At 43.0% G+C, this 61,213-nt stretch overlaps 2 protein-coding genes across 2 annotated transcripts; both read right to left on the bottom strand.

Moving 5' to 3' along the window:
* Window positions 1–4,309: 4,309 nt before the first annotated feature.
* Window positions 4,310–8,875, bottom strand: etaa1a (ETAA1 activator of ATR kinase a). Its single transcript, XM_079278378.1, has 6 exons — window positions 8,614–8,875; window positions 7,934–8,065; window positions 7,605–7,687; window positions 7,307–7,419; window positions 5,587–7,016; window positions 4,310–5,275 (listed from the first exon to the last, which is right to left on the bottom strand). Exons 1-6 carry the CDS (start codon window positions 8,741–8,743, stop codon window positions 5,169–5,171), a joined length of 1,995 nt encoding a protein of 664 aa, XP_079134504.1. The 5' UTR covers window positions 8,744–8,875; the 3' UTR covers window positions 4,310–5,168.
* A 13,230-nt stretch (window positions 8,876–22,105) lies between these two features.
* On the bottom strand, window positions 22,106–58,914 carry meis1a (Meis homeobox 1 a). Its single transcript, XM_079278391.1, has 13 exons — window positions 58,428–58,914; window positions 55,267–55,523; window positions 52,494–52,635; window positions 51,639–51,689; window positions 51,479–51,529; window positions 50,593–50,739; window positions 49,013–49,124; window positions 43,136–43,281; window positions 34,595–34,671; window positions 27,160–27,218; window positions 25,048–25,137; window positions 24,251–24,359; window positions 22,106–22,836 (listed from the first exon to the last, which is right to left on the bottom strand). Exons 1-12 carry the CDS (start codon window positions 58,437–58,439, stop codon window positions 24,307–24,309), a joined length of 1,197 nt encoding a protein of 398 aa, XP_079134517.1. The 5' UTR covers window positions 58,440–58,914; the 3' UTR covers window positions 22,106–22,836; window positions 24,251–24,306.
* Window positions 58,915–61,213: the final 2,299 nt, after the last annotated feature.

The following is a 61,213-nucleotide window of genomic DNA, read 5'->3' on the forward strand; positions in this document are numbered from 1 at the left end:
GCCCCGTCCCTACTCCGGCCTCCCTCTCCCCTGACAGCATTCTGAACCAGAATGTGTTGGCCCTGGTGCTGAGCCTGGACGAGCAGATGAAGGATGCCATAGATGACGAGGAAGATGACAACGCCCTCCTGGATTTCCAGCCACCAGGTCTGGACGGCCTGGTGGTGCTCGACAGCTGGCAACACGAATCCGAGCCGGAAGACGACGTTCTCATCATCACCGCCGAGGACGACGATGAGTTCCTAGAGGATTACTTGGGGCACAATGCGGCAGCTTGAGACCTCAAGAAGGGGGTGTCAAGAAGAGTTGACCTCTCAGCGCTGCCTCGGTAACATGTCGACACATTCAAGGGAGAGAAGTCAGGCTATAAGAGCGCAAAGCATATATTCAACGTTGAAATGTAATCAAACAGATAAAATGTATGAATAAATATAACGAAATGTTCTAATCAATTGTGTAACAAATGTTTAACTGCATAGAAGTGATTTAAACAAATGTAATGAATGTTTCTGTGTGTTCTGTGGAGCTGAGATAGAAGTATTGGGCAAGTATTGGGCAAGAATGACATTGCAGTAATCAAGACCAGATGTTGGGTGTAGTCAAGAGAAAGATCTAGAAACTGATGTAATAGTTGAGTCATACAGGCAATGTTCGGCTCAACGCCCTTTCCAGAGGGAGGGGGGGATGAGTCATGGACCAAACAGGTGGGGGCTGATCACAGCCCATATGAGGAATATAAGGACATGCTTGCAAAGAGCAAGCTGGGATTTCATCGCGGATGCCGTACCAAGCGCATCGGAAGAAGATACTAAAGCCTGCAGCTGATGTATTGAGGGCTTCGTCTCTGTTCACGGAAAAGAGACCTCTGTTCGTGGACTTTGAGATTAAAAGACGAAGGTTCTAACTCTCCCCACCGCTCGCCTCTTAACATCTGGACAACTGAGAAAGCCGCAGCTGCCTGAGAAAGACTTTGTACTGAGTTTTGAGAACAGCTGAACGGGCTCCGTTGCGGAGCGGGAGGACCGAGGGTCTGGCCAGACCTTCGCTCCTAACAACTCCAAAAGAACTCTTTTCATCGCACCATTGGACATCCAGCTCCAACCGAGCCGTCTCGGCGACTAAAACTAATGAGTATAATCGAAGAAGATAATTAAATTGACTAATCATGTGTAGTGACATTTTATGTGAGCTGTAGCTGTAACCCCTGCAAACTAACTAAATATAACCTGCAATAAATATCTAATCTGCATTTAAAGTGAAATCCTCAAGTGCATTAATTTGCCGAAGTAGTAATGAGTTCCTCGTGACAGTAAAAAGTTAAAGCTATTGTATGTCTAACAACTGAGTTCTGAAAGGTTATCCTAGAGACCGAATCCACTTAACAACCCCTTACGGTTTTAGCAAGAATTAATCCTAGCCGTTAAAACCTAACCTGGCATTTACCAAGAGCGCGGATCCATAAGAGGGAAGCTGCCATAACCGACGCGACTGGTGGGAGCGCCCGGGGCCAGGACTGGTCTCTCGGCCGAGCGCGCTCTGACCGGAGGAAGCAGGGTAGACGTCGGGAGTAACGGCAGTTAGCGGAGCCAGGCGAGTTCCCTCGCCAGAACACCAGCTCGAGAATCTTTTAATAGAGAGCTGAGTCAGTAATTAGCCCCGTATCGGGCCAGAAGTACCCAGGATCTAACACCTCTTTAGTTGCTGTTTGTTTGTCTGGCGACGTTAACGTATCGAGGACGTCAGATAACGTCTTTAAAGTGAAACCCGTGCTGCTCTTTATCAGTGTGGATGTCGTCTGTGAAAGCTGGACGCGCACCAACCTGTCCTCTCACCTGTCACAGGGGGGGGGGGGGGGGTCATCCAGAGTTCAGGGCACCTCTCAGGTAACTTCATTTCACCTGCAGATAAGTGTCGACTGCAGCTGGTAAAAGGATCTGACATAAACACTTTCGGCCATGTTGTTGTAGGCATCAAATGACACACACATACAGACTATGTGTGTGTGTGTGTGTGTGTGTGTGTGTGTGTGTGTGTGTGTGTGTGTGTGTGTGTGTGTGTGTGTGTGTGCGCGCGCGCATTTAGCTCATAAAACAGCCAACCTTGAGCTCCATTTTTCTAAATGTGTCTGTTTGGTCTTGTTAACACTTAAACTGAGTCTATTAAAGCTGCATTAAATCCTTCCTGGACGCTAGGGGGCAGGAGAGTTCAGGCGGACACTTACTAGCACATTACTTGAGTCTTTCCTTCTCTTGTTACTTTCTCCTTTACTGTATTTATATGGTAGCTTTAGTTTATTTACAGCTATTTATTTTTCCAGATAAATGCATATTGAAAATAATTACTTTTTAATTATTCAAAATGAGTTCCACCTCAAACAACGACACCAGTAAAATCCTGCTTTCACATTAATGCACGATTAAAAATCGAATAAGTAATAATATATAACAGTATAACAGTCACAGTGACGTTGTTATACTTTAAAGTACATTTTCCTAAGTTATATTTTCAATGCAGGACCTGTAACAGAGTATTTTTACAATGGTATTTGTACTTTTAATGAAGTACACGATGTATTCTTCCGCCAGCATTGTCAACCACATCAATCAGGTGAAAAGACGATTTGGCGCAAAGTTAGATTTCAACTTGCTCAACTAGCTTTGTGTTGCAGCGATGACCCACGGTGACAATTAACCGATGTTAACAGCATGACGATGCAGGTTATTAAGTTATTAAACATGATTTGGATTCATCACAGAGGATCTCTGAAGTCTAAACGAGCTGTTTTGTTGCTGTTTGTCTGGAATCTGATTGAAACCTTTCAGTCTGTCAGAGCTGATGTCACTGAAACGGGCTGCTGTTGTAATTAAAAAGAAAATACTACTTGGCAAAGAGAAACTTCAGAGAAACTTCCTTTACAAATGGAGTAAAGTGAATCCTGGAGGATGCGTTTGGGACAAAGGCAGCGTGATTAAACCGAGAGGCAGATTACATGTGTGCGCCTGTGATTTTCCGGCAGCGCGCGGGACTACAGTTACACACCTGTCTGCTGATAACGAGGCTCGGTTTACCTCGCGGGACGGTGTATCTGCTCCATCAGACAGCTGCCAGCCGAGCCCGACCGGACCACCTGACCGCAGGTCAGCGTTCAAAGTTCATGTTGAGATCATAAAATGATCCATTGTTGTCAAATTAGCTTCACCTCCATGAAATACAACATTAAAGTACAATGGTAATGTAAAATACAACATTAAAGTACAATGGTAATGTAAAATACAACACTAAAGTACAATAGCAATGTAAAATACAACACTGAAGTACAATAGCAATGTAAAATACAACACTGAAGTACAATAGGAATGTAAAATACAACACTGAAGTACAATAGTAATGTAAAATACAACACTAAAGTACAATAGTAATGTAAAATACAACACTGAAGTACAATAGGAATGTAAAATACAACACTAAAGTACAATAGTAATGTAAAATACAACACTGAAGTACAATAGGAATGTAAAATACAACACTAAAGTACAATAGTAATGTAAAATACAACACTGAAGTACAATAGTAATGTAAAATACAACACTGAAGTACAATAGTAATATAAAATACAACACTAAAGTACAATAGTAATGTAAAATACAACATTAAAGTACAATAGTAATATAAAATACAACACTAAAGTACAATAGTAATGTAAAATACAACATTAAAGTACAATAGTAATATAAAATACAACACTAAAGTACAATAGTAATGTAAAATACAACACTGAAGTACAATAGTAATATAAAATACAACATTAAAGTACAATAGTAATATAAAATACAACACTGAAGTACAATAGGAATGTAAAATACAACACTAGGGGCGTACTACTTTTGATACTCTGTACTTTCACTTGAGTAGGATTTTAAATGCAGGACTTTTACTTGTAACAGAGTACATCATAGTACTTTTACTTAAGTGCACGACCTCTTCCAATACTGATCAAATGTGGGGCAAGTTATTGCACAGTAACTGTACTGAAACTGTATTTATTTTCTATTTTATTTTGCTGTCTGACAGCACCGTCATTGATTACTTTCACATTTGCAGGTGGTGAAAATACAAACAAATACTATCTGTTAATTGAATCATTTACGCGACAGACTGGTCGGTTCTCTCTGGAAATGGACAGACGGGTCGGTGAAGAGGACGTGAATGCAGCATAATAATAAAAAGGGTCTGACCTGAACCAAACTGATCTGAGGCTCTTCACGGTGCCTCTCACATGACTAATAATAAAAAACACCACAACCAAAGATGAAATCAACAATTACACTTTTATTGGGGAAACACTTTCCAAACAGTTAAAGTGCTTCACAGAAAATGAAGTGAATAAACTCGAAAAACAGACGGGTTAGAAAAGTGACTCCTCGTGTTCATGATCAAAAAAAAAGAGAAATTTATTTGACAATAAGAATGTCTTACATGAGCCGTTCGGCATGTGGTTAGCCTGTGCTAGCAGGAATTAAACTGTTATCCATCTCCGCAGTACAAATTACCCCCCAAACTGTAATAGAATCGGTCCTTAAAAAGGAAAAAGTTCAACTTAACTGCTTTTCTTTCCATGAGTTTCGACACCAATCTTGTGTCTGCGTTGAGTGAGTACAGACCTGGACTCAGGACGTGGTTAGCCTAGCTTAGCTTAACGAATGGAAGCAGGGGGAAACTGCTAGCCTTGCCTCAGTGAGTTTTTGAGGCGTTGCTAGATGTATTTTTGAATTTTAGCCATGCTAGCTGTTTCCCTCCGCTCACAGTCTTTATGCTAAGCTAGGCTAAGTAGGTCCTGACTGCAACGCTGTACTTGTCAACACACACACACACACCTAATCCCACTTTAAAAAAGATATTAGAAATACGACATAAACATCAAATTACAGCACGTGTATAGTATGATCTTTATATATTTATATATATGAGAAAAGTTGGATAAACATCTGACAAAGTCATCAGAAATGTATTCTGCTAACAAACAGAGCTAACAGCTAACAACAGCGCTGAACAGGTGGCGCTCCGCCAGCAGATTAGTCTGTTTTACTCTCCAGGCAGGTGAGACAGGTGAGGTGAGACAGGTGAGGTGAGACAGGTGAGGTGAGGCGACACAAGGCCGGTTCACTCCATCAGGTGGGAGCTCGGAGGTGTTGGGCGGCCTGCAGTCGCTGTCGTCTTCTCTCCATCGCCTGCTGCTTCTTCTGCTCGATCTCTGCTGCTGAACACGAACCCACAACTGCAGAAAAACACAAACAAACACGACTGGATGAGCAACTTTTGAGGGTTGTTCACAAAGACAATTAAAACAATATCTAAAAGACGACAAATGAAAAGGGGGTTAAAAAAAAAGGTGGAGCCGGTTCCCTTTAGGACGATCAATACAGCACTCCGAGCGTACCTGTTGCCTCCACACGGCTCTCAACATGGCGACTAAAAGCGCTAACAGTGCAAACAATGGCAACAGTGCCGACAGATGTTATTTATGGTAGAAACGTCTCTGTTATCTGTGCTGCTGTGACAGTACAGACTACTGGAACGGGCTCTTACCTTTGCTGGTCACTGTAGAAACCGGCTTGTCTGGCTTCCTGAAGGTGAACTGGTCTTTGCCGGGGTTTCCCCGCGGTGCCGACTGGACCCGGCTGCTCCCCCGCGTCCACGTGGAGCCGTTCGTGGAGCCGGAAGTGTTTTTCGTTTGTGTGTATCTGAAAGCATCCGTCATCTGTACGCCTGCAGCGATGTTAGAGACGGAACTGCCGGTCGACGAACTGCCAGCCCGTCTTCCTGAAGCACAGGGAAGACTTGCGGCCGTTTGTTTTTTGGGGTCGAAAGTCTGCCGACCGGCCGGCAGTCGGTTCCTGTTGGACAGCGGCGAAGAAGCTCTCTGGTTTGACATGTGACCCCCGGGGGGAGTCTGCTTGGCGGACACATTCTCCGCGTCGTGGAGCCGGTTCTCCACGTCTTCGCACATTTCACACAGCAGGTCGTCGTCGGCCAGGTCGTCCCAAACCGGGTCAGACGAGAAGAGCGAGGACGGGTCCTCGGAGACAGCAGGCGCCTCGCCGCGGGACGACGCCGTCGCAGGTTTCACTGGAAAGCTTTGGCCGTTTTTTGACGCCGATGTGTTCGATGCGGTCGCGTTGTATTTGGCGACAGAAGACCTTTGATGAATCTGTGGTTTCTGTGGATCGGACTTCGCCGGGTTTGATGTTTGCCCGGTACGCCGAGATCCCGCCTCGACTGACACACTGTGACCAGAAGGAAACCTGCTCTGCTGAGAGTCTCTAACTGCTGTTTCTGAGTGTGTCTGGATTCTTTTGAAAGAAAAACTAGGATTAGATTCCAGTTTGAACGTCGTTCTTTGTCTCATGTTGTCCTTTTCCCCTTTAGAAACAGACTGGACTACGTCTGCTGGACTTACCCTGTGATTGTGTATTTGACTGGGTGCTTTCTGGGTTGAACAGTGCTGCGGAGCGGTGAACTTCTGTGGATTCTGTGTCATCTCCAACACTAACGAGTCGTTCAGCAAGTCATCGTTTTCCCAGTCGTCCTCAAACTCGTCTTTTGCTGAAGGGACTTTAGCGGTCGTCGCGGAGACACCAGAAGTGGGACCGTGTGAGGAAGCGGGCGGTTTCCCAGAAGCCTCTTTGGGAGCAGGTTTAACTTGTGACGGCAGAGCTGACGCAACCTGACTCAGATTTCCGCTTAAATGTTGGGTCGGTCCGTCAAACAGGAAATCCAAATCGTCCTCCATATATTGATCCAGGGGGAGCTGCTCGTCCGCCTTCACAGCCGGTTGACAATTCACGGGAAGAGACGGTGAATCGTTGTTTTGATCATCGTTCTCCAAATCCAAGATGTCCTCCGACAGGAGCTCCAGACTCTGCCGGTGCAGGTTCTCCACGTCTTCTTCATCCTGACGAAACATGTTGAAGTCGAACTGTTTGGCGAGCTTCAGCAGGTCGTCCACTCCGTTTGGCCTGTGGAGAACAGAACCATCGGTTTACTGGGATGACACGGAGAGATGTTCTTCAGCACTGTTACCGTTGTTTGCGCTGTTGGCTGCTAACCGCAGTAAAACAGTAAATATGAGTAAATACTCTAGAAACCCGATCACGACCAGGATACCAATGCCCATGTAAACACACTCAGTGAAGCCACAGTGTGAAGTTAAGCCTGTAGGCTTCTAATGAGAGGATGAAGATGAGGATGAAGCTTCGTTCCGGCCAAGAGGAAACAGATTGGTAACCGTTGCCTCTTCTGAACCTACCGCGGGGATTTCTTCTTGGGTCTGGGAACTCGAACTTCGGGCGTGCAGGGAATGGTGGCGCTGTCTCCGATCCACTGCTGTAAAGTCGGCTCCGCAACCGTCGGCCTGCCGTGCTTTCAGAGACACAACAAACAACACACTGTAAATAAACACAGGTCATGAACAGTGAAGACACTATTAACCCTTTACAAAGCATGTCCAAGAATAGAAATGTTCTAATATAAATAAATATATATATATATATATATATATATATATATATATATATATATTTAATCCCACCAGCAGTGTTACTGACCTTTGGAGCGATCCTGCTAACTATTTCTGAGATGTCCACAACTCCAGGAGGCTCTGATTCTCTCTGATTCTTGCCTCTTTTTCCTGCAAAGACATACAGAGTCACCAGGCAGCTCTAGATACAGCTATTTATATCCAAAAAACAAACCAACAGTAATTATTCCGAAATTGTGGTTGGAAACATCAAATGTTTGCATTTTCCTAAAGGACTGCAGAAAGTAAATCAAAATGATGGTGAATAGATTAACTGCAACACATGAACTTCATTCAACTTTCTGGAGAGCAACCCGTTAAATATCCACATCACCATCGTAAAGGCTCGAGGTTTACCGTGTCTGTTGGGTGAAGGCGAGGTGGCGTCCCAGATGATGTCCTGCTGAAAGTCACTGTCGTTGTTTGGAGATTCAACACTGAAACCACCACCGGCTCTGGATCTGGGGATCCTGGTCGGGGACTTAAATTCTGCAGGAGAAGAAAAATACGAATAACGGATTCAGATGAACAAACAACAATATTGGCTGCTCAGTGTATTTGACTTCCGTTCGAGAGTATTTATGCACTCAGAGAGGTCGGTAAGGATTCGGTGTCTTGCTCAAGGACACTTCAGTAGGACACCGGAAATTAAAAAGTCTGGAAATTGAATATAGTTGTGTTAGCATGGAAGACGTTTTTTGTCTGACTAACCAACTTGTTGTACCTACGTTTCATGTTATTATGTTTAAACGAATAAAAATGTATGAATTCAGCGCTACACTTTATTTCACACGGCTTTCCAATGTCACGTGACACGGAAATAAAGAGGCAAATCATTTATTAGTTCATCTTTTACAGTCATGACTGTAACTGTGGTGAATCTGGTTATCAGCCGAATTGAATACTGAAACCGTTGCTTTGTAAACAATGCATTTAGTCATGTTGTGTGACGCAAGTTATCTCTCGCATGTACAATAAACCCCAAAAAAAAGCGGAATATTTCCGTGTAGTCCGGCGGGACGTCGTCGGGCCTTTACCCGTTGGAGAGTCCACATCCTCAGTCTGCCTGAAGCTTCTCCTCAGTCGGTTTGGTTTTGATGGGCCCGTGTGCAGCGGGGAGCCCGTCGGACCGATCGGAGCGTCAACCGTCCTGCAGCTCCGGTTCATGGTTTACCGGCCGGTACCGGTGTGTGTCGGTCCACTTCCTTGCGGTTTACAACGCGGAGTTGTGCTTTGTTTATTTACAGTTTATTTGGTTGTAAATTCGGCCAGTCGGCAGTGTTTTTGAACGTCCCGCCATCTTGTATTTCCCAGGGTTCCTTTCGAGGGTGCGTTCACGAGCAAACAAGCTGCTCGGATATTCCGCACACAGAATTGCGTCTAAACCAGTAGTCTAGCCGTGGTTTATTTTTAACATTAAAAAGTTGTTAAAACAGTTGTATCAATGAATGAAATAACAAATTAATCAATATCAGTGGTGTAATGTAACTAAGTACATGTGCTATAAGCTACTTAAGTACACATTCAAGGTGCTTGAGGCCTACTTTACATGAATATTTCCATTTTATACTTCAACTCTACTGCATTTACTTGATTATTTAAATTACTTTGCAGATTGAGATTATTAATATAAAATATAAATCGACTTTTACATCCTGGATATAATTATAGGTTAAACTAAACAGATGTATATAAAGTAATGAGAATAAATGTGAAACAAAGGCTCAAATCATATCTTGCATAAATCTGAAATGTGCTTTTCTGCCTGGTAGGTACTTTTACTTTGATACTTTAAGTATATTTTGATGCTAATACTCTCAAGTACAATATTTGCCTCTAAAATGTTGTGGAGAAGAAGTATAAAGTAGCAGAATATGCAAAGTAAAGTACCTCAAAATTGTACTTACTTGGATTTTTGGGTTGTATCAATAAAATTGCCTTGATCTGACACAGCTGTGTGCGTAGCAGGAATATATATTTATGAACAGGCCTAAAATCAGAAGAGGGTTTTGTCTAAAGATCCATTACGATCATCATGACTAAACATGAGAGCGTCAGCGCAGCAGTAAATCTCAGAAAGACATTCGACATCAGTTGTAAGTGTGTGTTCAGAGTGCAGCTGCAGGCCGGGTCCGTGCAGCAGGCGACAGCGGGAGTTGTTTGTGAAGCTGTCAGCAGCAGCTCTCCTCTTCCTCCAACGTTTCCCCCAAAGGAGGGATTAGCGCGGGCCGACAGTATATACACACTGTGATGTGAGCGCACTGATGCTGCTGCTGAAAACAAGCTCACTTCAAAATGAGATGAATGCCACTTGGAAAAAAAGACACACACAAAAAAAAACACATGCAAAGTGACTCACTGAGGTATGATTAGTGGAGGCAGCTGAAGTCCACAAATGTTCTTCAATTCCATTTTAAAGGGCCCTTATTATGAAAAGTAGTACTGCTGATGCAATTTTTGAAGTTCATTTTTTTCTTGCCTTGCACACCGGCCGCAACTGCATATTGTTGAGCATCCCTGTGTTGCAGGATGACAATAAATGATCATTGAATCCTTAAATCATGTTGAAGAAAATCATCATATAACTTAGGATTGAACTGAACACATTTGTTTCATAAAACCATTCTTCGGAAGAGATTAAGACACGCCAGACAAATTGTAATCTATCACTCCTATTTGTGTCCAAACATTTCCCGTACATGAATTGTGCGTTCCGCCAAAAGGTTATCTTGACCCAAAGAAAGTCATGAGAGCATGACAGAGTGAAGAGACCAGGGTGCTCTGTTTGTAGTTCAACCCACTGGTCTGATTGGTGGAAGCTGACTTAAAGGGAGGTGAAGTAATACATTGGATTTGTTTCGATTTGCTAAACTTGTTGAATGTTGGCTTGAACTTATTAAAACACTTCCCGCTTGTTGCAACTTCAATTCGTTGTCTCTTCTCGCCACAACAATCTCACTTGCCACAACAATCACTGTCTCAAAAGTGAGATGTTCACATCTTTTCATGGAGAAATGCACAGTCTGAGTTCAGAAACTGTGCCTTTAAACAAATGTTTTAACAATGTGTTTTTAGTGAGGCCCTTTTTTTCATTGTATGTTTTTTGTACTTTCCATTTTCTTTCGGTGAAATGCTGGTGTCACTCTTTTGGTGAATTGTGTCAGTTAGCATGTGGCTAATGTTAGCTTAGTTTAACTGTGGTTTGGAATGGAGTCTGACTCTGTTGAGCACAGGTTCAACTAAATGGAACATGTGATGAAGTTAGCTCAGGGTCAGCCCCACACTGGTGATTTGAGGGATGTAATAGTGCTGTAGCTTAGCTTAGCTTAGTTTAGCTGATGAGGTAATGGGAGAGTAGTAACCTAGAGGCCAAATGGTTTTAGACTGTGGTTTTTACTTGAAGTCCTCAGCAAACGTTCAAATCACTTCAACTTGCAAAATAAAATATGTGACAAAGTGAGTTACAATAAAGTAAAGTTCAGGAATAGTTATGAGCCTCAGTCTTCCCAGCTTCAAAGCCAAAGGGACGAGGACAGAGAAGTAGAGCTTCCAGCCAGCAACTCAGCTCAGCGAATACAAACAGAAACTGATGGAGAGGATATTCATTCACAGACAGATGTGACTTTTGTGAGAAAAGATTTAACCTAATCATTTATTATTACTATAATTAGTATTACTATTATCTATTCTTATAAACTCAATACAACTAACCAAACTCAAATAAATCCAAGTATGTTTTTCAATATTTAGCTCAAAGAAATACTATTTTGCACTTTCCCCTCATATAATGCAAACGTGTTTATATTCATCAGATACGTTGATGCTTTAAATTGTCCTGCTGCTTCTGTTGTTTTTCTTCACATCCAGTACATGATTGAGTTCCTGACGGTTGACCCAAAGTGACCTGGTGGGATTTCACAGCGAGGAGCCAATCAGGACCGAGTCCAACTGTGAAACGTTTAAACTGAGACTACTAAAAGAAAACATTCTACAACATCTATCATTGTGAATCACACCCGTACATAAGATGAGGGGGAATTGGGAACCCAACATTAGACCGCCTCTGAAACCGCCCTGTAAACATGAACATTCATAGACAACCCGGCCACCATTTACTGCCTTCCAAAAGAGTGCAGCCCTGTTTCCAACTCGCCAACTGTGTGGACTGAGGTGAAATCTGAGCGATTCATCGCTGGGCCGACACGGCGACCCTCTGCCTGGCTCGCAGCCAAACACAGATACGCACCATATTTCATGGCCCGTGCGTCCGAATAGAATATCCTGCTGCTCTAAAGAAAACAGGGTTGATGCACTGAGAGAGGAATCCGTGGCAGAGCTGTCAGGAAGGACAGAGGCAGCTACCTGGTTTTTACATTACAGTGGCAGCGGCTAAATGACTGTTTTTTCCCCAGCAGACATTGTCCGTCTTTGAAATCTGATCCGGGACGCCGAAGAAAAAGGACTGAGCGCTTTCAGGCCGGCGGATCAGAGAGCATGTGTCAGATATGCTGCTCTCTAATCTCACCAATCTATCACTGTCTGCTTAGAAGTGCCAGAGAGCCTCCGGGTTGCAAACCCTCATCTGTAAACTGCTGAAATCAAACCTGTTTAAGTCAGAGTGCAGCTACAGGACGAGGTCTGAATACTCCAAATACTCTGTGAAATGGTAAAACATCCGAAAATTTGGCTTCATCGATTTAGTATTTTTATATAACAAGAAATAGTCACGACTAAATAAGCAACCATCAAAATAAAAACATAAACAAACAACATTTAGTCTAAAAAAACAACCGTGTGGGTGTGACTTGATCAGATTTAATTGACAGTGACCAAACAACCGATCAACCATTATCAGATACCGAGTCAGATGTTGCTAAATCCTGATTGGTGCATGAATGAAAAAGCGAGTAAAGAAATCTGTAATGTTCAAACAAACAAAACTGTTCTAACTTTGGCAGAAAATAGATTGTTTATATTGCGACATAGGGGTTGGGGGTGTCCTGTCTCAGCGCTCGGCCACTGACCAAAAGCTCCATCCCTGACATTGGTAAAAGAGAAGCAGTGAAGCTGGCCCTGGAGGAGTGGCGTCATTGGTTGGAGGGGACCAAGCTCCTATTTCTGCCATTTTTGCCATGAATACCCGGCAGGTTCCCTGTGCGGACAAGGAGGGCCCTTCCTCCGGGGCCGAGGAACCCTACCTCTGCGGCCTCGGAGGACTTCTAGAGTATTTTAACAGTTTGGGAGTAGTACTTCTATTTGAGTAAAGGATCTGAATACTTCTTCCACCACTGTTTATATCTCTACAGTAGTAAAACAGCTCTTCCAGGCTCATGAAGAACACCAACCTAATTACCTTCATTAAGCTGATTGACTCTGGGAAGCTGTTTGTTTTTCTTTCTCTCTGGAAAGATTTTGTTTTTTTCAGCCTCCAAGAAACTCGATGTGTTTCAGCCTTTTGTTCCTGACAGACACACAATGGGAACGATTTAGCTGAGAATAAGACAATTCAGTGGAAACCTTCGTATCAGACTAGTTTCCTTTGAATGTGCTGGAAAAAATATCTGCTTTGTGGCATTTAAACGTATATTTTTCCTTAAATTGAGTTAATAAAAACGACACCAGAGCATAAAGATATGGAAAAGATGTGGTGTCTAAAACAGTGCAGATGTGGCTGAGTTCTGAGGGCTGCAGACTGAAGTAAAGTCAGGCAGACATGACGTCATGCATCCAGTGTCTTCCCTTTGAGCTGCAGCCGGTGAACAGACGGAGATGGGCAACATTTCCTCTATCGCAAGCTTCAAAAAGAATTCCCGTCGAGAGTCCAGAGTACACGGTTTACAGCTCGCCGCACTTCAAGTCTAATGCTCCACGAGCCTCCCTGCACATTTCCACTTCAACACCCACTTTAATGCGCGCAAACGACTCCGGTTACTGTTTCATTACCGGCCTATAAACTCCACGATAAGTGGCTCCGTCACATCCATCTGAGAGGCGCCCGAGACGTCGCCCACAAAGTGCCCGCTTCAGCGCGCAGGCCTGCGTGTGCGTTTGGGCCGAGCTCAACGCTGCATTTATTGCCACCGACTGGCACATCGTAATTTATGTCAGATGGTGTCTCAGCTCTTTGTTTCTGAGAGGAGTACAACGAGTGGGAGCAGGGGAACGTTTTTAAGTTTTCATGGGTTCATTCGTGTTGTGAGGTCACAGCAAAAGGGGCAGATTGCTGATGAGAAAACAGGATACACCTAAAGAAACAAGCTCCTCCCGCCGAACAGGCTGTTCTCATCCAAATAATGGGTCGTAATTCATAGACATCCCGGGGAATTATGTTGTCAAAGTAATCATGAACAAACCACACACAGAGCTGGATGGGTCCATCAAGCGCCGACCTTTTCACATCAGAAGACCGCCGATTTATTTCGCACATAACTTTTGCACTTCCGTCGTTATTTTAACCCAAACGACGATCTTTTCCTGAATATAACCAAGTAGTTTTGCTGCCTCATTTTAACCAATTTGTTTCCTGTAAAGACGAAAGTTTATTTTGAAAAGACAGTCTGCATGTGACGAGAGCGGGAAATTGAAACGTGTTATGAGAACACATTGCAGGCCTCAAAATCAATCACTGCCCTCCAATATGAAGCATACGAGTCTCTAAATCTGCCACCTCTGAGAATAAAGTTATAATCCTCCAGATGTTTACGACGTGAAACCACTTTTTCAACACATTTAACTGTTGTTAGTGGTGGAGTCCACCTCTCTACGGTTGAATCACGGCTCTCTAATGGGCTCCGAGATCAGACGGAACAAGAGGCACATCTGATGAAACGACGAAGAAGAGGACACAAAGGATCTTGCAAGCAGAATACATACGTATTTTTTGGAGCCAATTGCGTTTGAACATTTTATCAAGCTGCTCTGTTTTCTTTCCAACATCTGAAAGACACCCACAGGAATGCTTTTCACTTGCAGACTGTGGCTGCAGCAGTGTGAGCTGTCGGCAGGCCGGGCCGCTGACAAACAGCTTTTCTGAGAATCCGAACATACAGAGCAATGAAACCAATCCTCCAAACAACTTCACTCTTCGCCCGATGACAATGCTATGTGTCAGCTTCGGTCTGCTTCAAGCCAAAATGTTGAACGTCTGTATAACAGCCCTGGTCTCACTCTCCCCTTCGTTCCCTGGAGTACAGAGAACTCCCCTTCGCCGCTCCAAACAGCGAGCGTTGTTTGGATTTATGGACGAGCTTTACTGGACTGCTGGGAGAATGAAACCCTGCCGCTACTCCGCCTTCTCCATAACGGGCTTCAGTCTGGACCCGAGTCGAGACGTTCAAACCGATTCAGGGAGATTTCTGTCGCCGGATCTTTCTTCGGCTGCACGTTTTACAGACAGACTCGTGTAAAAGTTGACGAGGTGGGAGGGAGAATATGTGAGGCCACGGGGGGGAAGTAAAACATTCATGGACATGAACTTCTTGGACTCTGAAGACAGATAAAGGACAGTTTATTGAAAGGGTCATTCTCAGCTTGGTTTAAATGAAGTTTATCTGCACTCACAGGTTGAATTATAAGTATTTGCACCTTTTGTAGTTTAAAGGAACAGTCTGACATTTTGTCATCTTAAGAAAAGTCCAGTTCAGCTCAACGATCGGAGGCAGCAGCACTTTTATTACTGAAACATGATTGTTAAAAGATGTTGAAAGGAAAAATGGAAAATCTTCCCATTTGTGAAGCTGAAACCACTAAATATTTTTACATGACGAACTACTTGTTTTATTTTCTTCCGATCGAAAAATTGCTGAATATACAAATTGTTTGAGCTGTACACTGTAATTTATAACAACAGTCATAAATGTGGTGAAGAAGAAATAGAAATTGGCATGAAAAGAAAAAACAAATGCCTCAAATTTGTACACAAGTACAATACTTAAATACTTATTACATTCTTAACGAGGTAAACAGTACAGTTTACATGGAAAATGACTTACGCCATCAAAAAAGTTGCCAATTTAGTCAGTCAACTCATAAACCAATGGACTAATAATGTCAGCTGTACTTGTGTTTTTTCATATATTTTGAATCTGTAAAGTAACTAAAGCTGTCAGACGGAGTAGAAGTACAAAGTGCCATGAAAAGAAATACCCAAGTAAAGTACAAGTACCTCAAATGTGTGATTTGGTGCAGCATTTGAGTAAATGTTCTTAGTTACATTCCACCGCTGCTTATTGAACAGAGAAGAATTTTGATCCTGAAAATAACCCAATAACAGCCTCAACTGGAGCTCTGCGTTGAATAAAAGCAACTGCACACATCTGAAAAAAATAAGTAAAAAATCACAGCAGTCACGGTGTTTATGTGAGCTCCTGTTGCTCCACGCTCTGCTGCCGTGATGGATCGTCACGCACAGAGGAAGGGTTACTGAAAACACCAACCCCCCCTTCATCCACACACACACACACACACACACTGCTAACATGATGTCATCAACCAAGGTCACGTCCAACCTCCTCCACCCCCAAAAACACACAAACACACAAAACCCTCTCTGGGTTCAAACCGTCATATGAGGACATTTCGTCATTGAAGTGCTGGTCCAGATTATAATTCTTCATCTGCGTATCTCCAGATGTGTTGACTGTTTGGAACAAACTCAAGAGTTTCTTTATGTGTCGAGGAAATTTCTTCTCAAGCTGAATAAACTACCTAACAAGCCTCTTGGGGGAGCTGGAGAATGCATCGTCACAAAGCTGAAAACATACTTTTACTTTTTAAAGTACGGTTTTGAATGCAGTACTTTTACATCAGTAAAGGATCGTAATACTTCTTCCACCACTGATTACCGCTCAGAAGGCCTCACACTTCCTCAGCTTGGCGTCTTGACGTCGGATTTGGTGTTTGTTGAAAAATGAAATCAGTTTAGGCCACGCCCCCTCCCTCCCACTAACGAGCTAAGCTAATTGAAGTGAATCTGACGGTGAGTGTGTGAGCTGCTGCTGCAGGCGAACGCTCTCATTAGCCTGATTGATACACACTTTCCTCACAGCCGCAGAGTACATGTCGCTGTGAGTCATTGGTCCGTCCTCTGAGCGGGAGAAATGAATCTGACCTCCGACCTGCCGTCAGGAGGCCATGAAGAATCGTCGGTGAAATGGATGAAGACTTTCAAACTGTGCTTTCACTGAGACCTTCGATCAGCTTGATGTCCGACTGCCTCTTTACGTTTTGCTCTGACAAAACGGATTTCAATTTGGAGGAAATATTCCGATCCTTTACTTCATTAAAAGTACTAATACCACACTGAAAACACTTAACTTACTTAAGGTAAGTAGGTAAGTATTATCAGCAGATTATTTAAAGTATGAAAAGTAAAAGTATTGTGCAGTAAAATGTTCCCATTAGTGTTTGACTATTATATCTGATGCTTCTGGATTAATATCACTGCTGCATTAATGCGTACCGGTATGTTGAATTGTATCTCCTTTATATCCTGTTGTCTAGTTTAATCTTCATCAGTGCTTCATATTCTATACGATCTTCATGTTCGTAGCGTCTCTGTCCTGTGAGAACCTCGTATCTCTAGAAAGAACAAACAACCTGTTTCCAGCTTTGTTCTGAAGCATCTTCCAGCTGATCCAAGAGTCTCTTTAAAGAGTTTATTCATCTGAAGAAGTAGGAGGATTTTATCAACACATAAAGGAACATTTCATCCTTCAGTTCATCACAAACATTCAACATCAGCACATCTGGAATCATCAATAATCTTCCTTTATATTTTCTCTGATTCTGTATTTTTTGGTCCACCACACGTCCGTCCACAGCTTTGCTCAGTCGTCATGAGATTGTAGGCGATGACGGTAGAAAACTCCATCCGCCAATGAAGATCTGTTAATAGGACCGAAAGCTCCGGAACAGCTGATTGTGTTCACCTTTCATATGTCTGTATTTTTAACTTCTATTCTTTGTATGAAAACTGAAAAAATCTAGAGCATATAAAATTTCTGGCGTTTACATTTTTATTTAATTTATTCAAGTAATTTTCTTTTTTTTTATATCCTTAATTTTATTTCTTTATGCTATTTTATTTTTATTGTATTAGTTTTATATATTTATTCTCATTCAGCTTTTTATGTAACGAGTTTCTTTTTAAATCAGTTTTTAGACCATATTACAGTTTTATGATAATATGGAAAATATCTACATGAGGAACCGGGGAACAACAAAATACTACGACTACTACTACTACTACTACAACCCCTAATACTACTACCGGTAATAACCTGAAGACAACAGGCCCTGAGTCTTTAAATGACCTGCATGTTCATGAACGAGGTCGACTTCCCGTCCACCAGGTCGAAGTCTCCCGTCGAGGTAAACTGACCCTTCCCTCCCTTCCTCCCCCACCCTCGTCTCCCCCACCTTACCTCCTCCACTTCCTCCCGCAAGGTAACCATGATCCTCCCCTCCCAGAGTCTCTGGATCCTCTGTCCGACACTGAATACCGTCCCCCTTTTGCCCCGCACATGGGGAAACACATTTAATCCCTCCTGAAGTAAGCATTTAATTAAAGGCAATAAATTATCCAACTTGTGTTCAGCTCCCCCGGATCCCACGGAGCTGGAGGACGAACAGAGAGGGTTCCAGGAGGAGGCCGGTGAGCTCATGGCGCCTGTTGTTTTAAAGCAGACTATTGATGGACCGACAGGTCACAGGTCCAGACCTGGAGGAGGCGGATTAATGTCTCCTCGGAATTTCCGGGGTCTGCTCGACCCAACGTTTGTGACTGGAGTCCACATTAGGCGTTTGTTTAGATGAACCTGGTTACCTCTGTGGGCTCGCTGCCTGCAGCCAGAGAGGGTCGTCTCCTGGGCACCAGAGCCCGCAGGAGCTCCTCGGGACCAATTCATCTCCATCTGAACGTCTCTGCTGCATTCTTTCCTGCTGAGAGAACACACACACAGACGCACAGATTACAAACACCCATACGGAGAAACTGACTGACTCCCCTTCGCACAACTCGCACTGTTCAAGATGAAATATCAGGGGTTTCCCAGGGACTCTGCAGCCAGGACGCGTCTTCACACTGGCTGCAGATTCTTTTTTCGATGATTCGACAGTCAAGATTTAATTGAATCCAGAGAGTCGAAAATGTCGGTGGCTGTTTCACAAAATCATCCACTGGACTTTTGACTTTTGGATGACGAAGTTAAAGGAGAACTCCACCAGTTTAACAGACAAAGCTGAGTTTCCTCATCACGTTCTACTTTAGCCTGTGAACTGTGGCGGAGGAAGGACTGAGATGTTTTCAGGTAAAGTAGCAATGCCACATTATAAAAATACTCTATTTACAGACGTGTTGGAAGCTAAAGTATCAACAGTAAAAGCACTCATGCAACATGGGACCATGCAGAGTGCTGTTCTGGAATATGACGGCAATACGCTGTGTGTGGCTCCACGTCACAGCGTCATCAGTGGCTTCAGAATAAACACGTAAACATCTTCACACTTTGCACAACTCATCCTTACTATGCATTTATATTTACAACGTTCTGTTAGAAGGACTCGTGCGTTCGACTCACCGACCAAATACACTCAGAAGTCTGCTGTTGCTCAACCGATAGCGACATGAAAGACTCGACGCATTGGATTGTTGGCAGAAATGAGACACTTTGTTCTGTTGAGGGAACTTTACAGACTCTACGTCAACACTCAGATTTCAGACATTCACATGAAAGTAAACGGTGACTTTACAGCGGAGGAAGTATTCAGACACTAAAGTAAAAGTACTGATACCACACTGTAAAAAGTAAAAGTCCTGCATTGAAGATGTTACTTAATAAGTAAAAGTATGCATACAACCAGGAACAAAGTATTAAAATGTCCCTGTGACAGTTATGTTATTATGCATTGGATTATTATCACTCCTCGTATTGTTGCAGTTGGTTGAGGTGGAGCTCATTTTGAAATATTAACAAATGATTATTTTCATGACGGATTAATCCGATTATTTTCTCCATTAATCGATGATTTGGTTCGTGAAAACAGTGAAAACAGTGAAAAAAGCGAGAAATGCGTCACAATAACTCAGAGCTCAAAGTGACAACTTCACAATGTTTGTTTTGTCTAAATCGCAACATTATTAATAAGACATGAGCATTTTCTAACATGATTAAAAAGGGAAAAACAGCAAATCTTCACATAGGAGAAGCTGGAACCATGAAATGTTTTACAAGGAAAAATGACCTAAATCGTCAAAATAAAAGTTTTCTCGATGAACCAAAATCATTTCAGATGCACTTGTACATTTTTCTATGTTTAGGTGGAAAAATCTTCACCTGTAAAGTAAGTGAAGGTATCAAATAATTGTAACTTCCCTCCGAGAGGTAAAGGAGTAGAAAGAGTTGTGAAAAGTACCGGAGGTTTGTGCTTTAGTGCAGTAAATGTACTTCGCTACAGACTACCGCTGCTTCATGTTAGTCAATGTGTCAGTCAGTCACTTACGGCCTTGATACTAAATCGGTTTATTTTATTATCAGTAGGCAAAACGTGACCTTTGACCCCATTAGACAGACACTGAAGGCTGAAAATGTATCAAAATATTCTCAGTAAACGACCTTTTCCCATGTCTTATGTGTTTATCGAATATAAATAACTGTAATAAATGACCTGCCTGCAGTTCACTGCCAGAGTGATTTGTGGGAAATCACATCAGTTTACAAACTTTCTCACATTATCATGTTCCTGTTTATCGTCCCCGTCTCCAGAGACCGTCTTCAACTCAACATGACGACTCATCTTTTACATTTTTTATTCTTTCTCAAGCTGCCTAGCTAATCGCACGTTTAGCTTTTAAATAAAATAAAAAATGAAATGGAGATGAAGGCAGTTTCCACAGTCCCCTAAAGAGGGCAGTGAAACATGGGAGTTGAAGCTGCCGCCTGTCAGTCAGCTCAGAGGCACAAGAGCAGCACCGAGGACACGCGTGTTGTTTTCTGCTTCAGAAATAACCTCCAGTTCAAAAAATACCGTTAAACTCAACAGAAGTTCTGTTTCCTGCAGCCGGCTGAATGCCCGCACTCTCCTCAACTCCCTGCTCCAAATTAGTAATTGATTTTAAGAGGAAGACAAATGATCTCTTTTGTGGCCGACAGCTTTGAAATGAGGTGTATCTAGGAAACTCCCAGCGGATTGGGAGAGCACATCCATTGAGGGGGCCAACTGGAGCGTGAGGGGGAACTAATCTCTCCATTTAAGAGTTTGGAGCAGATTTACGTAAATCGCCTTTTTTTTCTCTCCTCCTCCTCCTCCTCCTCCTCCTCCTCCTGCTCCTCAGTCAAATTCCTGAGGAAGAGTTGCAACAGAATGTGCGGCTTCTGCCGGACTAAAGACCAGAAAAGCTCCCTCAGGTCTGCACATGTACGCTGTGTGAAGAGACTGTTCTGTGGGATTGCGTTCAGGCCGAATGTGCCAGAAAAGGCCGAGCGAGCCGGCTGCTGTTTCCCTCTTCAAGCCAGAGTGACTCTCAAAAAATTACACCTGAAATTTAAGTTGTCATTTTAGTTTCCCCCCCACCCTCAGTTCCTGCTGAAGGTCTTTTGGCCTTCTCCCCACTCACAGAATCCACCGGCTCCTCCAGTGTGTTGATTTAAGGTGAATTTAACAGAGTTGGCACTCAGGAATGGAAAATAAATGAAATGGTGACGAATAGTTTCATATTCATAGATTCAAAGTTTTCTACTCGCGCCTGAGCCCTGGAAGAATACATGTTCATTAAAGAAGGAAAGGAATCAAGGATCAGCAGCGTAATATACTCAAGTATCCGCAGTACTTTTGTAATGTGACGATAGAGTTCAGCTCTGTTGTCAGATTTATTGATAAGTGTCCAGGTCAAAGGAAAAGGTTAAAGGTTAAAGAAGGGACAGAAACAAGGACACAGAGAGAAAGGAAAGAAGGAGTTACAGCAGTGAAGATGTCACGCTTTATGTTTAAGTGTTTATAGGTTGAGCACAAGTGTTTGGTGGTTTTTATAAGCAGCCAAAAATATCTAAAAATGTGTCCACCAAAGATTGGGAAGGTCACGATCCCAACCTGAAAACCATGAAGCACAACTTATTCTTTCTGGATCTGTGAAGGTTCACTTCATCTTCTGACGCTCAAGAGGCTGCACAAGTCTACCAGCGACTTTAGTTTGTGTGTTCAACTGAATATTAGCTTGTTAAGATCAAGTGTTTCCCAAAAAGTACCGACCACACAATCTCCGCATTTCCCTTATTGTTAAAAGATCAAATAAATCGACTCTTTCCAGGAAATAGTCGCTTCTTTCCGGGTAATTATTTTGAAAATGTACAGAAAATGAGAAGAAAAGTGAAAGACCCGTAAAATGAAGCGTTGCTGGAAGAGGGTACTGGATTATGTTTTTAACATTAAATATTTGTCTCCAGTCACTCCAGCTGTCAAATAAATGTTGCCGGGTAAAAAGTAAGAATCCACGAGAGCCTCCGGCCGTCAATAACTCAATACTTCCACCAATCGAGGAACACATTTGCGTCACTTTTGTTTTATTATTTTGGAACTCAAGGGTTTGTGGGACTCGAGGGAAGATAGAAGTCTGTGAAAAAAAGACAAACACACACAGTGTGAAGCGTGAAACAGTACAAGTCCTTTCCTTTAAAACAGTATATTATGCAAAAAAAACAACAGGCAGCAGAGCACTTGTCACGACTTGTCTCTCGTCCTCCGAGAGTCCTCGGGAAACAGCGGCCGGTCATGTGACCGCTGCTGTCCATCTTGTAAGAGCGTCGGCCTCTTGAGAGAAGGGTTTGCTGCCGCGTTTCAAAAGAACGCCTCGAGAAATACAGACATCAGCTTCGCGTCGATATGAGTTCAACTGCTGGAGAGGAGGGGAGGGAAGCTCTGCTGGTGTCAAAATGTCCACTTGAGGCTTCTGTAGTTGTAGTCCAGAGAGGAGAGAGAAGGTTTAAATCTGCTGGAGGACACTCTGGGCTGCTGACATCACAGGAAACGATCAAATCCAGAAAAAGAAATCCTCCCAAAGTGTCATCATTGAGGGAACACAGCTGTTTATTATTCCTTCCAGGATCTCCATCTGTCCCCGCGGTCTCTTTGTGTTTGTGTTGGATTGTAAACCACATGGCATCTCCGGCGGCCATCAGGCGTTTTCCTTATCAGGCCAGGTAGATACCCAGAGGGGAGGGGCTGAGGGGAGGACGGGGTCCTGCTCCGAGGCCCGCCGAGGAGGTCTGCAGAGAAAACAGATGGCAACAGGAAGTCAACTCAAAAGGAAACAACTGAACATGAAGAGGAGAAACTTGTGTTGGACGGCAAAAGGAAATCAGAAATAGGATCTTTCGGTGAGAGAAAATAGCAACGTCTGAATCGATGTAAGTCACCGTGAGGTCCAGGTCCCACCTGGATCAGGTACAGAAACATTGATCCGCAATGTGGTCACAAAATAAGAGAAGATGGAGCTTCATGGATCCTGAGGGAAATCTACTAAAATGTGTTCAAAGGGAGTCAAAGTCTTAGGATCCAGTTTGGAATCATTTTCCAGAAGAAGCAAATGAGAAAAAGGCCCAATGGATGTGGAGTGGTCATTTCCTCGCGTGTGTGTGTGTGTGTGTGTGTCGGCTGCATGCATGGTTGCATCGGATCCCAGCTGACGGGTGTATTGTTTCCCGGGAGCCATAAGCTCAATAGTGGCAGAGGGAAGAAAGAAAGGCTTCTTCTGAAGACTCTTTAATTGTCTTCGGTCTGAGTGATGTTGCCGTCTGACTGACCACATTTTAGGGACCCCCCCCCCCCCCTCAATCTCTAACTCCTCTACACTTCCTCTCTACACATTAACATCCTCTTAATCTCTCCTCCCTTTGCTGCCTTCACTGCCCCCCCCCCCCCCTCCTCAACTCCAGCTTAATAATGAAAACTGCTTACGGAGTAATTGGACTCCGTGTAATCAAATAAAGAGATGAGAGAGTTCTGCGTCTCTCGCTAATGATCAGTTCGTTAGAGCGAATGCGGAGAGGATCTCAGAGGATTAATTGACCTTTAAATCAGATGGAAATGGCTTTAATTAGCATCGTGTGATGCGATCGAAAGCTCCAGAACTGCCACTAAAGGGTCCAATAATTGTCTGTGGCGACATTCAAAATGCTGTATTGCAGTTTTTCTCCATTTAATACACGTGGATTTGAACTTTGTACACAAACTTGAAGCTCACGAATGAACAAAAACACTCGATTCCTTTGTTTGCATTTCAATAGAACGTCTAAAATCAAAATCAAAAATCACACAATCAACAAAAATCGTGTAGAAATATCACAATAGTATATTTAACGTGAATTCTTTCGGCCATGATATCAGAGGTATCACTGTCAATGGAAAGAGTTATGAGTCGGAGGAGAAGGGAAGCGAGTTTTGACGTAAACCAGACAGAAGAAAGTTCCCATGAAGCAGCTCATGGTGCGTTCTGTGGACTATCCTGTTAAAGGGGGAATTTATTTTTAATGTCATTTTTAAACGCTATGAGCACCACAAGCCACATCCGTTGTATTGTATCGGAGACGGAGACAGATGCTGAGATTATTCTGGAAAAATACAAATTGTGATGAGGGGGACCTGGAGCCTTTAAATGAACACTTGACTGGCGTTACTCACGGTGGTTTCCCGGGACACTGGGCGTGTCCTCTGGCTGCAGCGTGATGGTGGTGGTGCTACATGTAGTGCCACTGACCCTCCACGCCCATCCCCACACCACCTAGAGGACCTGCAGGACACACACGGACACACACACACACACACACACACACACACACACACACACACACACACACACACACACACACACACACACACACACACACACACACACACACACACACACACACACACACACACACACACACACACACACACACACACACAGTTGAACCATGAAGATCTGGATCCAAAGAGAGTTTCGACAGTAATGTCAAACCATTTCAACTGTCAAATCAAGTGCAGAATACAAGGTATTTGTACTTTACTTGCGTATTTCCCTTTAACAGTACTTTATAGTTCTACTGCACTCCATCTCAGAGGTAAATATTGTACTTTAAGTACATTTTGCCAACAATACGAACATACCTTTACTTAAGTAAGGTGAATGTAGGACTTTCATTTGGAGTGGAGTGTGTTCACCGTGTGGTATTACTCATTTCACTGAAGTAAATGATCTGAATACTTTCTTCGATGGTAAAAACAACATCAATAGAAGGTTTTTCTTTTTCCATTTGCGAGTGCAGCTTTAAACTCTTTTTTTGTTCATATTGATGTAATGCAGTATTTCAATAATTCAGTTAAATACCTTTGAAATAAAGAAATATTAAAATGCACACAGTTTATAACTGCATCTCAACAGTCCACCACAACATGAGGCATGAGGTGTGTGTGTGTGTGTGTGTGTGTGTGTTTACCAGGTGGTCTGATTCCCATGTGTGTCTGCCCGTCCATAACGAAGCCTCCCATTGGCTGACCATCTGGGCCGTACGGTCCTGCATGGCCCACTGTGGACAAGAGGGGGGGGGATTAATCATTTTAATTATCTTGCTGCCTGCTGTCCCACAGTGATGACATCACTCTCACACTCACACTGTGAGGCTAAGGACGGCCTGACAGCTGCCGTCTATCACATGACTATCTCCTTCACGGAGAGAGATTAAAACACGTCGGTACAGACGGAGAAATCTCAACAACAACGGGTCACATTTACGTGAACTGCGGCTATTCCTGCTCCCCAGAGGATGAACAACGATGATGTGGATTAATCCGCCGCTGAAAATAGACCCCAACAAATGCTCTATTTCCTCCAGTTTGTTTGATTAGAAACTACAATGACCAGCTGTTTTAAGAAATGACTGACTTGAAAAAAAAAGAACCGATATATATCCGTGTTTTTAAATATTTGCGTCTTCAGTAGGAACAAAAGGGCTCGGAGCTGAGAGCCACAGACAGGAAGTCAAAGTCTTGAGAGACGGACTAAGACGTTGTTGTTTGTTGGTCTTGTGTTGGTTGAAATGAACCCAATAGATAAGTCGACAGAAACCAACAACAAATGCTGCAGATTTAACCGTTTTTACCGATTGTCCCTTTATAGTGCTGTCGGTCATCATGTCTTATGTTTGTTTTGGATTAACTTTCAGAAATAAAGTCTCTTCTGTTTTCTCTAAAGTTGTTTATGCTGCAGTTTATTTTCCTCTTTTTCATCTTGCATCTGATCTTTGGAGGGAGGAGAAGAGGAGGCGGGAGACGGTCATTAATCAGTGATGAGATGAGTTCACATGAAACGGATTCATCCTCGCGGGGGGAATTAGCTCCATGAAGTTTCATCCTAACGGGGGAAGCGAGGGACGTTCTTTTCAATCTACACAGTCACATTCCCAGGATCCAGGTCTTCAACAGTTTCTCGTCGCCCTCATTCAGCAGTGCATCGGCGCTTTTGTGTGGAAGTCAGCTGCGGGGTAAATGCTAACAAAGCTTAGGGGCCAAAAGGCTAGCGGTACTTTAGCCCCGCTTTAGCCAGGCGCCTATTTGTTTTAATCCCGGGTTAAAATGTTCAATGGAGTGGTCAGTCAAAGCGATTAGCGTCTTTGTCCGGAGCTAATCCTGCTGGGGTTTAGAGGCCATTCAATCCTGGAGTTTAAGCTTCTCTGTTTCGCTTTAACACACCGCAGAGCCAAGAGAGCAAAAGACACAGTGAGCTGGGGGGGGGGGTGGGGAGTTCACCAGTGAGGGCTTTTAGTGCGTCTTGCTGCTCAAATTCAGGCTGCAGGAGTGTGCTGACATGCAATTAGTGATCCAGTTATGATCAGGTGTTTGGAGCGTCCCGGTTTGCACATGAAGACATCAAATTCTGCTTTCACAAGTTTGGATAAACATCAATGTTTGTATTTGAATTCATCCAACAGAAGCCAGAGTGCTGTGACGTGTCTTATCCAGGTTTCTGACAACTGCGTCATGTTCTCATCCACAGGCTGAACATAAGAAGTGGACGTGGTCATCGTGACGTCACCCGTTGGTTTGTGGACGGATGTTTTGAAGCCTCGAGTTTGGCCGTCGCCATCTTTGGCTTTTCTGCAAACCACTGAACAATACTGAGGAGGAGCGACGTAAAGATGCTGTTTACGGCTCTGGTGCCGATCTGTCAATCACAAGGTAGCCCCGCCCTAAAGCACACCCTGCTTTATGGTCTACTTGACTCTAAATGGACCATAATGTACTAAATGAACATCATGCTGTGTTGAAGAAGACTTGAAACTAGAGATTGAGACATAAACTCATGTTTAAATGTTTACTGAGGGAGTAAATCAAGAGAGAAGTAGAGTCATTTTCTCATAGACTTAAATAGAGAGAAATAACAGGTTCTCATTATTTAATCGATCCCAATTGTTGGAACGAATATGAGATTTTATCATCCAAAGCAAAGCATCAAAATTACACCTTATCACTATCAGGTCTAGATGTTGATATGTGAAGCTGGATGCAGATCTGGACCGGAGAGTAAATATAGAAACAAGTATAGAACTTGCCTGCTCTGTTGGACTGGTCGATCATGGGCTGAACGATCCGCCGCCTCGCGTTGATGAACCTGAGAAACAGAAGAGGAGAGGAACGGGAGGAGGGAGGAGAAGGAGGGAGGAGAAGGGAGAGACAGTTTATAAATGATGAGCAGCAGTCGTTCAATGTGGTGTCTGTGAAGCTGCAGAGGAACCTCAGCATCCTCTCTGATTCACTGTGGGACATCGTACGCCTCACTGCACACAGAATATCACAAGCTTCTCTCGTATTTCTCTGTTTTCTGAGCGTGACGGAAAACAAATACGTTCATTGAGATGAAAAGTGCTTCATACAACCACATGGAACATCTTTAATGTCGTTGAGCTTCTGTTCCAGATCTATCAGCACAGAAAAACGAGTTGCTTTCAGTTCAAGTTTCAAAAAACTCAATAAAAATGATAGCTCATGTGCCACGGAAAAACAGAATTATCTCACCTGGACTTTTTTAATATTAGTAATTGGTATTGTTAATTTATATATATATTTTTAAGCCTTTGTTTTTGCTAAAAAACAACTACATTTTCCAAGATAACTGAGTAATTTGTACTGATATGATTAACACCAAGGAGCAAAGGACACCAAAGGTTTAGCAGCTAAACTAGTTTGGTTTCCGTCGGCCAACAGCTTCATTTTAGCAGCTAACATTTAAACACAACCAAAGTTTGAGTTTAAAACGCTGACATGTTGTTCCTGTCTGGTGGGCCAGTTCGTCAGTTTATTGAGTTTCGTTTCAGTAAACGCAGAGTTCAGGTTAGTAACGAACAGGAATTAATATCCTGTGGTTCATTTCAGCAGCTTCAGTTTAGTTTTCCGTTTGCTGAACGTCATTTTGAAACTTGACCAACATTTTAGATCAACAGCTGAACCTCTGGTACCGTTTGTGGTCCAGTTCGTTCGCTAATGCAGTTTGATTTCCTTTAGCCAACACTTTAATTTAAACAAAACCAAAGTTTTACAGCTACAATATGTTCCTGTTCACAGTGGTGTATAGTAACGAAGTAGAAATACTTCGTTACTGTACTTAAGTAGTTTTTTTGGGTATCTGTACTTTACTTTACTACTTATATTTCTGTTTACTTTTACTTTTACTTCACTACATTTTGCAAAGAAAACCGGTACTTTTACTCCGATACATTTCCCCTGAAACCTTCGTTACTCGCTACAAAATCAAATCTATCTTCAGAAACAAAATGAATCATGAGAGCAGCGTCGGGGACTGTGGTGGAACACAGACTGCAAGCCAGCAGGTTTGGTGAATCAGTGGTCCTAGCAGCAAGTTAAATCATTGGTTAATCAAAGCCGCGGTGTTTTGATTCCCAGTGATGACCAGGATGCTACATGCTATAAGCTAGCGGGCGACTACATGAGTAGAATTCCACTCTACGATGACTGATTTCATGATGGAAGCAGAAATGGAAGCACCTGCTACTCCCGCAACAAATGACGGTGTGACGAAGACCAACACCAGTGGATCGCTAGCGAGTTAGTGAGCTGAGGAAGTGTTGACAGTTGTGCAGCACTAGTTGGCTAACGTTAGCTGTAGCTGTATACACGGATTGACAGGAGCCGCGAGAGCGCAGCATTCGGGGAATTCTTCGCAGCTGTGTGCAAGCTGTCTGTGACGCTGAACACACCTCTACCTGCCTCAGCGGCCTGTGAAAGACTATTTAGCATCGCAGGACTAGTCTTCAGCCCCAGAAGAGCGAGACTGAATTCTCGCAATTTTGAAAACCAACTTCTTTTGAAGATGAACAGGACATTTTTCAGTTTCAAGTAATGACTGTGTTGTTACTTTAGTATTGATCATGTTTTGATATTTGAGTCATGTTGTGGATGATCAGATGGAGTTATGATGGCAGCAGTCGCCCAATTGCAGATTCAGCTTGAGCAAAACCTTTGCCTGTTCAGGCCCATAGGAGTTCACAAGGCAGGTGTCCTTTCTCACAACACTGACCTGATGCATCAAGTGGATATGTTTTGCTGAACATAATATCATGCATTTGTCCTCTACATCCTCTAGTCTAATGAGCATACTTATAAAAGCACTGTTACAACTCCTTCATAGTGTCATATTGCTTTTCAGAGAATTATGATGATAAGTTCATAGTAGATGCAAAAGTATACTTATGTACAATATATTATGTTGAACATTGTTGTTCCTGGATGGATCACAGCAACCCAATTATGTTCAACACAGCTCCATGTCCTTGGTCATGGTGCCACAGCACTTCAAAGAATAAACTTCATAATTCTCACAATTCTGACCCTTTGCTTTTTTATTAACAGCATTTACTTGTACTTTTACTTTCAATGAACAGGTTATGATGTTCATTTAATGTTCAGTTTATGATGTACATTTAATATCAGAAAATTACTTTTGATACTAAAGTACTTTTGTACTTAAGTACAATAAATATCAGATACTTTAAGACTTTTACTCAAGTAGTATTATAATAGGTGACTTTTTACTTTTACTTGAGTAGTTTTCCAGTAAGGTATCTTTACTTTTACTCAAGTATGGCTTTTGAGTACTTTATACACCACTGCCTGTTCAGCTGGTGGTCTGTAAGCTACAAATTCGGGTTAGTAGCTAAAAGTGTTTCATTTGTAATCTGAATTGTATTAAGTCAGGTTTATTTGGTTCCACTTTGCTTCCTGGAGCTCGGCCATCTGTTGGTGTACAATGGAAAACTACAATGGGACAAGCAGCCATTTAATCACATGTCAGTCCACTTTCTCTTGTGTTTAAAGTATTATTCCACAGGTACCACAGCGGCTTTGCACAGTGCTTCCTAACCGGGTTAAACCCGCGGTAGAAAGGTTTGAACTGCACTCGTGGCTTCAGGCGTCAGGGGGGCTGCAGCAGCGATGCATTCATACATGTCCCCTTCTAAGTACACTCTTGAAAGCCATCATCCTGGTATGCGTGACCTATGACCTGGCACCTTCTGTGACCCCCCCCCCCCCCCCCCCTCCTCCCTTTAACTCCCCCATATTCCCCCTGTCGCCTCCCCTCTGCCTGGTCTTCCTCAGCTTAAAGCCTTCTGAACCGCCTGCCGACCCCTCCCGACCCGCCCCGGAGTGAAAGCTCTGTGGTTCCCCACTTGATTTATGTCCCCTACAACCACCTCCACACCCCCCCCCCCCACCCCCCCCACCCCCGGCAGGGATGGTTCCATTTCAACTTGTTCGGAAAAGAGGGAGGAGAGGGGGTACAGAAAAAAAGTAAAAGTGGGGGGACGACCCTGTTTCCTTTTCAGGAAAACAAAAGCCAGAGCAGCCTTTTCAGGGAGTAAAAAAAAGGCCAGCAGGAGGAGGAGGAGGAAGAGGAGGAGGAGGAGGAAGAGGAGGAGGAGGAGGAAGAGTGAAATACAGAAGAGTTTTTAGAGAGTAAAGGAGGATCTGCATCAGCTCCAACAGGAAGCTGAACAACTTTCACTGAAGTATTTGACATCGTCGGGTCTCGAGGGAGTTTCCTCCCCGAAGTTCTGACAACACGCAAATAATTGACTCCCTCTGGTTTTTAGCGCCACGTGATGCTTTAAATGCTGTTTGAGAGACTCTTTGAAAAACTGTCTTCTAAAAATACAAAATACTTAGAAATAAGGAGAAAATAGATGAGAGAAGTATACTGGTTCCATAAGTAAAGACTTTTTTTGCGACCGGAACATATATTATCTGTCACAAGATAATTAACGAAAGAAGACAAATACAGAAAACATGTTTCTGTTGCAGTAAATTATTTTTTAATGTCAACACTCAATACTTTTACCTCTTTGGGCCGTTTACAAAAGGAGAAACGAAACTGTTGATAATTCACGTCCACGACGAGGAAGGATCCTCTGTGATTCTACAATAATTAATTCCTGGGATGAAAATCATAACTCATAGTTTGGTTTAACCTCAGCAGCTGTGGACAATTAATCATGTCATGTTCTGATGTTATTGTTTCATATTCGTTGGATTGTTCATTTGGTACAATAAGAATAAATCCAAAGTCGTTCAAGTTGAGGCGGAAAGAAATGGAATCATCTGACCGTCAGTCTTTAACCTCCATAAGAGAGTCAAGAGCCTCACCTACGCATGACCCCTCACACCATGAGGCTGAGTTTACAGCTGTCAACCCATAAACACACACACACACACACACACACAAAGACATTGACCATCAGCTGCCCCCCCCCCCGGCCTCCATAACACTGACGCTTATTCTTCTGCAGCCAGACGACCCATAAAGTGCGACACGGCACCCGACTGAGCTCAGGTACCGTTTGAATCTGGTCTCTCTCTTGTTTTTGAGAAAGTATTTAACCTTCCGTTGATCCTGGATGGTTCTGCTACGATTTAAAATCTCTTTTCTGAGGGCGTCCTGGCCGAGATGTTTCTCAAACACAGTTTGTGAAATCGTCCTGAAATGTGATCCACTGGTTTCGTGTTCAGGGACACGAACTGTCCATGTTTTTCTCAAACGAAAGTTAGGTTGAGGCAACAACACCACAACAACACCACAGCCCGGTGTCAAGCACAGTCTCGTTTGTTGGACCACCTCCCGCCCAATGAAAGTCCTCTTTTTGAATATTAAAAACCACGTCACTTGCTCCAACTGTTGCTTAATCACGTGGATGCATTTCATTTGTGTGTCCGCCACGAAAAAAGATCCTAATTGACTTTCCATTGTCATTATAAAAACAACAACAGACAATTTATGTCCCTGCACCCAAAATATGTGACTGTTTCACAACCTGTCATGATGCTGGGCTGGTTTCTCACATACAAGCACAAATAACTTCAAAGCAAAAACAGCAAATAGTTCAAAACAAAACAAAATAAATGTAACATAAAAGAGACAGAGACTTAAAACCAACAGCTGATTACACCAACGAGTTCGTACCACGCATCACTGGCACTTGGGTTCAGCAAACTGTTGGATTCCACACGTTCACTTTTCATTCTCTTCATTCAGTCATAGATCTGTGGTCGAAAAGTTGCACTCAATTATTGTAAATAAACATTGTGTTGACTCTGTCGTCTCTGGACTTGTTTTCTGTTTGGTCCTGCAGCTGTTGAGAAGTTTGTTTCCTCCACTGATGTGACCATCAGGTGTCAGCGAGGCTGCAAACATCGACCTCACGTCTAAATCTAAATTTACATTAACGTCCTAGTTAAAGAAAGGTGATATCTATATTACATGGGAAAAGTAAAACACCTCCAGCCCCTCAGGTTGCAGGAGGAGGAGGAGGAGGAGGAGGAGGAGGAGGAGGAGGAGGAGGAGGAGGAGGGCGTTTGCTCCTCAGTCGGTCTCCTCTACTGAGGTTTTAAACAAAGCTGCTACACAACCACAATCACCAAACACACTCGCTGACACACTGCTTGTAAAACAGTCGCTAAGCCCCGCCCACCCTGGGTGTCACTCTCAGGTCAGTACGCCACCCCCCTACCTCCCCCCCCTCACCCTCTCACCCCTCCACAACGGGTGTGTTTAAATAAAGCAGTCCAGCTGTTTGACATGAAAATGCCATTTACACCAACTGCCTTCAACACCCCCCCCCCCTTTCAGAGAAAAGGTGAAGAGGAAGAGTGAAGGAGAGGAAATTTAAGAAAGCAAGCGAAGGAAACAAGGAGAGGAACTACAAGTAAGCAAGGAAAAGAAACAAGGAAAAGAGATGAAAGGAAGCACGGAAAGTAAAAAACAAGTAGGGTGGAAACAAGGAGAGGAGAGGAAATATAAGGAAGCAAGGGAAGGAAACAGAGGGAGGAGATGAGAGGAAAACATTTAAGGAAATAAAAGAGGAAAGGAAATAAAAGGAAAGGAGAGGAAACGAGGGAACAAAGGAAATTATGAGAGGAGAGGAAGACGTCATCTGTAAATTCAAGCATCTTTATAACAGTCAAAATGAACCAACCCCATATCAACCACTCAGTGCCCACACCTACACGCGCACACACACACACACACACACACACACACACACACACACACCTACACACACCTACACGCACACACACACACACACACTCCGGCAGTATAAAACAGCGGTCGGATCAAAGCTTGATTTACAGCCTTCGTCTCTGCTCGTTCACTCCGAATCTGCAGAATCAGGGAAAACACTGCGAGCTGCTCCAGAGGCGTTACCACGGCAACAGCCAAATATTCAGAGGGAGCGGAGGTCTGACTAATGGGTCCAGTACACACATATATATATATAGTTCAGTATATATACTTATTTAAATTACGTCATGATACAAATAACATGCCTCAGATTGTGTGCGTGCACTCGTCTGCTGTTTATAATTCATGCAAAATACATGGAGATATAAAATCTAAATACTTAATTACCTCTTTTTGATTCAGGTGATTGATCCACTTGATTCAAGTGCGGTTTTATTTTCTTCAAATAATTAGTTTGTGTTTGTACAGTCTCAACATAAGACCTCCGTGATGTCAACAAATGTAATCATTTCGTGGAAGCACATGAACATTTAGGTCGTCTGACGCGGTGAACCGTGTCCTCGCTCGTCTTCCGTCTCGTTAGCTGATCGACCGCGTTGTTCCTGAACAGTCTTCACATCCTAGAATCGCTTCTGACGCGGAGGACGTTCACGTTCTAGTTGCATGAACTTGGACAAAAATGGAAACTGGAACCAGGTTCTGAACCCTGAAAGCTTCCTGGAGAAGCTCTCAAAAAGGTCACAAAACTTGAAAAAACGCGGTGGAAATGGCTCTAATTGGATAAAACCTGAGGAACCATCAGTCCTTTAAAGCTAGAGTTGATAATCTTGAGAAATCATCAAGTTATCCAACATAAAAACTCAGCCCAGTGTTGCAGCACGAGCTCCAAAAGTCGCTTAATATGGCGAGGAAGTCGCCAAGTCGGCAACACTGACACCCCGTCCCGTCAGGCCTCCCTCTAAAGCCACTCCCCTAAAATGATCAAGATTAACGTAACATGGCTGTTGGTTGTACTCACAGCTGTTAAGCCCACAGTTTGACACGGCCATTTACAGTCCGGCAGCAGCCAACGACACCTTTCTCTCGTTTTGTCGGAGCATTTGAATCATGTCTGAATGCAAAGATAAAAATGCTTTTGAGGACGATTACCAACCCGCCCTTTAAGTTTAGGTGGATTAAACGGTGTGGTTAAATCCCCAACAGTGTAATTTGCTGACGTTTTCATTTCCGTGTCCGTAAACAGAACACATCATGACAACCTCCTACTGGTCTCTGCCTCCAAGCTCCAATTAACTCTCCAATTAACCGCCTCCTCCCCTCTGTAACTGTAATTGGGGGATATTTGGCGAAGGGGCAACCCCATAGGATCTAATTCACATAATTAGGTTTCCTCTGGGGGGGGGAGAGGGTTGGAAACACACAACAACAACGCCGCATCGGCAACGTCGCCAACTCACCAGTTGTTGACCTGCAGGATGGTGAGGCCGGTGTCCTGAGCCAGCTGCTTCTTCTGCTCCTCCGACGGGTACGGGTGCTGCAGAGGGACAAAACACGGAGGTGTCAACAAACTGCAAAACATCACCGGGTTGTTTCTTCTTCTGTTTTTTTTTAGTGTGAGCCTGAAAGCTGCTCATTAGCGTTACAGAAGGGAGGCGGGGCCAGACTCATTAAGGGGATATGAAATGGAGCATAATTAATGGAAGAAATGGTGAGCCAATTAGAGAGGGAAGCCAAGTGGAGAGAGCGCCCGTTAATTAGTGTGTGTGTGTGTGTGTTGGGGGTTGGTTCAGGCTTGTTTCTCTAACAGTAGTGGATCAGAACAGGCCTGAGGCTGCACAGCTCCATCCCTGGAGTGTGTGTGTGTGTGCGTGTCTGTTTATTATGCTTTCAAATGTTATGTTGTAGATGTTGTAGGTATTGATTCAATGTGTCCTCATTCAACGGTTCGTACGTTATCTTACAACGCTAACCAAGCCCCCAGGAAGAGCGTCCGGCTTTGTAGCAAATTTGACATAGTGGCCAAAACGGTGGAATTACAACTTCAGCGTCGGTCACCTGACGCCATGGGGCCCAACAAGACTTTCCCGAATAAACTCGCATTGGGAAAGTGACGTCTGTAAATCAACAGATCTTTTTTTTTGCGGTAAAATGACTTCCCAGTACTTCCCCGTCAGCAGTCTGAGCTTTAGTGAAATCATGTCATCCTGGCAGCCATATGTTGGCTTGTTGTTGGTGGTTGTGGCTGTCGAAGGACGCGTCTCTTCTCCGCAGCGCAGCAGGGAAACAAAAAGAGGGAATTTTATTCTACAGAAGGTTTTAGCTTCATGAAAAAAACCCTGGAGTAGTTTAATCAAAAGAAGAGTCATGAATTCACATATTTTCACAATAACAAATTTATGAAAGTTACCATATCGACATTATCTAAAGCCAAGTCCAACAGCAGAACATTTCACTGCTAAATCTTTCTTCAAACTATATTTTTAGTTTATACTTTTTTATGTCAGTGAAGGCTTAGAACACCTGTTCCTTTACGGGTCTGAAGTAATGAAAAAATAAAACCACAGTTTGTAAATGTGTGAAGAGAAATAATCGAAGCGTTAATATATTTTCACTGCAGCCGAGCCGACATGCGAAAGACAGAAAAGGAGAAGACATAAAGCAGGAAGATTCTTCCACCGCACATCACTTCCTGGTTTTACTACAAACTATCGCCAGCCAATCAAACAGCCTCGGGCCGACTCCAGACGTCTCACCACATGTCTCTCTGGTGAGGAGGGAAAGTCTTTGATGTCTCCTTTCCTCCGCCCTGACCATCCCTCTGCCAAAACTGCAGCGCTTTCCCTGTGATCTGATAGCAGGTAATTGGCCTAAACTGCATCTAATTTGCCACAAAGAGCGATAATCACGAGGTCGTTTCATCGCCTTTTCAGCCACAGAGTCGCAGCTCCCTCCGGGGCGCCGCTTTAATTGTTCCGATTTCAAAACAAGGACGAGACAAAGCCAGTGACGGACCTTCAGAGCGTCACATGAAGATTGTTTAAACCTGGGCAACACACACACACACACACATTGCTGGGTCAGGACCATCCCGCTCTTGTTGCTCATTCAGTCACATAAAATCTCCACGCAGCACGAAAAACAACTTCAATGTTCCAAACCGCAGAGTCTTCGAGGCGAGAGTGAAAACACATGGTGCACGGTTCAGGGCTGGTCCACCTCCCGGTCTAATTTCAGAGTTTCCACTCAGGGTTTTAATCTGAAGCCACCTGTTCGTCATACAATTATAATCCTGTTAGCAGAGAGCAGGCTGGCCGGCCGTCTCGCCGTGAATAGAGTTTATCCAAACAATGTAATATCGGGCACGAGTTTAGAATTGTGAGGTTCATGAGCTTAATTTAGTAGCGCGCAGATTATTCATTTGAGCAGAACAAATGACACTTAAAGTTACTGTGAGGACCTTTTAACTGGTTATGAAACAATTGAATCCCGATGCCTCTACATGACTTCATATTTCTATATCGTTATTATTAACGCTCGACATCGGATTCCGTGCAAAATCATACAAAATGTAACGGGTTAACCAGAAACTCCTTCAGCCACGCCCGGCAGCAGCGTCTCCTCCTCCGAACAGAAGTGAATAGTTGCTCGTAGTAGCTTTAAAACCTTTACGCGTTGCCTAACCACGATGTATTTGCCAAAACCACAATCTCCTTTTTGCTCGTTTTAGTTTCCCATCTTGCTGCAGTGACGTACAGGTGTACTCCAGGACACTGTGACATCACTGGGTGTGGTTACAAGGTGCACAACAAAGCACACTTGTGACATCTGGCTGTGGTGTCCATTGAACAAAACCCGGGGACAATTCTTTATCACCTCCAAACACACTATTTCCCGCTGTGATGTGGGGAAGGTGTTGCTGTTTAGTGTCCCAGTAAAGCTGTTAAGAGGCTGTAATTACAACTCATTTAGGGTGTGTGTGTGTGTGTGTGTGTGTGTGTGTTAGTATTTAACAAACACGTCAGCACTGGTCCAGAGTTGTCCACCTCTGAAACAATTTAAAGGTTGGAAATTAAAGAAATGATCAGAAAGCAAAAGAAAGTTGGAACATTTTGTATTGTTGAGTCGTTAATTTGAAGGCGACTTTAAATTGCGTCTTCTTTCCTGATCCGTCTTTTCGGACAGCTCGAAATCTTTCCCTCCATCTGTCCTCTGATTGGCCTCGACTCCTCGCTTCATTATCTGACGGACGCTCATTTACGCTGTCAGGGAAGAAAGGCTGCTCCGTGATGTATGTGGCCACATGCTGGACATTTTTTGTGTGTGTGTGTGTGTGGGGGGGGGGGGGGGGGTGAGAGGTCAATAAAGGCGACCCCCACAGAGAGCCGGGCCCTGGGGTCCCTGGGGGGCCTGTCACAGAGGTAATGGATGATGTTTTCACTGCAGGGTGAGGGAGCCACAGAACAGCCGTCCTCACACTGCGGGGAAACGGACGTCTGTTCACAGTGGCCTTTATTTTTAACCAAATCCAGAGAGTTTCAGACCAACCACAGTCCTGATCGTTGGGTGCTTTGTTCTTGGCTAAGAAACTTGGGCGATTTGGTTCACGGAAAACTTTACAGTTTTGTAAAAAACATCATATCCGACCTGGTTAGACTGTATCTTTGACCTTTGTTCCTAAATCTGCTGCTATGTTTCTACTTGAACAGGAGACATATGCATTCAACACTTCATTAGTATTTCTAGTAAAAGCAACTTCATAAAAAAAAAGAAATATATATATATCAGTTACAGGAAACTTAAATCTAAAACTCTGTATTGATAACAGATTTAGAAACACTTAAGTCACAAAAACAAGTTTGCTTTTGGAACCTAAACAAATAATCACAGGAACTAAATCAGGAACTACACATTCCTTGAAGACTTTTTCGGGGCCGGGACTTAAGCTACTAAATATAGAACGAGCTCTTGAACTAATCTACAACTAACTCTAGAACTTAATCTAAAACAAACACGAGATCCAACTCTATAACTAAATGTAGTGCCAAGAGCTAAACCAGGAACTACACAATCCTCGAAGACAAAAACTAGTAACTACCTTTAGTACTAAATCTAGAACTTACTCTGAACTAACTCTAGAACTAGCCTTGTGTGGATGAAATGCAGTTAAAGATTTTGAGTTTCAAACATCTGTGATATACTTTCCCTTCATAAATACAAGCGGCTGCAGCACAAGCAGCATCTCATCACATACTTGCATGTGAACTCTTAGTTTATCCGGATGATTTAAGCTCTTGTCACGTCAGAAAGTAGCGCTATCCATTAGCTGAGAGGCTAATCGCTAACACATTAACCAGCCGGGAGAATTCTTGCACTATTCAAATCACAATCACGGTCCCAATATCTCTCGGAGCTAGCTGGTTTGCTAACTGCCACTTAGCACGTGAGCTACCTTGGATTCATTGGAGGTTCAAACTGTTTATTCAAGAAACGTATTTGTACCACCGACTCCTGTGTCACAACAGTGTGAAAGATAGGCCGTGTAACAGCGCTTCTTACTCTGGAAAGGTTTAAATTAAAAATGGATGGTGCCAAACGGCATCGAGGCTATAAAGAGCTTTTGCTGTTTATCTAAAAGAAACGTGAAGTCGGCATGATGTCGGTCAACAGCACAAATGTGTTCGAGGTTCACCAAGCTTGAACTCTGTGTGAAAGACTTGCACACATTGACTTCGTCCACGCGAGGCAACTTGCACGGAAAGTCCTCTGAAGTAACACAGGACACACGGGGAAGGCAGCTCTGAAAAAAAAACATTCAGATTTTCATTCTTGCTATTTTTTTGCTGATTCATTCATTTCTTCCACATTTGTTGAGCAATAAAAAGACACTGAAGCAGAGACGAAGCGGCAGCAGATCGCAGAAATCACATTTTAATCCTTTGGGTCTTTAGGTTTGGAGGAGTGCGTGAACACAATCACCGGCAGGTTTAGTGAGCAGATGGTTCTGTGGGAACGATGGAGGACAGGTTGGCCAACATGAGAACACGATGGTGGACAGAGCCTGCGATGCGATGGTGGATTTCACATTGGTGGCGTTTGATGTCTGATGGCGTTACGAGAGCGAGCCCTGTTGTACGGTCCCGACTCTAGTGAGGTGGTGGTGCTGGTGAAGGGGGGGGGTTATATAGCTGGGTGGCGGCAGGCAGCTGAACACGTGTTGGTGCCTGTGGGTCGCCGTGGCCTCGCCATCACCCACATCTGCAGCCCTGCGTCTGTAAACAGCTGCTGATGGATGGATGGATGGATGGAGGTGTCCCGGTGCCCTCTGACCCCTGATGGATGGAGGGCAGGGGGTCTGCGAGGTCAGCGCCGGGGCTTCCTGCTAACTCATCAGTCCCGCCCGGCTCAGGAGGCCCATTCCTCAGCCGGCCGACAGGCGAGCGGAGTGAAGACTCTGTAATTGTGCCGCTCGCTTTGAAGTTTGGGAGTCATTTTCTCTCGTCTCTTCATACCGACACCATCGTGTTTTTGTTTTTTTTCCTCCAATTTCTGCTTCTCCGTCGTCGTGCTGAGAAGCACTTGGACGTGCAAAGTCTTTCCAGCTGGTTTGATGGAGTCACATGTGTAATTTGTAAGCCAAAGCAGCTCTTTAATGAGTTGGGGCGACTGTAAACAAATGTACACACAAAGCTTCCACCACCGGTTTGTGATGCAGGTTTATAAAGAAGTTATTTAAGGAGGCAAACATCTGTGAGCGAGAGGGAGGTCAATTACAAACTAATTACATAACAGGGAGGATGCTTCCCATTTGTTTTTTTCCACTTTTACATGAAATAAAAATGGGAAAAAGCAGGAAGTGTTTGTGTGTGTGTCGGTTTGTGGCTCTGCATTGATGAGCTGTGGCTCAGAGAAGGCTGCTGGAGTTTGTGTACGACTTCACAAATGCACACGCATACACACACACACACACACACACACGCACGTCAGCAGCGTTGCTACTGCGAGGCCCGAGACACAAAGATTCAGGGCGGATCAGGATGAACTTATCTCTCAATGATCTCTCCTGAATCGGACATTTTCCACATGTTGCTTCCCCTAACGTTTCCATTACCACTCTGTGTAACCACGGTAACCATGTCCATCAGGATTGAAGCAGGCCGATAATAAAGAGTCCGACTGCAGGACTTATCAAAAACAGGCTGTCAGTTCAAAAGAGTTATAATGCTCTTCTAGAAGTGTACACATGAGCGCACACACACACACACACACACACACACACACACACACACACACACACACACACACACACACACACACACACACACACACACACACACACACACACACACACACACACACACACACACACACAGTATTGAAATGAGTATTACTGCATGTAATAAATGTAAAAAAAAAAAAAACTATGAAAAGTCAGACATTCCTAATTTTACTCCACTACAGATGTACAAGCATCAAAATGCTCTTAAAGTCACTGTGAGAAACGTTGAACTGGTTATGAAACCGTTGAAATGTAATACTGACGCCTCTATGTGATCTTCAGAGAGACGACTATATTATTCTTCAAGCTCGTCATCGATGCCACCCGGTCGGGTTCTGGTAAAATCAGATGAAATCACCGCTGGGAGCGAACAGCGACACCAATCTTCTGGAGGCCCAGGCCACAATGCTAGGCCCGCTGGAGGGAAGGGAGGCACGGGAGAACCAGAACCAGGAGAGAGCGGGTCCGACTGTCGGACCCTGCCGCAGTAGGGACTCTGGTGCTCTGAAACACTACCACGTACGTCCACAGGGACCGCCACAATCAACACAGAATGTAAGTTCCTTCTGGACAGTCTGAAGATGTTATGTGGATGTTGTTGAATGCTTTTTAATGTATGATGATTCACACTCATTGCAATATCAGTCACCTTTTGACACGTCAACGTTTTATAGATCTCTTTAATACCTCTTGTTTCAAACCTGCCTCCATGTTGTGTCATTATTTTCTCTACTTTGGTGTTTTGATTCCTGCATTGAACGCACTGTAGCGCTTCATTCAACCTTAACCTCCAACAGCTAGCGCCTTTCCTCCCTCCCTCCCTCCCTCAGGTACCAGTGTTCCCTCCCCCTCCTGCCGTTCCTCTCACCTCCCATCTGCTGCAGGACTCGCTGTCCTCCAGGTTCAGCTAAAAGTCCTGGCGGCGGCCCCGACCCCCGTCGAGCAGGAACCGATTTAGCCTCTCCATGTTTGGAGGCAAGCAGGGGGAGATGGGGGGGGAGGAGGAGGAGGAGGAGGAGGAGGAGGAGGAGGAGGAGGAGGAGGAGGAGGAGGAGGAGGGTGTTTGGTTGTTCTGCTGGCCTCAGCCAAACCTATGAGTCAGTCACTGCTGGGACTCTCAGCACTGAGCCGGTCCTCCCACCTTTACTGGACAATTCATTTCAGTTTCACGCTCGTAAAAAGTCATTTTTCCTTTTTGAGGTTCTTACGTTCTCACTTTCAGAATGATTAAGAATTGGTTTATGTTTCATGCTGATAAGCAGAAAGATATGAATGTAACTCTGGTGAGAGTGACTCTTGTTCTAATCCTTTGGACACACCCCGTCTAAACCCGAGCAGACAAACCTTTCACAGTTACATAATCATCCAAATTAGCAAAATGAGCTTGTTTGTCATACTAATGGGCGTTTTATTTTGTCAAACTACAAAATCAAATATTTCTTCATTTACAAATAACTCCGGTTATTCTTGAAAGGAAAATGTCCAGTTCATATTCCTCCTTTGAGTCTGAAACCAGGTTACTCCTGATTGGTTAGGCCGGCGTACTGATGAACGAGTGGCAAACTGTAAAGCGCTTTAGACACAAATGTAAATGCAGTTCAACTAAAAAGAGACAAAAAATGAATCTAAAAGAGAAAAAGGTACAAATTAACACAAAGAAGAAAAAAAAGGTACAGAGAGCTGTAAAACTGCAAAAAGAAAGAAACTCACAACAACAACCACAAAGAGACACAACATATCTACAAAAAGACTCAAAACAACCACAAAGAGACACAACATGACTACAAAAAGACTCAAAACAACCACAAAGAGACACAACATGACTACAAAAAGACTCAAAACAACCACAAAGAGACACAACATGACTACAAAAAGACTCAAAACAACCACAAAGAGACACAACATGACTACAAAAAGACTCGAAACAACCACAAAGAGACGCAACATGACTACAAAGATATGTAAAACAGCTGCAAAGAGACAAAGAAACTATTTACAGGGGAAAACAACCACAAAGCGACACAGAACAACGACAGACAAAGAAAGTACTACAAAAATACCAAAACGACAACAAAAAGAGGCCAAACATCTATAAAGTCTGAGTGATAGGCACATGTGTAGGAGAGGTGATGAGGCCTTTTGCACGTCTGTGCCCAAGACCCTTATTTCAGTCCTATGAATATTAGAAACAAGCTGTAATTCTAAGCTGGTTCTCGCCCCCAAACCCTGAAGTTTAAGTCGATCAGAACTGATATAATTGTATAAATTCACAGCTCTGCTTACGCTTCTGAAGAGCCCACAGGTAAAATACATGGACCACAGCACAGGTCAAAGGTCATCACCCCAAACTGAGAACGTCCCCGGGTTGTGAGCAGGTGGGAAAGCAGGGCAGAACGGTAGGGGGTGAGAAGGTCAACACAACTTCAAATGGACGGAAATGTCAGCACAGAAGTGGGAGGTCACGGGTTCGCTCCTCCGAAAACAGCCACCAGTGCTGATTAAGTGTTTATAGCGAGACGGTAGAGCCAGACACTCTCGACACCTGGGAACTTTCAAACTGGTCAACTGTTGAGAGCACACCTCGGCACGGCAGGCGTACAACTGCGACAATATTTCTGGCGGTCAAGCGGTCCAAGCTGTGAGAACACGTTGCCGACAAAGTGGACGTTGTCTTGCTCTCATTCGAAAAATGGTAAGAAAATGCCACTAAAGTGCCACTTACCGTCAGGTGTTGAAAGAGCCAGGCTCTCAGGATGTTGGTGGCCGCTTTGGGGAAGATGCCTCTTTTTTTGTTGTGCAGTTTGTCTCTGTCGGGGTCGTCGTCGTCGCCCGTGCTGGGAGAAGCCGCGCCGTTGTCCAGGCAGTCACCTGATCGACACACGGGGAAGGAAAAAAAAGAAGCGTGATTACTTTACAGTCACGGCAAGAGACAGATGTTTCCAAATATACCAAACATGTAGGGCTGGTTGGTACACATCTGATTAACGTCAATAACTTCACCCCGGCCTAAATCTCATGTTAAAAACTAGCCTTTAAAAAGCAATTCAACACCCAATGTCAGTTTTAACGCACCTCCTTCACATAACAGACAAAAAAAACACAATCGCTTGATTTCCTCTGGAAAAACACACAGAAAATATACTCTTTAAGTATAAAAACGCTTTAAATACACAAAGAAACTCACTGTTTTCACAACAATGAGCACATTGGCTATGAACTGAATATTCCTGGGAGGTTTAAGTGTATATATTTACCATATTTTCCTGTGGTTGCAAAGCGCTGCTATGCAGCTAGCTAACATTAGCACATTTCGCCCGGTGCACACGAGGCCTCTCAGCACTTTTCTGCCCATTAAAAAGGTGCCGAGCAAACACGTGCCTTTACTGGTGTACTTTCCCTGCACAGATTTCTTTTTCCCCAGTTGGATTCAAGCTGGTGACCCTGCAGTAACGCCGGCCTGCCCTGCTTTGTAACCCTCCCTTTCATTTCAACTGAAAACCCACTGAAAGCTGCCGGGCCGGTGTTTTTACTGCACTTTCTGTGCCCGTTTAATGAGGCTCATTTTCTCCTCCGTGTTTTTTAACAGCGCCGGACCAAGGTTAGGGCGACAGGCCCCGGCAACCTGCAGCAGGAGATCCAGGTCCTGCCGCCCTGCTCGGAGTCAGCGGCGGACCTGGCCCTCCCTCCACCCGAACAGAGGCAGAACTCTGCCGCGCAGCAGAGCCTGAAAAGGTGGAAATAATCATAAAAATGATGCGGAACTCCATAAACAAGCTCTCAGCCTCATTAGGCTGAACCGCAAGCTCCCCGAGGCTGATTTACACTCCACCCGCGCTCCCCCTCTCTCCTTAGAGAGCCAAAGACAGAGCGGCCCCACCCAACCTGCTAATGGTTTGTGACAACTCGGCTTCACAACAACCTGTGGAGTGAAAGGAGAAGGGAACGAAGATCGTGGGTGATGAAAAGAAGGACAGAAAATGATGGAGGACGATTCAGTCAAAGCTGCACGGTGGGCCATGGGGGGGGCAGGTGGGCCATGGGGGGGCACAGATGACGAGCAGAGACACAAAGAAGTGATGAGAAGAAGTGAAATGAACATAACCGGCCATCAATGCTCTCAAATATTCTCACACCGCCGCATCAGTTATGTTTCCATTCAAATGTTGCACGAATTTTCAGCAAATTTATGAATTTCCTGCAAAACGAAATGTGGATTAGTCCGCGTTTCCATCTATTTTAATGTGAAAATATCCAATAGAACATGACTTATTAAATCAAGCACCTGGAAGCCCAAAATGCACATTTCCAAACTCAGCCAAGATTAATATATATATTGTATTTCTTTTCTTTATGTCTGGCGTTTCTGCTTCGATGTTTTGATACAAAATTAGATGCACGAGTTAGTGCCAGTAAGTACTCCATTTAAAAGGAAAGGTGCAACATTTTTGTAAATTACACCTGTGTTCAAAAACACAGGTGTATGGAAATAACACCATAATTATAATGTCTGGAGACAAATGCGGTGTTTCAAAGGAAAGAGAAGTATTCTAGAAGCAGTAGAATCAGGACCAACGTCGTCTTTATCTCTGCTGTGTGACAGCCACGACCAATAGGATGCAGAACAACTGAGTGATAAACGACTTCATGGCGAGACAATGTAGCTTCGTGTGCGTTTGTCTTTTTAGAAATTAAACTGACCAAATATTTCACCATATGATTATGTTTCATTCCACCTGAACTTCACCAAAAGCCATGCCAATGGGAAGAAAAAGTTTGCCAAAGAATCATGAAAGTGTTCTTCCAACAGTCCTGCTCGTATGATGAAGATGATGAAGATGATGAAGATGATGAAGATGATGAAGATGATGAGGCTCTTTCTGCTCTGCACGTGTGCGATAAAGAGAAACAAACACACGAAGCAGTCCGGTCGTGCCGACTTGCCTCCTCTCCTCCATCGCTGCGCTCTTTAACAACTGTTTGTACGAAACTTTATTATCCGCGGTCGGTTGGACGTACGCTCACTGGAGAGGGAGAGAGAAGTAGAGAGTCTTTATTTTCCACCATGGACCATTGATCTTCTACTGACGGTGGGAGGGGTCAGGCGACTGGAAGCCAATCCAACGCTCTAATGAAGGTGACCTCACTGCTGAGGTCAGACATGGAATAAAAACACAGAGACGGACGGAGATGAAACTCAACGTGTCCTGCTGGGGGGATTTAAAGACGTATAGGAGGTTGGACTGGCGCTAAATACACAATACGGCCAAAGGTATGTGGACACTGGACCATGGATTAAAGCCTGCACTCGTCCGGTTCCAGCTGTTAAACCAGATGTTTGAATATGGCTGCAAGGGAGCATGAGTGAGGTCCAACACTGATGTTGCGTGATCACGTTGGGCTAACAGTGTTCCAGTTCATCCCGGATGCGATAGGTGGGGTTGAGGGCACGTTCTTCCGCACCAAACCCGGAAAAACATTCTTCTTTATGGAGCCGACTCTGTGCACCATTGTTTGAAACACAACTGTATGAAACATAAAGTTTTATCTCTGTTGGAACTAGGAGCTCAAACCAGGAAAAAAAGAAAACAAACCAAAAGTACACTTAATAATTATGTGGCCATCCAAGTCCTTTATGCCATTTAGTGCACTACAGCCCATTCATCAACCTATGCGGCTGCAGAGGTTATTATGTACAATCAATTATTCCAAAGTATATCATATATACTATTCCGAATTGGTCTAAAAATGCTTAATTTATCAACCTGCCGTTACCTGAACGGCAATAGAATTTAGGGATGTCATGATGCCAGAAATTTATTTGATACCAATACCAGTGAAATTACATGATTCTCAATACCTAATTCAACACCACGGTAAAATAAACCCCAAAAAAGCAATAAAGAAGAAGAAACAACAAGATACAGGGTGTGCATCAGGGAGCTTTAGAGGTGTTGTTTGGTATATCTTTGAATTTTGGACAGAATCTGGTTAGCTGTAGGCTCAACATACAGACATGAGATTGAAATCCCCTCATCTTATGGAGAGAAAGCAAACAAGTGTATATTCCTCTCTCTCTTCTACGACAGAGGGAGCCCATTCAAAGTGACAGTATTATGGTCGTCTCTGCTGAGGACATGTTTCTCTGTTTATGTTCCCCAGGATGGCAAATTAACACAGAGCACTGCGGCCAAAAATGCTGGAGAGTTTGGCTTTGGCTCCTGAGTTAGCAGATGTCATTTGAAGTCCTGCCGAACTGAGGTTTTTCAGTAACGTCAAAGAAATCTCTTATTCACCACATTTGGCTCCGTTGCCGAGGTCAACCGGGGAGCTGGCTGTGTGTAAGCGATGCTTAAACATCTACCAGCCAACAGAGAGAGAGAGCTGAAGCAGCTTGAGGTCTGGCTGCTGATACGTCCAGTCACAGGGAACCGTCTGATGAAGCAGATTTGCTTTCCAAGTGGAGGTGTGACAGTGGATCAAACTCTTGTAGCTTTAGTTATCCCCAAAACACGAAACCACAGCTTTGTATCCAACAAGCAAGCTGTTTACAGTAGTTCTGCAAGATCTGATGGAAACTGCAATGAACAGGTTGATCAATAATTGTGCTGTCGCCATCATTTTCACTTCTACAATGGTTCAAATATAGCTCGAGGACCAGAGTGGATTTAGTTGCATCCAACCAGCTGAACCCTCCTCCGATCGCCCCTTCCTTCTCAAGACTGCGGTAACGTGCAAAACCATTGACATGAATGTGTGAACATTTCATTGCAATCCATCCAAAACCACATTGGTCAGCCTGGTGGTAAGATAAATATTCAGGGGATCGCCTCGCATCTAGTAGATGTCGAGATATTTCACATAAAAGTCAGCGGATCGTCAAAGTCGGTGGGATTTATTCTTGGCAACATAAATAACTGGACGAAATGTTATGGCAGTCATTCAAACAGTTAAGACTATTCACTGAAAAGAAGACAAACCTTACGGTGGCGCTAGATAAGAAGGGATTCATCCTCTGAGGGTCTCGAATGACCAAAATGGTCGACCAACCGACCGACCGACTGACCGACTGACCGACTTCACCATCTCTAGAACCGCCATCGTGCCGCCATCAGCATTCAACAACTTCCATTAGCACCATCGGCTTTTTGTCCAAAACCCCCAACAGAGTTGTTGAAAGTTCACAAAATAACAGCAGTCTTTGCTATGAAATGGCATTCAGATGTTACTGTCCAGTAAAGCAGCAGATACTCATCACTCATAGAACAAGCAGAACACCACAGGAACATTTCTGCAGAACGACAGATGAAAGAAATCCTTAATGACAAAAAACATTAGGAAGCTTGTGAAACAGAAACCAGCGGGAAAAGAAACACACAGCCGAAGTCTGTCTCGCTATTAAGGCTGATGTACGTTGGGACTGTAAACGCTTGATTAACAAATCTCCCATTGAATCAAACTCAGCCTGTTTGTTGAAGGTCAGACTCGCCCCCACAGCCGTGTGAACCTGTGACTGTGGGCAGCAGATAGAGAAACCACAGGACCTGCTTCAGTTGGCCCGCTAGCAGATGCATGCTAACAGAACCGGCTGGACTGAGACCAGCAGCATGGAGCCAGAGCTGTGCATTTTTCTAAACAGGTTCTAAACCATGCTCACAGGTTCCATGGAGCATGGTTTCATCTGGACCCTGGTCCTTCCTCCGTTAAAGGGTTTTTTTTGGGGAGTTTTTCCTGTTCTGATGTGAGGGTTCCAGGACAAGAGGATGTCAAACGTGTACATATTGTAAAGCCCTCTGAGGCAAATTTGTAATTTGTGATTTTGGGCTGTACAAAAATAAATTGAATTGAATTGAATTAAACCAAAATGAAGTAAAAGTAGATGGAAACATATTTTGTGAAACGCTTATGTCCATGTCTTCATACACAGCACTGTATATACTTTGTGTACTGCATATTTACTTGTACAAAGTATACTTTTTGTGTATTTACACTGTAAAATCGGAACATATATGAATTCTGTTAATGCCCGTTTCAGTGTGAGTGTGTTCACTGCATGCTGTGGTATTTCTGTTTCCCCCTCTGTGTGTGTGTGTGTGTGTGTGTGTGTGTGTGTGTGTGTGTGTGTGTGTGTGTGTGTGTGTGTGTGTGTGTGTGTTCTGGGACATAAAGCTCCCTTTCTTCCAGCTCGGCTCGTTGCTCACATCGTCTGTCAGCCTTCATCACTCTCTCACTCCCTCTTTCTCTCTACCGTCTCCCTTTATTTTCAAACTCACGAGATGTTTAACATGTCGGAAAACCTCTTTCACCCTTTACAAACTCTCTCTCACACACACACACACACACACGCAACCAAGTACATATTAGAGGTTCTATTTTATGGATCTTTACATTTCTCCTCCACTACATCTCAGAGGTAAATATTGTACTTTTCACCAATGATGCATTGGTGTAGATTAAACTGGATAACTGGTTATAAAGGAGTTAAAAACATCTTGAAAGCAGGACATTTAATTGTAGTGCGTATTTTCACAGTGTGGTATTTGTAAAACATAAAGATGTGCAAACACGGATGGTGGATGTGGAGCTCCGTCAGTATTCTCACCGTGTTCGCTGCTGTTGTCTCCGCTGTAGGACGTGTGTCCACCGCTGGACGGTCCCGGCGTCCCGGCCGACCGGATCGATGCCGCGTCGTCGTGATCTCTGCTCCATGAGCTCTGCAGGGAGGAAAAGACACAGGAGGACAAGCATGAAACATTTACAGTGAGACTAAAAATGGTTAATTACAACAAGTAAAACAAATAATTTGCAAGTCAAAACCATGTAAATAGATATTATTAACAATGATTTTTATGATGTAGTTTGCAAAGACATTCAGTAGATATCTCTTTGGGGCTCAGACTCAGAGCAGCGCCACCCACAGAAAGTCAAACCTGAACAAACTTAAGAGCATCATTGTCCCACCCACTCTGTTTGATTGACAGGTGATCTCTGAGGAAACACCTCATCTACGAGGGCTCTGCAGTCACAAAGACGGAGACTTAAAAACAACAACAAGAAGGATTATCAGTGTATCATCCAACCGGAGGCACTTGAAAATGAAACCAGCGCTTTGGAGCTGCTGGTCATCCGACACTAAGCCGCAGGAGTTCACACTTCTGGGTGATTAAAGGGTTAAAAGGCCTGACAAGTGGCTGCTGGGAGCTGATTTAAAACCTGCTCTGCTGGCTCGGAAAACAGACACAACCTGACTTTTCACCGCTATTATTCCCGCTTAAGAGAGAGAAGCCTTCACGAGTCCGAGAGAAGAAAAGAAAAAGGATCAGTGTGTGTGTGCGTGTGCGTGTGTGTGTGTGTGTGTGTGTGTGTGTGTGTGTGTGCGTGTGTTACCTGCGGTCAGACAGATGAACACACTGCTCATATTCCATTTTCCCTTTTTTGGGGGATTTCAACATCTCAGTTTTGTTAAATAAACCCTGCAGAGCCGCTTAGATTGCAGCCAAAAAATGGAATAATATAGTTTGACAAAACAGTCTGAACTCAACTCAAAGGTGTGGAACGTGAGTCACCTCTCTGAGCAACCAGAGCTCGTGGCAGGAGGTGGAGCGGTAACAACTGGATATATTTGGGCTCGCCTTTATGCATAACACTGGGTCTGGAACCAAACTCCTGTCGAGGGGCCGGACTCATTGTCTGAGCTGTCCAGGCTGAGAGGAGTTCTGTAAGCTGTTCGAGTTCCTCCTGGAGAACCAGAGGGTCGCCACGAAGCGGCTACAAGGTGCTGAGTGTCGGGCCTTCTAATGCCCCTTTTCCACTGGACAAAAACCCACGAACACCCACTAAGATGTGGCTTGTGTCTTCAGTGGGAAATGTTACAATCGGCATTCATTCCATGGACAAATGACAAAGGAGCTACTGGCAGCTAAGGGCGGGGCTTAGGTGTGTGTGTGCCGTGAGGCTGTGTGACATATAAATGAATATATCATTAAATGAACAGGGATTTGGACGACTATTGTAATTTACGAACATACAAAACAAACAATTAACAATTAACTGGCGACCTGGACTGAGGATATTGTCATGGAGGAACTCCTGAACCGGACCAACAATGTCGCGTTGAGTTTGGGAACAGTGCCTGACAGAGCGGGGCAGTAGTCAGTTTCCAGGAAGTGGCGGTGAGCTCACCTGATCCATGTTGTTCCCCGAGGACCTGATGAAGTCCTCGCTGTCCGATTTGTTGCCGTCTTTGTCGTCCATAACCAGATCGATCGGCATTTTCCCTTTCAGACAGCTGATGTATCGATGACAGAAGTTATCACAAAGCTCATGAACCTGGAAGTAAAACGTACACGAAGATGAAACATCTTAACACAGTCAGTACAATTTAAAAACACTTTCCGTCATTACAAGAGTCTCAGTAGCTGTAGTTCCATAAGAGACCAAAATAGTTTAAAAAATATATATATATATATGTATATATACAGTATATATGTACTGTCTGTTTATTATATAGTTTACAAGTACTGTACTTAAGTACAAATTTGACATACTTGTACTTTACCGTTTCCATGTCATGCTACTTTATACTTCTACTTCAGGTACATTTCAAAGGGGAATTGTGTACTTTTCACTCCACTACATTTATTCAAAACTTTCTGCTTTCATAAAAACACATGCTATACTAAAATCATATGATGCAGTATTGTAGGATAGTACTAGTAGTACACAAAGTATCTAAAATTGGCTCTACATTGACACATTACACAGATATTGCATGTACCCATAAGTGATATTCCATAACAATAAAACACTCTAAGAGAAGCCATTATGCCGGTGAATACTTTGACTTTTTTGTAGCACTGTGGTATGTATGCTTCTACTGCACGTAGGTCTATAACTAAATAAAGATATTGAAATTCTAGGGACATAACAGTGGTATCGGAATCATTTTAAATGACTGTTTTTTGTTGAGGATTAAACTTGGATGAGCAGCACAGTGAACATCTTTGCTGCGTTAATCTCATTACTTGATATTCGACAACAGACGCTGTGAGATCTGAGAGAATCTGACCTTCTCCAGCTCCAGGAGGTGGAAGCGCAGCACTTGTATCGACTGTACCATCTGCAAAAGAAACAAAAGACAATAATACACAAATGAGACCAAAATAAACACTTTCATAAGACAATAGTATTTACAATCATAACGGTTTAGTTTCAGAGTAATATCTCACCAAATTATCCAGCTCTGGATTTGATGAAAATAAAGGCCTTTCTGATCGGATCTAGACACAGAACAAAAGTATTACAGTCATTAAACAACACAGTCCACTGGCCTGTGGCCCCGGACCCTGAGGCCCTGTTTATTCCGTGGCCCTGGCCTCCACAGCTGGTGCCCGAGCTACGATGCTCAACACGCTGTTCTCCGAAACGCCAGAACAAAACATTACCGGAGTGTTACCGGAAAAAACTCCATAAAAAAACCCTCCACAGACAAAACATGCAACATTTTAATCAACTATAGTCAAACTATTTAAACAACTAATTATATTATAACGAAACAAAGGTTGAACATTCTGTAAACACGTTGATTTGGATGGCAATATATTTACTCAAATGTAGATTTTTAAGATCTCCTGTTTTTTAATGATTTAAAAAACAAATTGGCCGTCTTTCTAAAATCCTCAGACATGTTAACAGTATTTGACTTCCTAATTTGACTTATTTGCATTCTTCAGCCGGCACCTAGTTACAAAAATAACCGAGCACCGCGAAAGCGCTTGCGGAGCTTTCACGCTTTCTGCAAACGTAATTTCTGTCTCCCGCATCCCTGACGGTTTATTTAGTCGTAGTGCAGTGTTTACACACCGTTTCTAGTGTTTGTTAAGTGAACAAAATGAGCACTTTCATCACGGGCTAATAAAGGCACAATGCACAGAAAGTGGGATCATAAGGGTGTCGTTGGGGTCCCACAGCTCATTTAGGCCCAGGGGCCCCCCTCAAGGATTAATCCGGCCCTGGCCCCGTCTGATCCTGCAGATCTGCTCTGCAATAACTCCGAGACGTGGATGAAATGTGTGCTTCTGTACCTGTTTGGAGAAGACGGCGATGTCCTCGTTGAAGGAGTCCGAGGAGCAGACGTCTCCTCCGGCCACACCGCTCTCTCTCGGCGTGCAGGTCGCCAATTCACATTTTTCAAAAATCAGTGCGAGCAGAGGGAATAAAGGATGTCTGAGAGAGAGAGAGAGAGAGAGAGAGAGAGAGAGAGAGGGAGGGAGGGGGGAGGGAGGGGGTCAGCTCAGACTGTAACACAAATTTCCTGCTGCTTCAAACTCTCCCAGAAACCTTCAAGTGGCTCCAAGATTCAGAATAATAATCTTTAGAGACTTCTATTAACAAATAAAAAGGACACAATTAAAATCCTTTAGATTTCTTTCACCCCTATACAATGAAGGCAATGGACTTGCGTTTGTATAAAACATAAATGATTATACTTCTTTACGGTGTCCTAAAACACAAGGTCTATATATACTTTTTAAAGGGACTACTTCTTCAGTACGTCCAATCAGTGGAGAAACAAACATTGTTTTGGGGCGGATGAAGAAATCTCAAAATCTTGACAAATAAAACCAAAACTATCTGCACGGTACCACCGGTAGGAAGTGTGACGATGTTTTAAAGAAATCCGGGGAGGAAGCACAACTTGGATCTGTCATGAAGCACAAAGCAGGTGCTGCTGATGCGCCGCAGCTTTAATATACTGTCCCGCTAACTCAGGACAACCCGCTCTGCTAAAGCACACAAGTTCAAAATAGATATATTTACCGCGTCTACATTTTTAAAATCAAGCAAAAGGAAACTCAATGACGAGTTAAAAATAACTTGGTTACATTTCTGTAAAAAGTAAGTTTCCACATTTAGAAGGCGACGCTGACTCCAGGAAGTCAATCTCATTTGTTTATTGTGATACGAGTCTGCTCAGAAACTAAAAGCTAAAAACAACGTTCCCGTAATCTAAACAGGAAAATAAAAGCATGCGTTACATGTTTGTGTTGTTTTTTAAATTAAGGACTCGTTCGACGCATCTTTGAAGTTGGTTAAAACAATACTAAAGTAGTTTAGAGTCATAACTAATTCAAGCTTGGATTGAATTCTATTTTGCTTCCATTTTATCGTTGAATAACAAGGAACCCTTTCACAAACATGTTTCTATTTAACTGAAGAAATATAATTTACATTCAGATTCATGCATCCGGTCTTGTGTTGATGCCGAGGTCAAAATGTTTTATCAAAAATATATAGTTGATTGTCATTAGCTTTGAAATGAAAGGAGATGCCATGACGCGGTTAATGATGTTTTTACGATGGAAAGACCCCAGAATCGAACCCTGAGGAACTCCAAACAAGTTCTAGTTTGAGGTGACGCTACAATAAAACATGGAGGGAGCGAGAGCAGACTTAGCCCTGTAACAAAGACAGGCTTAAATGAAGTAATCTGATTATTGGCCATAATCTGGTTACTGTGTCCCTGTGAACACAGCCGGTAGAGCTGGACCCAAATATTTATCGGCGTTTCAGCTATTTGTTTGAACCTAAAATGTGTCAAATGTGAGGCTTTGCTGCTTTCATCCATCATATGTGATAATAAACTGAATATCTTCAGGTTTACGGGTCGTTGGCCGGAACAACGAGCGACCTCAATGCAACACCAGCTTGGGAATTAGCTTTTTTCAGTATTTGTCATTTTATAGACAAAACAATGAATGGTGATAATGGTGATAAAGAAATCAATCAGTTAATTTATTAATTAATTTATGCAAGTATTTACTCAAGTACTGTTCTTATGTGCTGTAAAAAAACTACCTGTTTATTTCATGGTCAATTTTATACTTCTATTCCAATACATTTTAGATGGAAACAATGTACTTTTCTACCACAGTTCCTTACATTAATTGAACAGCTGTAGTCAATGTTTTCATATACAGTTATATACAAAACCTACAATTAGATTATCAAGAAAGCAGCAACACATTACTCGATTACTTAAATTACTCCATTTTTAAATCCTCTTATTGGCTTTTTAAGGCACTACTGTATATTTCTCCTCTCAGGTTTTGGGAATAAGCCAGAATAAGACGAGGAGCTGGTGAAGGTGCTGTTAGTTACTGTTGTCTGATGAGCTGCGATCTGTAACAACTCTATCTCCAGTTAGATATAAGTCAGAAACCTTCTTGTTTTCTCAGGCCTATAAACATATATAATGATCATACATAACTGTGATCATATAACCTGCATTTCTACGCATTTATTTCCCTATAAACATTTAAAATGGCTCCACCTCGCTCACCGACACGAGTCACTTTTCTGCATCATGAGAACTTTTACTTTTGATGCTCAAACTTGTATTTTTACTGAAGTAGCGTTTTGAATGCAGGGCTTTTACTTGCAGTGAAGTTTTCTTCATACTGAAGTGCTGCTACTTTTACTCAAGTAAACTTCTTCCGCCGTCTGTTTCTGTGTTGACCTCAAACAAGCAGCAGGCCTCACTTCATCACACACACACACGCACGCACGCACACACACACACACGCACACACGCACACACACACACACACACACACACACACACACACACACACACACACACACACACACACAGATAATGTTGGTCTGGCTCAGCTCGGCCTGGAATGGAACAGCGAGTAGCTCAGTCCCAAACAGTGAGAAGCTAAACAGATGAATCAAACAGGAAGCTACACCAAGAAACTGTTTTCACAGAAGAAGAAAACTGTTCTGAAAAGCCGTTTTTGTCCTCATCGGTCCGGTCTTTTTCCCCCCACAGTGTGTGTAAACTCATCATACCCATAAATGGAGTCTTTGTCCCTCTTGACGGCGTCCCCAGCTGTGGCGCCAATGCTGCTGCTGGTGTGGGTGGACTGGGCGGACTGGTGTGGAGGGTATGGACCAGCAGCAGCGGCGGCGGCGGCGGCGGCGGCAGCAGCAGCAGCCAGGTGCACGGCCTGCAGAGAGCGGGCGGCGTGGTGGTGGTGGTGATGGTGGTGTGGGTCTCCATACACCCCACCCACGCCCTCCAGCCCGTAGTGGGCCAAGTCTTCATACTGAAACACAGATAAGAGACGGGTGACCTCTGACCTCCTGAGTCCTCAAGTAGGAGCTGTTCGCTGACCTCAGCGGAGGTCGAAACGCAGATACATTTGAACGATAAATGTGTTGAAACAAACTGTGTGCAGAGTTTAGACGTTTCGCGGACGATCTCAGAAACACCATGAAATGGCACAAACTGACAGACACAAAAATCTGTTCATGGAAAAAAAAAGAAACGCTAGTTTCACCAATTTTGTCCCTAAAAACAAAAAGAGACAGACTCTTCTGAAAAGGAGAATGAAGTGTTTTTTCCATTTATGTAAAAGAAAAGATTCTAACACAACAATATAATACAATGTAATGGAACAAAACCCCAAAAGCGACCAGAGAGAAGATTCAAGGACTCTCACAAACAGTGTGCAAACAACTAGCTGCAGCTGTTCCTGTTATTATGTCCACCCTCTTGTCTATTTACTCTCATGTGACAAATAGTGTGATGCTTTGCAACAAAAAAATATGCATTAAAAAGGTTTAAACATCCAGTCACAATCTTAAATCACATTAGTATGCCGTTATAACAATTTAAAAGTAATTCAGTATGTTAACTTTTAGAAAAACATCCTGACACCTCTTGAACTTTTCCACATATTAAATACAGACAAATTAACATTGTTAATTAAAACGTCTCTGAAAAGCTAAACTGGAATATTTAATTGGTTGGCACTGTGCAGGTGTTCCTGTTATTATGGCCACCCCTGGTTTATTTACTGTGAAAGAGTTTTTAAACTTTTAAAACACCAATTACATTTTCAGATAAAAACAATACTTCTGCTTTTTAAAAAACCCGCCTGACACTTGAAACAACAGTGTGTCTGCACTGGGGATTCTCTATGAAGGGGGTGGACAAAATAACATGAACACTTTAAAACGTGATGCAGTCTAATGTAAAAACGTCTCTGATATTTATAAGAGGTAGAATGTTTCTGTCAGACTGAAATGTGTGTTATTCATTTTGAATTACAAGTTGTCCGTAAACTTCTAGATTTTCTCAAAAACTTTATAAACTCTAAAGACTTAACGGACAGAAATCTATTTTATTTTTTAGAAAGAAAACAGGAATTGTTCTAAAATGTTTATGCCTATTAAGTATGTACATGTATACATTCTTTGGTTTTGTAGTAAATCAAAACAAGTTTTAACTTTGCAATACAATATACATATTACCTATATAAAAATAAAAATATAAAAATGGCCTTATTCCAACAGAAGTCAGTTTGCTTTTTAATTGAAGCAACTAAAGTTTGTTTCTCTTTTAAAGGGTGTGTTTTGTGGGTCTTTGTGTTTTTAATTTACACTAATTTCAAAAAAGACTGTAAAATGTTTAATCTCCAAATAAACAAGAAAAAATACATTTTAAAAAGAAAAATTATAATTTCTAAATTCTAAAAAACATGGTTTTAGTTGTATTCCTGTAAATAACCTGATATATTTAAATAATCACTGTATGGCTGTTATTTTTAACTTCCAATGCTAAAAAGGCAAACAATTAGAATGTTGTTTCAACAATGTATTGTTCTTATGAGTTCTTCTTTGTTGAAAACATCTCTCGTGGTGCCGTTTGTTTCCTTATTTTAGTTTATTTTCCTGATTTAACATCTGCAGCAACAGGTTTCCACTGTGACGCGTGAGTTAGGAAACATAATAAGTCAGATATTTTACGTTATAAAGAACTTTTTACGTTCAAAAAGTTGAGCGGAAGCTCTCACTGTCTTTATGTCTCTGTGTGCATGTGATCGGATTCGAGCGATCACTGATCAACAAAACGCAGTTTAAACTTTGACCTCGACAAACAGCCGCCTGCGTGAACTAAAGTTCGAATATTAGAAATGTTTTCCTGTTAAAACAACTTTATTGAACAGTTTGTGTGTCGCAGTTCATCAGCTCCGGTTGGGCAGATTTAATCAGCCGTGAAACAAATATAAGAAGAGTTTTATTTCTTTATAATCTCCGCGGCATAAGCACAAACGGCCGACACACACACACCGGCTGCACCGCCAACAAACAGTCCGCTGCACGTGCAACACAATATATGTAGATATGAGTTAATAGAGCGTCAAGTGTTTCCTCTAAAATCTGTTAAAACAGGTTTTAGTTTGATTAAAAAAAGGTTGCAATGCTCATAAGTTTTGTTGGTGAAATGAAATGATTCGTTCATTTTAAAACTTTTCTCATCAATCAAAACTGAGGCACAAACTCTAAAAGGAACAAATACTTTGTACAACATGTATTTCTACAAATCAGCAACTTTTATAATCCAAAATCAATTCATTTAGATCCATAAAATAATTTCTGTTTACAAGTTTGTCTTTAGTTCTCACTGAGTGTGAAGTGAATCTAATTAAATTAAAGCTCCGTCAGTGTTTCACTTTTATTATTCATTTAAAAAAGTTTCGGTTTTAGAAACGTGTAGATGGATGTGTTTCTTTTTAAATAAATATGTTAATACGAATACATAAAGGCTTATATTAAACTGTGTCATATTGGTTGAAAAAAAGCTTTCAAAAAGACAACCATTAAATTAAGCTTACCTAATAAAAGTTAAATTGATTATTACGCACGAGAGAAAGTTTTAATCACTAGCTCGTGAAATAAATTAAAATGGCAAATTTAATTTTGCTTTAATAAACAAAGTTAATATTAATAAAAACAAGTATGTTTCCAAATATGGTTAATGTATTTATTTGTTGAATAGTTTTAATCTAGTTTCGTCTCAGTTTTGTGTCAATTTAAAGAAAAGTGGTTCACTGTTCTCCACAAATCCAAACCCAGTTCATCATCAAACTCGAGCCGCAGAAGAAGCACCGTCCTCTCTCTCATCATCTCTCTGCGCTCGAATTAAAAAGTGGATTTTTACGCACCCGTTGCGCCATCGGCCCCGTCTCTCCGCCCGGACTCCAGGTGACTCCTGCGGGGCAAAACACACATCCAACTCCCCGGTACCGGAGCGTTAATCACTTAATCCCGTGTGTAACGGAGTCCAGCCGCGAAGAGAAACGCACAAACACACAGAGAGCAGCAGCAGGTCCCTGCAAGCTCCGCTCAGCTCTCCACGGGAACCGACCAACCGACCGACCGACGGCGACACTCCGCCACCAGAAGCACGAGCCCGGGGCAGACGCTGTCCTATTCCCGGCCTCCAGCTCCAAGCAACAACCGACCACCGACCACCCAACCAACCGCTCAGTCAGCAGGCCAAATCCGATCAGGTTACATCCAAACCGGGGGGGAGACAAAGTGAGGCGGACCCGCCCGCTGCGCTCTGAGCCGGGCCGTGCGGCGCTGTCTTCTGCGCGGAGGTGCGTTCAAATCCCCATCGCAGCTCCGGCGCAGCGGCTTCCTCCTTCCTCAGAGCAGGCCGTCGGGGTGTGAGGGGAGGGAGGGGTGGGACGAGAGTGAATAGTTTCTTTTCCCCACTTAAAGGAGCAGAGACTCCCTGCGCGTCCCCGCAGCTACCACGAGATGTGCCAAGGCGCGCAACCGCGAGGTGCACTGGATAAGGGAATGTGAGGGGACAAATATGTCTCCACTCCACGTTGTTATTGGGGGGGGACAAAAAAGTTATGACAACTTAGGAATTCATTGCGACTACAGAAATAACTTTGGTGTGTCGATGGAATATGTCAAAGTAAAAAGAAAAACCTTCAGGGGCCCGAAGACTTCTGGTTTACAATGTGGCAGTGTTTCTGTGGTTATTTGATGAACCGCAAATGTGTTATTAAAACTGTCTGAAATGAGAGGGGCCCAGAGGAGACACCTGTAGTATTACATAAGATTGAGGACCTCATTTTGCAGAGGGGCCCCGAGTTAGAATCCAGTTTTGTGGCTTTTGTTACTTTAGTTTATGTTATGGACATGCTGCATAAACAATGAATGCATGGGAGAAATGGGGGTCAACAGGGATCCACAGCACATCAGGGGCCGCATGCAAAGGTTAATACGGCCCGAGTTAAAAGTATAGAATAAACTGTCTGCAGTAAATAGATACATATCAAATGCGTACTAGCAATAACAATAATATCTTATTTGACAAATATATTTTTGCACTTTTGATTTTCCTTTTAAACGCGAAACACATGATTTACAACTGAAACACTTTTTAAATGATTGACAGCAGAATTTCATGATTGAGGCAGATATGTTTTGAAAAAATAACACTAGAATATTCAGATAGTCTAAGAGTCGACTGCACTTGTTCTAAATAAAGAAGATGAATCTGTTTAAGAAAGGAATAATGTAAAAGTTTAAATGTGGGAAAGAAAACAAACTGCTCTTCACTTCGTTTGCACAGACTGCTGAACTCTTGTGCGCATGCCCCATCTGGTGTTTGTAACGTGTCAACACCAGCCAGAGCGCTCGCTCTCTATTATTAATCATATTGAAAGATGTTTCACAAACACGCTGGTTTGATCAGGAGGTGATTTAAAACGTACTGCAGCTCCAAACTACAGCGATCCTGAGATCAACTTAACATTTACCAAACATGAGCTGTGACCAACAACCTGTAATAACCGAGCAGAGAACTGTACCGACAGTCAAATAAGAAGGAAACCTTAAAGACAATCTCAAATCTGAACAAATGAAACATAAATGACCTGAAACACCATTAAAATGACCCTTTCAGTCCCTTTTTCTTTCTTTTTGAATAAAATATTTTTACAGGATGAATGAGCTCAAAACAACAGAGCATGTTAAAGTTGCATGCACATCTTCTCGTTACGCTGTGAACTTCTGCACATTTATTCTGCACATTCCTGTGCAGCTCTTCCACTTTAAAAACAGATAACTTTACTTCTTTCTTATATTTGTCTGTCCTATGTTATGCCTCTTTGTACTGTTATTAATGCACCAAACCCACCAAGGCAAAGTCTCTGGATGTGCAAACCTACTTGGCAATAAAACAAGTTTCTGATTCTGATGTTACAGTAAAATAATTATTGAATGCATCGTCCAAGAAGCTTATGAACATAAAATATGAATGTACCATTGTTGGTGTAGCTGAGGCCCAGTGCCACTGTGGGCTCATGAGTCACACAGTGATGTGATTGGAGAATAATAATGAAATAATTGGTGTTGGGTAGAAATGTTCTCTTACTTTCAGTGTGTAGTTTTAGTGTTTCTCTAGCGTCCACTGACGCTGGAGCCCAGGAAGATGGGTTGATCATTTATTCTAAATATTGCTTCATATTGAATCGAGCGTTGGCTTCATTTTATCTCATTGAATGTTTCCTTACAGTAAACTATGCGAAATGTTATTTGAATGGACTGTAGATGAAATAACTTGGATGTGACTTAATCCAATAACCAACTCATAAATACTTGCAATAATACAACAACACCAAGAGTTCTAAAAACATGTACATCAAGATAACATCCATCCACAGTTGATCCACTTAATCGAGCTTTTGTTTGTTATGTTATGTATTTAAAAAGAGACAGACATTGTGGTAAAGTTCCTGAGGAGGCATAGAGTAACTCCACATCAGTTTAGCAGCTGGATGCAGCAGGACGGCATTAAAGACCTTGTTTTGTTTTCGAGGTAAGTTTTGGAGTCAACGTTGAGACAGAAGTTCTGCTTTTAATTGTAATTTGGCAAAGATATGAAGAAATATGGACTGACATTGGAAATGTGGTTTCAATTTGTGGT

This window comes from Melanostigma gelatinosum, assembly GCF_949748355.1.
Source record: "Melanostigma gelatinosum genome assembly, chromosome: 11".
NCBI lineage: Eukaryota > Metazoa > Chordata > Actinopteri > Perciformes > Zoarcidae > Melanostigma > Melanostigma gelatinosum.

Bases quoted from the DNA above. Each gene is read 5' to 3' on its own strand.
- etaa1a (XM_079278378.1), bottom strand. From the start codon at position 8,743: ATGAACCGGAGCTGCAGGACGGTTGACGCTCCGATCGGTCCGACGGGC. The intron at 7,017-7,306 runs GTAGGTTCAGAA...TGTTCTCCACAG, and splicing joins CCCAAGAAGAAATCCCCGCG to GCCAAACGGAGTGGACGACC. The intron at 5,276-5,586 runs GTAAGAGCCCGT...GTTTTTCTGCAG, and splicing joins TTCTACAGTGACCAGCAAAG to TTGTGGGTTCGTGTTCAGCA.
- meis1a (XM_079278391.1), bottom strand. The intron at 51,530-51,638 runs GTGAGATATTAC...TTTCTTTTGCAG, and splicing joins ATCCAGAGCTGGATAATTTG to ATGGTACAGTCGATACAAGT. The intron at 27,219-34,594 runs GTGAGTTGGCGA...TCTGTTTCTCAG, and splicing joins ATCCTGCAGGTCAACAACTG to GTTCATCAACGCGAGGCGGC.